This window comes from Homo sapiens, chromosome 13, assembly GCF_000001405.40.
Source record: "Homo sapiens chromosome 13, GRCh38.p14 Primary Assembly".
Classification (NCBI taxonomy): domain Eukaryota; kingdom Metazoa; phylum Chordata; class Mammalia; order Primates; family Hominidae; genus Homo; species Homo sapiens.
In genome coordinates, this window is record NC_000013.11 from 18450211 (window position 1) to 18522299 (window position 72089).

The 72089-nt window shown below is 37.2% G+C and overlaps 3 pseudogenes; 1 reads left to right on the forward strand and 2 right to left on the reverse strand.

Moving 5' to 3' along the window:
- Positions 13220-13693, reverse strand: VN1R58P (vomeronasal 1 receptor 58 pseudogene; annotated as a pseudogene).
- On the reverse strand, positions 16109-37202 carry ZNF962P (zinc finger protein 962, pseudogene; annotated as a pseudogene).
- On the forward strand, positions 41674-42251 carry BNIP3P7 (BCL2 interacting protein 3 pseudogene 7; annotated as a pseudogene).

Here is a 72089-nt window from a genome sequence, read left to right on the forward strand (position 1 = left end):
AGGAGTTCAAGAACAGCCTGGCCAATATAGTGAAGCCCCATCTCTACTAAAAATACAAAAAATTATCCAGGCATGGTGGCAGGTGCTGTAATCCCAGCTACTTGGGAGGCTGAGGCAGGAGAATAGTTTCAACCCAAGAGGTGAAGGTTGAAGAGAGCCGAGGTCATGCCATTGCACTCAAGCCTGGGCAACAAGAGAGAAACTCCATCAATTAAAAAAAAAAAGAATTGAGCCAGAATAAAATGTATTTAAGGGTTATTAATGGGAATGTTTCTAGCACATAAGTATTTGTTCCACTTCTTATTATATTATATTAGTAATATCCTTTCATGTAATATCAGCTTCTCCAAGATAGGGATGTCAAAGACAAACTAAGACAAGTGCCTAATATGTCATAGGCATTTTGTTATCAAATTTAACAAACTTGAATGATTATATAAATTTTACTGAATTGTGTTTTATGTATAAGCCTCACCTAAAGGCATTATCCAGTACATACAACCTTGAGTGTTTTCTGGGATTTTCTGTTGCCTGATTTCAAATCAACCTTATTGAAATTCTAGCAATTTCTCCAGTCCCAGATGTAAAAATAAAAAAGCAGAAATAAAGCCAAATTACCCCCAAAAGGATACGCATTATGCATATAGAACAAATGAACCCAAAACCACATAAGGTAAACAACAAATCTACTGGTTCAAAATTCAGCCTAACTTCAACAGTACCAGGCAAAAACCATTTGTAAAAATTACCAAAGTCAATATAGAAACCCTTAGTCTATTATGCCAATAAATACGGGGGAACCTGCCCCGATAGTCAAGTAGGTTGTTTTCTATTTTCCCTAAGTGTCCGCCAGTTTGAGAAATAAAGGGAGAGAGTACAAAAGATAGAAATTTTAAAGCTGGGCATCCAGGGGAGACATCACATGTCAGTAGGTTCCATGATGCCCCCCAAGACACAAAACCAGCAAGTTTTTATTAGGGACTTTCAAAAGGGGAGGGAGTGTATGAATAGGGTGTGGGTCACAAAGATCAAGTACTTCACAAGGTAATAGAATATCACAAGGCAAACGGAGACAGGGCAAGATCACAGGACCACAGGACCGGGGCAAAATTAAAATTGCTAATGTAGTTTCAGGCACCATTGTTATTGATAACATCTTATCAGGAGACAGGGTTTGAGAGCAACCGGTCTGACCAAAATTTATTAGGCAGGAATTTCCTCTTCCTAATAAGCCTGGGAGCACTACGGGAGACTGGGGTTTATTTCATCCCTACAGTTTTGACCACAGAAGATGGCCACACCCAAGGAGGCCATTTATAGGCCCACCCTCAGGGGTGCATTCTCTTTCTCAGGGATGTTCCTTGCTGAGAAAAAGAATTCAGTGATATTTCTCCCATTTGCTTTTGAAAGAAGAGAAATATGGCTCTGTTCCACCCAGCTCACCAGTGGTCAGAATTTAAGGTTATCTCTCTTATTCCCTAAACAACTGCTGTTATCCTGTTCTTTTTTCAAGGTGCCCAGATTTCATATTGTTCAAACACACATGCTTTACAATCTGTGCAGTTAATGCAATTATCATAGGGTCCTGAGGTGGCATACATCCTCCTCAGCTGACAGTATTAAGAGATTAAAGTAAAGACAGGCATAGGAAATCACAAGGGTATTGATTGGGGAATTGATAAGTGTCCATGAAATCTTCACAATTTGTGTTTAGAGATTGCAGTAAAGACAGGCATAGGAAATTATAAAAGTATTAATTTGGGGAACAAATACATGTCCATGAAATCTTCACAATCCACATTCTTCTGCCATGGCTTCAGCCAGTCCTTCCGTTTGGGTACTGTGACATCCTGCAACAAATAAAAAATTACCGTTTAAAAAATACATTAAATATAACAGAACGTATACAATTACAATAAAATATTTTTAAATGATAATCTTATTTTCAAATATTTACCATATTTAGACAAGACTTTTAATGAAAAATACTTATAGCTACAATGTATGAATTAAAATAGCCCTGGAAGAAATAGTAATTCTATACATAATAAAGATTAAGGTAGGGTGCAGTGGCTCACACCTATTATCCCAGCACTTTGGGAGGCCAAGGTGGGCAGATCACCTGAGGTCCGGAGTTCACTACCAGCCTGGCCAAGATGGTGAAACCCCATCTCTACTAAAAATGCAAAAATTAGCCAGGCGTGGTGGCAAGCCTCTGTAATCCCAGCCACTTGGGAGGCTGAGGCAGGAGAATTGCTTGAACCTGGGAGGTGGAGGTTGCAGTGAGCTGAGATTGCACCATTGCATTCCAGCCTGGGTGACAGGAGTGAGAATCCATCTAAAAAAAAAGTAAAGCTTCAAGCTTGTGGAATAATTTATCCTGGACATACAGCTAATGTCCCAAATCAAGCTGAGATGTGTTTGATTTTAAAATTCTGCTTTTTCCACTGTGGACAATGTTGATGTAACAGTTAAATCTTGGTCTCAGAGTTGGTGGTTGGGAATAAATCAAGGCAAGCACTTTTATGCTTTGTTTTATATTCTTTATCACCAACATTTTCTTCTCTAATATGTCAGTATTTACATTTGGACCACAGCTGAATTTTACTGAAGTCTACTATAAAACATGGCTAAATTGAAAATTAATGTGATCATAAAATGATTTGTCATGAAAGCAGGTATATTTTTCTTTTTTTTTCTTTTATTATTATACTTTAAGTTTTAGGGTACATGTGCACATTGTGCAGGTTAGTTACATATGTATACATGTGCCATGCTGGTGCGCTGCACCCACTAACTTGTCATCTAGCATTAGGTATATCTCCCAATGATATCCCTCCCCCCTCCCCCCACCCCACAACAGTCCCCAGAGTGTGATGTTCCCCTTCCTGTGTCCATGTGATCTCATTGTTCAATTCCCACCTATGAGTGAGAATATGCGGTGTTTGGTTTTTTGTTCTTGCGATAGTTTACTGAGAATGATGATTTCCAATTTCATCCATGTCCCTACGAAGGACATGGATACCAAAACAGAGATATAGCTCAATGGAACAGAACAGAGCCCTCAGAAATAATGCCACATATCTACAACTATCTGATCTTTGACAAACCTGACAAAAACAAGCAATCGGGAAAGGATTCCCTATTTAATAAATGGTGCTGGGAAAATTGGCTAGCCATATGTAGAAAGCTGAAACTGGATCCCTTCCTTACACCTTATACAAAAATCAATTCAAGATGGATTAAAGACTTAAATGTTAGACCTAAAACCATAAAAACCCTAGAAGAAAACCTAGGCATTGCCATTCAGGACATAGGCATGGGCAAGGACTTCATGTCTAAAACACCGAAAGCAATGACAACAAAAGACAAAATTGACAAATGGGATCTAATTAAACTAAAGAGCTTCTGCACAGCAAAAGAAACTACCATCAGAGTGAAAGCAGGTATATTTTTCAAGTTTCAGCTCAGTCACAAATTTGTATCTATTTGAATTTTTTGAAAATTTCTGACATATACTCAAGTAAATATCAAATGTATTGTTTTATTCAATTGTTTGGATTCAATTAAAAAATAATTTATATTCAAGTTTGTTGTTATATTTACTTTTGACCAAATTTGACTTTCCAAACAAGAAAACCTAAAGCATTTTTTTCAAAGGTTCAAGGGACTTAAGCTTACTGGCATCAAATGTTCTGTAGTAAAACAAATAGGCAAATAAAACCTAATATTTTTATCAATAATAATTTAATAGTTTTATGTCTGAGAACTTAAGAATCAACGACATCAACTCCAGATGATGTCAATTGCATAATTACACTGGTAAGATAGAAACTGATTATCAGAGTCTAACAAATGATGGATATGGCAACCTAACACTTGAAAAACCATTCAGGATGTGTTAGACAAACAAGAAGGTACTACTAATGTAAAGCTTTTTCTTTCTCTAACTTTACTTTTTTTTTTTTTTTTGAGATGGAGTCTCACTCTGTTGCCCAGGCTGGAGTGCAGTGGTGCAATCTCGGCTCACTGCAAGCTCCGCCTCCCGGTTTCATGCCATTCTCCTGCCTCAGCCTCCCTAGTAGCTGGGACTGCAGGCACCCACCATGACGCCTGGCTAATTTTTTGTATTTTTTAGTACAGACTGGCTTTCACCGTGTTAGCCAGGATGGTCTCGATCTCCTGACCTTGTGATCCACCTGCCTCAGCCTCCCAAAGTGCTGGGATTACAGGCCTGAGCCACCGAGCCTGGCCCAACTTTACTCTTTATTCTCAACCTTACAACCATCAGATACTCCTGTACACAGAATAAGAAAAATCAACTATTTTTCCTTGAAGGCAATGTTTCATCTTTTATGTTATAATATCTGTTCCACATTGCTGTGAAAATGCTGTTGAAGTGCACCTTCCTTCCTTCACCAGAGATTGCCTGTGTGAATTTGAATAGATGGTCACTGGAGGGGACCAGCTTGGCACACTGGGTTGAATTGTCTCTTTGCTTTTCAGACAAAGTGGCTTTGAAAAGACTGAAAGTAAAGTGACTGCTGATTAAGCAGATGGCTTGCCATGTCAATAGGACAATTGTTTGAAAATCACATCGCATGAACTACAACTATTAAAATGAGAAATGCATGATGCAAATATTGCACAAAAAAATAGAATGAAAATGATGAATACAGCCAAAAAAGACAGCCAAACTCAATTTTAGCAATAAAGTAAGATATAATCTACTGTCAGGGGAAGGTAACTTGAAGTACTTGAGATGTTCTTTAATTTAAAAATCCAAAAATATTTTTAGCTTTAGTTATGATAAAACATGTTTAAGCATTTTCCATTTGAAATAAAATTTTAATTTCATGCTTTGTCAGTTTAGTTTCCCTAAATAAATAGAAAATAGTAAAATATCACATACTAAAAAAATCAACTTCTTTGGTAATAAATAAGTGCAACTGTCAGACCAAAACATAGTTACATTTTACCCAATGTCGTGCTGACCAATTCGATCAAACTCCACTTCCTTATAACTAAGAGAGATGCAAAGATGTAGACTTTATGTTGAGTGAGACAGGTAAGGATTACTAGGAGCTAGATAATTGTTTTACTAATCAAGGTCGATTTTCATTACTATTTTGTCTCTATGTTAATTAATGGCCTTGATTCAAGAAAATGTTTTTAAAAACTCATCTTTTCAGTCAGGCAAAATATTAACAAAAAGGCGTAGAAATGAAGGCATTTAACACAGTCATAGTTTACATTTTAAAATTAAAATACTTCTAGAAATAACAAAGAAAGAAAAAAGACACATATAAAAACAAATGAACTTAATTTTTGGTGCAAAGCACTCATTACTAAGCCTAACACAAATATTTTGGTGAAGGCTTTCTAACACTGACATTCTTCTCATGACATAAAAGAGCCACTAATTTTACTTTTGACATATATTTAGTTTTAATGTTAAAAGCTAAAAGGAGCCTATTATTTTATTTATAATTTGTGGTCTGCATGTACATCATCATCCATTGAGTCGACTAAAGTTTCTGGAAGTTTCAGAAACAGTAACATAAGAATACTTTTTTCGGCCATGCATGTTGTTGTCTCATGCCTGTAATCCCAGCACTTTGGGAGGCCGAGGTGGGGGGATCACCTGAAGTCAGGCATTCGAGACCAGCCTGATGAACCTGGTGAAACCCCATCTCTACTAAAAATACAAAATTAGCTGGGCGTGGTGGCACATGCCTGTAACCCCAGCTACTCCTTTAATGACCACATGTGAAGTTTCTTTTGAACTAATTTTAACTACCTATTTTTATTGCTTTTTTGCTCCTATTAGAAAAAATATTAAAGTTTCTGTTACTACAATCCATTCAAATCTAAACATAGTGCTTATCTTAAAAGATCTGTATGCTTGGAATTATGGAAATCCTATTCTCCATTTAAAATACTGCTTTTCAGTAAGCCAAATGGGGCAATTGTGGCTCACAATCATAAGTTATTAAATATTAATACCATCATCTAGATGGAACTTTTAGTTATCTGCATGTTCAAATTGTTTTAACTTGTAATAAGTCAGAAACAATAAATTTTTATAAACTATAAAAATAAACTAAAACTATATTTATCAATGCATTTTTTTTTAGTTTTAGAATACTTAGCCCCAGGATTATTTCTAGTTGACATAACACTAGATTTCAGATGATGTGGATGTAGAAACTAGAGACGCCCTGGTTGACTCTGCTTCACTTTCTGCCTTCATTTAGCACACAAGCATATCAGCACAATGAAAGCCAGCAATGCTAACCTTTTTGAAAAACACACCAGTGCCCTTCTACAGAGAATATATGTGTGAAAAGATTCATCTGAAAGTCATGCCATCTTCTTTTTGATTTACAGACTTATATATGACAAATAATACAAATAAAAATTTAACACTGCCATATAATCAGAAAATTATTCTAAAAATTCCTTCTGACACATTATTCTTTGTCACCAAAATGGTTGTGATGAAATGATTGCCTTTGCAGGACTGTTGTCTTAAATAACCAATACTCCTGTTTCATTGTTCTTGAACTTTAACCATAACACTTTCATCCTTTTTCTAGAAATTTTATTTCCTAATTATGTCACTTAGGTATGATTATCATAGCTTCATATTTTCAAAAATGGTTCTAAAAAAACTAAACCACTGACCATCTTTCTTTCCCAAAGAGTAATAAGTTAACACTATCATCTAGCATACTGTAAATAGATGAAAAATAAAAATGTAGAGCAGGGGTGTCCAGTCTTCTGGCTTCCCTGGGACACACTAGAAGAATTGTCTTGAGCCATACAAAAAATACACCAATGATGATAAAAAAAAATCACAAAAAACTCATAATGCTTTTAGAAATTTTATGAACTTGTTTAGGGCTGCGCTGAAAGCCATACTGGACCACATGAAGCCTGTAGGCCGTGAGTTGGACAAGCTTGATGGACACCAATGATGATAAAAAAATCACAAAAAACTCATAATGCTTTTAGAAAGTTTATGAACTTGTTTAGGGCTGTGCTGAAAGCCATACTGGGCCACGTGAAGCCTGTAGGCCGTGAGTTGGACAAGCTTGATGGACACCAATGATGATAAAAAAATCACAAAAAACTCATAATGCTTTTAGAAAGTTTATGAACTTGTTTAGGGCTGTGCTGAAAGCCATACTGGGCCACGTGAAGCCTGTAGGCCATGAGTTGGACAAGCTTGATGGACACCAATGATGATAAAAAAATCACAAAAAACTCATAATGCTTTTAGAAAGTTTATGAACTTGTTTAGGGCTGTGCTGAAAGCCATACTGGGCCACATGAAGCCTGTAGGCCGTGAGTTGGACAAGCTTGATGGACACCAATGATGATAAAAAAATCACAAAAAACTCATAATGCTTTTAGAAAGTTTATGAACTTGTTTAGGGCTGTGCTGAAAGCCATACTGGGCCACATGAAGCCTGTAGGCCGTGAGTTGGACAAGCTTGATGGACACCAATGATGATAAAAAAATCACAAAAAACTCATAATGCTTTTAGAAAGTTTATGAACTTGTTTAGGGCTGTGCTGAAAGCCATACTGGGCCACGTGAAGCCTGTAGGCCGTGAGTTGGACAAGCTTGATGGACACCAATGATGATAAAAAAATCACAAAAAGCTCATAATGCTTTTAGAAAGTTTATGAACTTGTTTAGGGCTGTGCTGAAAGCCATACTGGGCCACGTGAAGCCTGTAGGCCGTGAGTTGGACAAGCTTGATGGACAGTCATTTATTTTAGCTGCACACCCAAGACTAAGGCCAAGAGCTTTCAGAGAAAATAGCTTATAGGATGTCAGGAGACCTGTTATAGAAACATTCACCCCTATGTCTAAAGGGGACAAAATTCTATGTCTTCCACCCTTAATTCCAACCATTAAACAAAACTGGAGAAATCTAACATGGCATTATATCACAAAGTATTTTATTATTTTTATTTTGGATTCAAGGATACACGTGCAGATTTGTAACATAGGTATACTGCATGACATTGAGGTTTGGGCAATTAATAATCCCATTGCCCAAGTAGCGTACATTATACATCACAAGTACTTTTAAACCCCTGTGCCCCTTCTCCCTCCATTTTGGAATCCTTAGTGTTTATTGTTCTCATCTTTGCTTCCATGTGTACCCAATGTTTAGCTTCCACTTATAAGTGAGAAAATGTAGTATTTGGTTTTCTGTTCTGTGTTAATTTGCTTAGGATCATGACCTTGAGCTGCATCCATGTTGCTGCAAAGAGTATTACATGATTCTTCTTCAGTGGCTGCATAGTATTGGATGGTGTGTAATTACATAATTTTTAAAATCCATCTTAAAATTTATGAGCACATGGTTTCATTCCATGTCTTTGCTATTGTGACTAGTGCTGCAATAAGCATACGAGTGCAGGTGTAATTTATTTGTATTTGGGTATACACCCAGTAGTGAGGCTGCTGGGTCAAATGGTAACTTTGGTTTTAGTCCTTTGAGAAACCCCCAAAATGCATTCTACAGAAGCTGAACTAATTTGCATTCCCACTAAGAGTATATCAGGGTTCTCTTTTCTACACAATTTTAACATCTGTTTTTTTTTTTTTTTTTTTTACTTTTTCATAATAGCCATTTAGACTGGGGTGAGATGGTATCACATTGTGGTTTGGATTTACATCTCTCTAATCATTAGAAATGTTCATCAATTTTTCATGTTTGTTGGCTGCTTTTTTTGTCTTTCTTTTAAAAGTATAGGTTCACATTTTTTGTCAACATTTTTTCTTAAATTCCTTATAAAACATATATATTAGTTATTTATTGTATGCAGTTTACACATATTTTAGCCCATACTATAGGTTGTCTGTTTATTTTGTTAATAGTTTCTCTTGCTGTGCAGGTCACAATTTTTAATTTTTATTTTTGTTGCTTTCACTTTTGAGGATGTAGTCATTAATTCTTTACAGAGACCAATGCCAAGGAGAGAATTTTCTAGGTGTTCTTCTAGGATTTTTATAGGTTGAACTCTTACAGATAAGTCTTTAATGTATCTTGAGTTAATTTTCTATATCATGAGAAGTAGTGGTCGAGTTTTCGTCTTCTGCATATGACTAAACAGTTTTTCCAGCACCTTTTATTGGGTAGGGAGTTCTTTCCATTTGTTTCTGTTGATGCTGTCAAAAATCAATTAATTGCAAGAGTTCAGCTTCATTTCAGGGCTCTCTCTTCTATTCACTAGGAGTGTGTGTGTGTGTGTGTGTGTGTGTGTGTATCTGCATCCATATTATATTGGTTACCATAGCTTGTGGTAAAGTTTGAAGTTTGGTAACATAATGTCTCCAGGTTTATTCTTTTTGTTTAGTATAGCCTTGCCCATTTGAGCTTTTTTGTTTTCATATAAATTTTAGAATAGTTTTTTTCTCTAATTTTATAAAAAATGGCATTGGTAGATTGATAGAAATAGAAATAAACTGTCGATTGCTTTGGGCAGTATGAAGTTTTTAATAATTCTAATCCATTATCATGAAATACTATTCCATTTATTTGCACTGTGTCTGATTTCTTTCAGTAGTGGTTTGTAGTTCTTCTAGTAGAGATATTTAACCTCCTTTGTTTAATGGATTACTATTTTATTTTTTGTTTCTGGCTATTGTAAACTGGATTGTGTTCTTAATTTTGCTCTGCTTAAGTGTTACTGGTGTATAGAAATGTTCCTCATTTTTGAATGTTGTTTTGCTTTTTGTTGTTGTTGCTGAGATTTTGCTGAAGTCTTTTATTAGGCTTAGGAGTCTTTTGGAGGAGTCTTTGAAGTAGGTAGAAAATTATATCATCAGTAAAGACAAATAAGCTGATTTCCTCTTTTGTTATTTGAGTGCTTTTTCTTTCTTTATCTTGCCTGATTGTTCTGGCTAAAACTTTCAGAACTGTGTTGAATAGGAGTGGTGAAAGTGCACATTCTTTTCTTATTTCAATTTTTAGGAAGGATGCATTAATCTTTCACCTGTTCAGTATGGTGTTGGCTGAGGATTTGTCCTATATGGCTGTAATTATTTTGAGGTATGTTCCTTCAATGCCTAGTTTTTTGAGAATTTTTTTCAAAAATAGATATTACATTTTATTAATTGCTATTTCCACATCTATTGAGGTAATGTGGTTTTGTTTGTTAATTATTTTTATATGCTGAATCACATTTATAGATTGCACATGTTAAAACATTCCTGCTTTCACAGAATAATGTCCACATAGTTGCAGTGAAATAACTTTGATTTCCTGACTCAGTTTGCAAGCATTTCATGAATAATGTTTGTGTCTGTATTCGTCAGGGATATTGGCCTGTAATTTTTTTTGGTTGTGTCTTTACCTGATTAATATATCAAGATGAGACTGATATTATATGATAGAATTAATTAGGAAGGAGTCCCACTTTGATTTTTTGGAATACTTTCTGTAGAATTACAGCCAACTCATTTTTGTATACATGATAAAATCATGCTGTGAATGCATCTGGTTTAGCACTTTTTATAATTGGTAGTTTTTTTATCACCAATTCAATTTGCTTGCACATTTTTGGTTTCTTCAAGACTTCTGTTTATTCCTGATTCAATCTTGGGAGGTTGTATATTTCTAAGAGTTTATTCATTTCCTCTAGACTTTCTAGTTGGTGTGCACAGAGATATTTATAGTAGTCTGCAAGTATCTTTTGTATTTTTGTGGGATTGGTTGTCACAAATGTAACATTCAAATAGATGCATAATGAAAGTGTAACAATATCTCCTCATAATAAATCTCTTGAACCAGTTATAAAATAAATGCAATTCAAGTTAATGTCATATGTAACAACAATGCACACCTAACATACTAAATAAGGAAAAACTAAGCCTTTTCTCTAAGAGCTAGAACAAGACAAGGATGTCCAATTTCTCCAATCCATTTTTTTTTTGAGATGGAGTCTCACTCTGTTGCCTAGGCTGGAGTGCAGTCGTGCAATTTTGGCTCACTGCAAGCTCTGCCTCCCAGGTTTACACCATTCTCCTCCCTCAGCCTCCTGAGTAGCTGGGACTTCAGGTGCCTGCCACCACGCCTGGCTAATTTTTGTATTTTTAGTAGAGACGGGGTTTCACCTTGTTAGCCAGGATGGTCTTGGTCTCCTGACCTCGTGATGCATCCACCTCTGCCTCCCACAGTGCTGGGATTACAGGTGTGAGCCACCACGCCCAGCCCAATTTCTTTGATCTTACTGAACATAATACAAAATGACCAAGACAGAAAAATTATTCAACAAAATCAAAGCAGTCTTAAATAAAATGAAGAAGATAAATTATATTTTCCTTGCAGATGATATACTCTTAAGCATAGAAAAACCTAGGACTTCACAAAAAATTATTAGAATAAACAAATTTATTAAACTTGCAGGATACAAAATCAACATAAAAAATTCAGTAACATTTCTATACACTAACAATAAAGTATCTGAAAATAAAACCAAAAAACAATCCCATCTACAATAATTGCAGCAGTAACTATGCTTAGAAATGAATGTAACCAAAAGGGTGAAAGATCTGTACATTATAATCTAAAAAAAAAGTTAGAAAATAATATTCCAACAAAAAGATATTCTAATTCATAAATGGGCATGATTAATATTGTTAAATAGCTGCATTACACAAACTGATATACAGATATAATAAAACTTCTATTAAAATACCAGTTAAATTCTCCACAGAAAATTTTTTAAAAATCTAAAATGTATATTGCCCCACAAAAGGCCTTAATAGCTAAGAAAATCAAGCAAAAAATGAAAAATAAAAGGCTGAAGGAATCACTCTACCTGACTTTTAAATGTCCAACAAGCTACAGTAATCAAAACAGAGTGTTACTTACATAAAAATGGACACAAAGGCCAACAGAGCAAAAGAGAAAGACCAGAAATAAATTCATGTATTTACAGACAACTGATTGTAAATAAAGATGACAATTTTTTTAAAAAAAGAGCAGTCTGTTTTATAAATGATATTGAGAAAATATATATCCACATGCAAAATAATGAAATCAGACCTTCATCTCACACCATATATAAAAATTAACTCTAATTAGATACTTAAATATGAGACCTGAAAATCTAAAACTAAGATGAGGACATATAGAATGAATGCCCCATAACATTGGTCTGGGCAGTGACTCTTGGGTTTAACCTCAAAATTTTAGGGGAACATAGACAAATCAGATTCCTTAAAATTAAGAAGCTGCTGCACACCAACAGATACAATCAGCAGAATGACATAACTGAAAAATGGAAGAAAATATTTGCAAATTACACATGTGAAAAGCAGTTAATATCAAAAATATACAAGAAACTCAAAGGACTATACAACAAAAAACAAATAACCATGAAAAATAAGCAAAAGATCTATATAAATAATTTTCAAAGAAAGACATACATATAGCTTGGCAGACAGATGAATATGGCTCAAAGTCAATTATCATCAAGGAAAAGCAAACCAAAACAACTCTAACATATAAACTCACTCCTGTTAAAATGTTTAAAAAATTGTTGGTAAACTTGAAAAAAGAGAAAGAGGGGAGCTTTCACACTGTTTGTGTCAATGTAAATAAAAACAGCCATTATGAAAAATAGAAATTTTGCAAAACAAACTCTAACATGTAATTGAACTACTGGATATCTATCACAAAACAAATGAAACTAGATTGATGAACAGACATCTGCAATTGTGTTTGTTGCAGCACACTTTGCAGAAGCCAAAACATAGAATCAACATATGTGTCCATCATCCAATGATGAAATACAGACACTATGGTATATATATACAATTGAATACTGTATTTTCAACAGAAAATCTTATTTTTAATCACAAAGATAAACCTAAAGGACACTATAGTTGTTGAAATAAGGCACAGAAAAGTTAATATCTCATGATTTCACTCACATGTGGATTCTACAAAACATATCTTGATTACATAATTACAGTTGGATAAGAAAAATAAGTTCAAGAGATTATAATGCATGTATTGTATTTCTGAAAAAATACTGACAGTAAATATTGTCTTTGCACCACAAAAATAATAACTATGTGAGGCAAAGCATTTGACAATTAGCTAAAATTAGGCATTGACAATGTATATTTACTTCAAAATACTATTTCACAAAATAAATACATATTTCATCTGTGAATTTAAAAATATATTTATAAAAACTATTAAAAATGACAATGTTTCAAATTCTGACCGGTGTTTTTGTCATAAACCTGTCTGAATAGTATGAAAGATACATAATTTCTGTGCTGTTTTGTCACCTAGTCAGTCATGACCATATAAACTCTAATATTTACCACCATGTTCGGCACCCAGCACAGAGCATGGGAGAAGCCAATGTACCTTAGGGCTTTTATTTTGAGCTTGGGGCAACTGGAGTTTCTGGTGCTGGTGGTAATGATAGGGAAGGCACAAAAAGGGCAGCTCTTGCTGTGTTTCATATGATTAAACCACTCTGAAGAGAGTAAATAAGTTTGCATCCCAGATCACTGAAGAAATTTTTTAATTCAAAAGATGCCATGATCTTTAAAATTTTTCCAGATAAAATGACCAAGGAGTTGACTAGTTAGGTGACAAAGACTGAAACCTCTAAATTGTAAACTGCACCCAATAAAAAAGTACATTATACAAGTGTGAGAAATTCCTCAAGATTTTAACATTAATATGAAAAAGATTATTTCACATGTGAAATCCACAGGTGTCATTCTATTATTTTTGAATATTTAACATTCACACCAAAATAAAAGATTCTGAATGAAAACTTAAGTTGAGCTGTAAGTATGTAATAAAAAATTAAGTTTAACATTCTCCACTTACCATTAACTCTTCTAAAAGTTTAATTTCTAAGACATATCTTCTAACTAATTTTATATTTTCCACACATTGTGTTAATTTTTTTTTTTTTTGAGATGAAGTCTCGCTCTGTCATCAGGCTGGAATGCAGTTGTGCAATCTCAGCTCACTGCAACCTCTGCCTCCTGGGTTCAAGTGATTCTCCTGCCTCAGCCTCCTGAATGGCTAGGTCAACAGGTGCATGCCACCATGCCCAGCTAATTTTTGTATTTTTAGTAGAGATGGGGTTTCACCATATGGGCCAGGAAGGTCTCAACTTCTTGACCTAGTGATTCTCCCACCTCAGCCTCCCAAAGTGCTGGGATTATAGGTGTGAGCCACCACACACAGACTGTGTTAAAATTTAATAAAAGTTTGGTTTTACAAAGATAATAAATTCTGACTGATTTATTCCTCTCACCTGTGAACACTGCATGCCTTTTATCTCAATTAACAGATCTGAAAGTTACATTGACAAACTTTCATCAGAACCTACAAAGTACTGTGTGAAGTGACATGGCACAAAACAAACAGCAATAAAGTTGTAGCCATAACACAAAGAATAAAAAGAAGGGCTGTGATGCATACACAGTTGGGATAAACATAAGTAGACACACAAACATAACTAAAGATAATCAGAAAATAAGCAGAATGTCTCTTTAAATTCAGAAAGAGTCAATTTTGCAGCATAAGAACAATGTCCTCTCCATATACAGAATCGATTTTATTTCTTCACCATGTGTATTTCTTTATCTTTACTTGGAGCTACAAACTAACTCCAGCAGAAATATTTGTGGCCAATAATGGTGCATCTATTACACAGCAAGCATTGTGTTTGCTACATTTACATATCAAAATATCTTTATGACTTATGAAGCCTCCCCAGCATTTACCTAAACAAATTGGCTGAATGAATAAATTCACCTATGTCAATTATAAAGAGTAAAAGGAACAATAATAAAGGAAACTTAGCTTACACAGGTTTCTCCAATTAAAATAACAAAATGGGGTGTTCTAACTAAATGAAATATAAGTTGGTCGGATGCAGTGGCTCATGCCTGTAATCCCAGCACCTTGGGAGGCCAAGGCGGGTGGACCACCAGGTCAGGAGTTCAAGGCCACTCTGGCCATTATAGTGAAACACAGTCTGTACTGAAAATACAAAAACTTTAGCTGGGCATGGTGGCACATGCCTGTAGTCCCAGCTACTTAGGAGGGTGAGGCAAGAGAATTGCTTGAGCCCAGCAGATGGGGGTTGTAGTGAGCTGAGATCCCACCACTGCACTCTAGCCTGGGTGACAGAGTGAGACACCATCTCAAAAAAAAAAAAAAAAGAAAAAAGAAAGCAACAAAAGAAATATAAGTTAATACACTCATTGTGAAATAACATTGAAAAATTATTTTGCGTGCATTAGTAAATTTTATAAAAATTCTTAGAATACCTGAGCAACTCACATAATGAATACTTAATAAATTATAAACACAAAAAATATGAAAAAAAATATCAGTCTACCATGAGTACCAGGCACATGAAAGAAAGAATTTGCATGGAAAGATTCGGAAACGCAATCCATAAGACTTCACAGTAATTAATTAAATAAAATACAGAGAATACAGATATTATTCAAAATCATGGAGGTTTCTGGTCTTCTAGTAAATGATTTGTCCACTTTATTAAAGTGATATTTTGTTCCAATATTTCTTGTCTTCTGAAAATAGGTACACTCACACTCACACAATTACTTGCCCCACAAATTTCTTACACCTAATGTTTGCATTAAGAGTAAAATATTTGTATATTTAGCACCATGTAAGTAAAAAACTAACAGTCTGTATGAGTTTATGGGCAGAGAGGCCACTTGTTCAACATATATATGAACAATTTTTAAAAATATTCATTCAGGACTTAGAAATGTGAGATTTCTTACTATACTACTATGTAATTATTATTATGACCATAAAAAACCTCTGTAGCAAGTAATAATTTACTTGTACATTTTTAAATAACTAAAAATGTTTAATTGGATTGTCTGTAACACAAAAAATAAATGCATTATGTAATGAATACCTCATTTACTCTGATGTGATTACAAGTTGTATGCCTGTATGAAAATATTCTATATATGCCATAAATAGGTAAACAATACTATGTTCTTACAAAAATTTAAAACGTTAAACAAATGTACATTTTTACCCATTGAAACAATACTCTTAAACTTTTCAGTTTAATGCCACAGGCAAAAGAGATTGCTAGAGAGCTCATTCTACTATGTTACCATTTTTATCTACATCTTTAATAAGGTGGGACACGTTAAAGTTGGTGACATAACACTTAACTAAATGCAGGTCTTAAAAAGTTTAAAACTATTCCCTTTAATTTAAAAGCTAAGTTATCACAGTCTTATAAAAGAATTTTAAAATTCCCTACATTTTATTACATAAAAGTACAATTGGTAAAACAATTTACTACTAAAACTCAAAGTTTTCCTTTCACTATAATGCAGAATATTACTCTAAACACATAACTCATGTATCACATGAAAAATGTTAAAAGTCAGCCATAAAGAGCCTCTCCAATTAGATTTTCAATATACATCTTACATTTTAATATCCTTACTCTTCCACGGAAAAGTTAATGAATGATGCCTACCTAATAAGAAAGGAATCTCTCAGATTTCTGATGCAACAGAAATTGATGACATGCTTTTACACAAACAACAGGAAAAAAGGAACAGAATGAAGCAGTTTTACAGTTGAATTACCTCACTATTTGCTTTTCAAAAAATCTACATTTTTTTCAAGGAAAAACATATACCTTGAATGTAATTATAACTCTCCAAAAAATAATCTTCCACTCCTCTTAAACTTATATACAAATAAATTATCCAACAGTTTTAGCTTTGGATTACTTTCTATACAGAACATTCTGATTTAGTGTAACGTCTTAAGTGCCAGTGCCTTAATTCTTCCTACTGTGAATTTTCTAAAGTTTACAAAGACTTAATTTTGAATAAATATTTTTACACATGTATTCCATCTGCAAAAATATCTTTTATTATAAACTGCATGGTGTTTTTTAAGCTGTAGTTTCTGAACAAATGTTTTTCCACATTTATTACATTTGTATGGTTTCCTTCAACATAAATTCTCTGATGCTGAACAAGTTTGAGTAATTCCTTTAGAGTTTTCTTCTAGCATAAAATCTGTACATTATATAGGGCAAGTAAAGGTATTACAACCCTCTTTATATTTGTAATGTTTGTCTCCAGAGTACTCTTTTTTAAGGGTTTAAATTTTCCAAGGTCTTTCAAAAGTAATTACATTTATAATAATTTTATTAAGTATGAACTTCCTGATGTTGACTATGATGTGAGCAAATAGAAGTGGCTTTTCCACACTCTGTACAATTTTTCAAGTATAAACGCCTTTATGTGCCATAAGGTATGAGCATGTTAGAAGTTTTGACACATTCTTTGTTTGTAGAGATTTTCTCCACTATCAATTATTTTACCTACAGTAAGATGTGACAACCATTTAAAGGCCTTGCCACATTGTTCAGTTTTCTAAGGTTTCTCACTGATATTTCTCCAATGCTTAGGAAAGTTTGAGGTGTATTCATAAGCCTTGCCAAACTTTTTTAGGTTCATAGGCATAATCTTTAGTATGAATTATGGCTGGATATATTTGAGCAATACTTAAAAGATTTTGCCACAGTCTTCCGATTTGTTTGATTTTTTTCCAGTATGAATTCTCCTAAGTTTAGTAAGGCTAAAGGACTGGTTAAAGGCTTTCCCACATTCTTTACATTTGTGGGATTTCTCTTCAGTATGAACTCTCTTATGTCGAGTAAACTTGAGCAACAAGAAAAAGTTTTGCCACATTCTTGACATTTGTAGTGTATCTCTCCAGTATGAACTCTCTTATGTTTAGTAAAGCTTAAGGACCGGTAAAAGGCTTTGCAACATTCTTCACATTTCTGGATTCCTCTCCAGTATGAATTCTCTTATGTATAGTGAGGCCTGAAGACTGCTTAAAAAGCTTTGCCACATGCTTCACATTTGTAGGGTTTCTCTCCAGTATGATTTCTCTTATGTTCATTCAGTTTTGAGGAGTGTTTAAAGACTCTGACACATTCTTCACATTTATAGGGCTTCTCTTCAGTACGAATTCTCTGATGTATAGTAAGCTCAGAGGACCACTTAAAAGCTTTGCCACATTCTTCACATTTGTACAGTCTCTTCAGTATGAACTATCATATGCTTAGTAAGGCTTGAGGAACAGTAAAAGCCTTTGCCACATTCTTCACATTTGTAGGATTCCTCTCCACTATGAGTTATCTAATGTTCATTCAGTTTTGAGGATAGTTTAAAGACTTTGCCACATTCTTCATATCTGTAGGGTTTCTCTCCACTATGAATTATCTTATGTACATTAAGGTCTAAAGACTTCTTAAAAGCTTTGCCACATTCTTGACATTTGTAGTGTTTCTCTTATGAACTATGTTATTTTGAATAAGGTTTGAGGAACAGTAAAACGCTTTGCCACATTTTTCACAATTGTATGGTTTCTCTCCAGCATGAATTTTCTTATATATAGTAAGATTTGAAGACCCTTAAAAGCTTTGATGCATTCTTGACAACTGTAGTGCTTCTCTCCAGTATGAACTATCATGTTTAGTAAAGCTTAAGGACCAGTAAAAGGCTTTACCACATTCTTCACATTTGTAGGGTTTCTCTTCAGTATGAATTCTCTTTTGAATCGTAAGCCCCAAAGACTGCTTACAAGCTTTGCCACATTCTTCACATTTGCAGGGTTTCTCTCCCGTATGAATTCTCTTGTGTATAGTAAGGTTTGAAGACCACTTAAAAGCTTTGCCACATTCTTGACATTTGTAGGGTTTCTCTCCCCTATGAATTATCATATGTTTAGTAAAGCTTAAAAACCAATAAAAGGCTTTACCACATTCTTCGAATTTGTAAGGGTTCTCTCCAGTATGAATTCTCTTATGTAGAGTAAGGCCTGAAGGTTGCTTAAAAGCTTTGCCACATTCTTCACATTTGTAGAATTTCTCTCCAGTATGAGCTTTCATATGTTCATTCAGTTTTGAAGATTGCTTAAAGGCTTTGCCACATTCTTCACATTTGTAGGGTTTCTCTCCACTATGAATTCTCTGATGTATAGTAAGTTTCGAAGACCACTTAAAAATTTTGCCACAATCTTTACATTTGTAGGGTTTGTCTCCAGTATGAACTATGTTATGTTGAGTAAGGCCTGAGGAATAGTAAAAAGCTTTGCCACTTTCTTCAAATTTGTAGGTTGTATCTCCAGTATAAATTTTCTTATGTTTATTCAGTCTTGAAGATTGTTTAAAGGCTTTGTCACATTCTTCACACTTGTAGGGTCTCTCTTTAGTATGAATTCTCTCAGGTATAGTAAGACCTGAAGACTGCTTAAAATCTTTGCCATATTCTTCACATTAGTAGGGTTTCTCTTCAGTATGAATTATCTGATGTTGTCTTAGGTGTGAGAACCTGTGAAAGAATTGGCCACATTCTTTACATTTGAAAGGTTTCTCTCCAGAATGTCTTCTCCTAAGTCTATTTGAATTTGAAAATTTCCTTAAGACTTTCACACATGTATTACATTGAAGTATTTTGCTCTGAGTAATTGACAAACATTGGTTAAGTCCATTGTAACCTCCTTCCTGCACCTTAGATGCATTCAAACTTTTACAGCCTTTTCTTATTTGTAAATTCTCATGTCTGCATTTCCCATATCTTCTCAGCATCACTTTTTGAAATGAATTTTTTGTGTTCTGATCTAGCCAAAGGTCTTCGGTGAAATGAGAACACAGCTGAAAGAAATAAAAATAACAAATTATCTCACTAGGCCCATGTAAATATACAAATCTATTGTTTACAAATCTAATACATAAAATTATACAAAGTACATTAGCAACATGGCATAACAAAAATACCACAGGTCTTAATTCTTTTATAGATTTATAACAAAACTGTACTGACCAAAATGTCTTTATGGAAAATCTAGAAATGAGTTAAGTGTGTTCAGTGTACCAGGTGAGCAAAATGCCACAAGCCATACTGAATGGATAGAAAAGTTTTTTACATTTGCCCAACACCTTTACTCCTCCATAATGCAGCATGGCACTTTTAGAAGTAAACTGCAATGCCTGGCATCTTCCTCAATATAGAAAAAGAAAAAACTGGCTCGTGTATTTTTACTTCTGGCTTCTGGGCACTTTTACAGAGACTTGTTTCTGTCTCCAGTGACAAAATGTGCTGAAAGAAATGATGGTATACTTTGAAATAACAGCTTGAGTCTGCTGAGATCAAAGGTAAATGTTACAGCAACAAACTACAGTACCACAGGCATGCAATATGTATAGGAAGTAATTACAGACTGTTAAGAAACACAGACAAACCTCTTTAACTGAATAATCAACACAAAATTCCACACAAGACACATCATAACATATTTGATAGGCTCCCAGAATCTCTAGTTGAGACAACTGGTTTCAGATTATGTTAGGACAACACCACATTATAAAGATTGTGAGAGGTAGCTGTTTGTTAATCTCCAAATCTCAACCAAAGAGTACAATACATACAAAATATTACAGTGACATGGCCTAAGTAAAAAACAAAACTTAAAACTGTCAGAAAACAACCATGAAAATAAAGATGTACACATTAATTTTAAAAATTTAACCTAAATGGGAACACAGGTAACTAAATAAAATCAGAAAAAAATAGAATATCAAGGAAAAGATGAAAAATATAATAGAAATTATGGAAGTAGAAAATAGAAATAGAAATAATAACTGAGGCCAGGTGTAGTGGCTCATGTCTGTAGTCCCAGCACTTTGGAGTTTGAGGCAGGCACATCACTTGAACCTAGGGAGTTCAGGTTTAAACTGGGAAACATGGCAATACTTCTCCTCTATAAAAATTAAAATTAGTCAGGTGTATTGGCACACACCTGTGGTCCCAGTAAACAGGAGGCTGAGGTAGGAGGATCACATAAGCCTAGAGAACCCAAGGCTGCAGTAAGCTGCAATATGCCACTGTACTCAAACCTGGGTGACAGAGCAAGACACTGTCTCGAAAAATTAAGAATACCTGAGAAATTCTCAAAAGTAAGAAAATAAGGTTGTAAAAATGAAGAAGCTCAACATACTAAAACTAGGAAACACACAGATCCATAACAAGACATGCAAAGCAAAGTTCCCAAAGTCACAGACAAGAAGAGAATCTCAAATGCTGGAAAATACATAATTATGGTTCTATGATATAACCAGTGACTCTTTCAACAAAAACCTTGCAGGCCAGAAGGAAATTGTGTGCTATAGTCGAGATACCAAGCGAAAAATAGCTTCTATGTAAGAATAATATAACCAGCAAAACTGTGCTACAAAAATGAAGAAAAAGGAAAGACCTCTAAAGATAACCAAATGTGGAAAAATTATATCAACACTACATGTGCCCTACAAAAAATGCTGAGAAGAGTCCTCCTACTAAAACTATATGATGCTAAAAAACAAAAGTATCATATAAAAATAGGTAGCTTTCTAGGAAAGATATAAAGATATGCAAATATTATAGAAAAAATATCCTGTAGCATTATTATAATACCAAAAAATGTTTTATTTAATTATTCTCTAAAATTTAAAGATAAAAGCTAAAAAATAATAATGAACATCTGTTAATAAATATATAACATAAATAGATATGTTTAGTGACATCAATAACTAAGTTGAGGACAGATATAATAAGAAATAATTTGTGCATGGACCCGAATTTAAATTTCACCACTTCAAAATATATTGTTGAAATTTTAAGAGGTTTTTATATAATCCTGAAGGCACCCACAAAGAAAATGTCTGTGTAGGTACAAAAAAGGAAATAAGAAAGAAGTGACAGCCTATCCATACAAAAATCAAAAAGACACAAAGGAAGATAGAATGAGAAACAGACCTACAAGAATCATTAAACAATAAAATAACAATAATCTTTGTCTTCAGAAAATAAATATTTTAAAAATAGACTTGCCAATCAATACACATACATTGAATAGTGGGATTACATAAAATTTTATATACCAAGATCCAACTTGCCTTTCTTCAAGAGTCAATTGAGATCTAGTAGTGAAATCAGCCTGAAAGTGGCAAGTGGAAGAAGACATTTTAGGCAAACATTAACCAAATGAGAGCAGAAGAGATAAAAATTGTATTATACAAAATATATCATAAGTCAACAACTCTCTTATTTTATAAAATATACTCTATGTCAAAATTCACAAGAGAAAAAAGGTCATTAAACAATAATAAAGATATCATTTATTGAAAATGTATGACAAATATGTGCATACATATATTTATATGTTTGTGTGTGTATGTGTATTTCTCACATTAGGTAGGTTTCCAAAAATACGAAGCAAAAATTGACAGAATTAAAGCAACAAATAAAGAGCAATATAATTATAATAAGATATTTTAATACTTCAATTTCTGCAATGAACAATAAAACAAAACAATATTAATAATGGAAAAGAGGGCCAGGTACGGTGGCTCACGCCTGTAATCCCAGCACTTTGGGAGGCCAAGGCAGGCGATCACGGGGTCAGGAGATGGAGACCATCCTGGCTAACACGATGAAACCCAGTCTCTACTAAAAATACAAAAAATTAGTAGGGCGTGGTGGCAGGTGCCTGTAATCCCAGGCACTCAGGAGGCTGAGGCAGGAGAATGGCATGAACCCAGGAGGTGGAGCTTGCAGTGAGACGAGATCGCACCACCGTACTCCGGCCTGGATGAGAGCAAGACTCTGTCTCAAGAAAACAAAAAAAGGAAAAGAGAAACTGAAAGCAGTACAGATGGGAACAAGTGGCTCATGCTTGTAATTCCAGCACTTTGGGAGGCCAAGGAAGACAGATTACCTGAGGTAAGGAGTTTGAGACCAGCCTGGCCAACATGGCAAAACCCCATCTCTACTAAAAATAGCCAGGTGCGGTAGCAGGCGCCTGTAATCCCAGCTACTCAGGAGGCTAAGGCAGGAGAATTGCTTGAACCAGGGAGGCGGGGTTTGCAGTGAGTCGAGATTGCGGCACTGCAATCCAGCCTCGGTGACTGAGCAAGACTCCATCTCAAAAAGAAAAAATATACAAAGAAAGAAGTATAAAACAATATTATGCCTAACAAAGAATACCCCTTAACAATAGCAGGGTATAACCATTCTCAATAGCTCACATACATTCTCTTTGATAAACTGCCTGTTAGGCCATGATAAAAATAAAAACTTACTAAATCTTTAAAAATTGAAATTGATAGATTACTTTTTATGACCAAAATGGAATAAGAGTAGAAATCAACAAAAACAAAACTAAAAAATTTACAAATACATGAAAATTAAACAACACACTCTTCAGCATGCTCAAAGGGTAAAATAATTAATATTCAGCATGATCAAAGGGTAAAATAATTAATATTGTGAAGATGCCCATACTGCTGAGTGTAATCTACAGATTTAATGCAATCCCTTTCAAATATCTAATTTTATTTTAGCAGAAATAGAAAAAGCAATCCCCAAATTATATGAAATTTTAAGAAACAATGAAACACCCAATAATCTTCAAAGAGAGGAACAACGTTGGAGGCATCACAACTCCCTGATTTCAAAACACATTATATAGACTTGAAACAATTTGGTTTGGTTATAAAAAGTGAACTAGACCAAATAAAGAGAATGTAGTATAAATATAAACTCTCACACATATAATCACAGGAAGAGTTATTTGCACGTCCATATTTTTTTTTTTTTTTAGATGGAGACTCGCTCTTGTCACCCAGGCTGGAGTGCAGTGGCACAATCTAGGCTCACTGCAACCTCTGCTTCCCAGGTTCATGCCATTCTCCTTCCTCAGCCTCCCAAGTAGATGGGACTGTAGGTGCCCGCCACCACACTTGGCTAATTTTTTGGTATTTTTAGTGGAGATGGGGTTTCACCGTGTTAGCCAGGATGGTCTCGATCTCCTGACTTTATGATCCACCCACCTTGGCCTCCCAAAGTGCTGTGATTACAGGCATGAGCCACCACGCCCGGCTGCACATCCATAATTTTTACAGCATTGTTATTGAAAGGCAATAGGTGAAAGCAATGCAAAATTTTCTCCCCAGATTACTGGATAAATATAATTTGAAACATAAAAATAATGGAATATTACTCAGTGTTTAAAAACAGGAAATACAGGCCAGGCACACTGGCTCACACCTGTAATCCCAGCACATTGGGAGGCCGAGGTGGGTGAATCACCTGAGTTTGGGAGTTCGAGACCAGCCTCACCAACATGGAAAAACCCCATCTCTACTTACAAAAATTAGCCGGGCATGGTGGTGCATGCCTGTAATCCCAGCCTCCTCTCAGGAGGCTGAGGAAGGAGAATGGCTTGAACTTGGGAGGTGGAGATTGTGGTGTGCTGAGATCGCTGCACTGAACTCCAGCCTGGGCAACAAGGGCGAAACTCCGTCTAAAAAAAAGGAAATATTCTAACAAACAACCATAACAAACTTTCATGAAATTATGCAGAATAACATATGTCAGCCACAAAAAATATGGTATGAATCCACTTACATGAGATATTTAAAGCAGTTAGACTCAAAAACAGGAAAACAGAATTGTTTGTAAAGGGCCAGAAAATGGGAGAATTGAGTAGTTGTTTAATGTGTATTCAGTTTTAGTTTTGCAAGACAAAAACATTCTACAGATATATTGTATAATAATGTCAATATAATTAATATAAACTACATATTTTTAAATTAAGATTCTAAATTTTATGTTCTTGATAATTAAAAGTAAACAGTAATAATACCTTAAAAAAGGGACAAAATTGACAGTTTTTAAAATTACCTTCAAATCAAAAAAGTGTTTCTCCCACACAAAAATAGATTCCCAAATAGATATTAGAAGTAGGAGAATTTTTATGACTACTCAGATAAAACGACCATTGATCACTCACAAACATAAAAGTCATAAACAATACAGAAATAATATGTGTATACACAAACACAGAAATTATTATATTGGGAATAGAGATATGACTGATTCATATGTAACTTTGGCTCCACGCTGTCTTAAAGTGTACAGAATTGAATATTGTCATTCACAATTGTCATAAAAATAAAAACTAAAAACACAATTAACTGATGTGACGTGGCATACTCTAAAATATGAAACAAAAAAGAAATAAAATTGGCTGGGCATGGGGGCTCATGCCTGTAATCCCAGCACTTTGGGAGGCTGAGGCGGGCGGATCATGAGGTCAGGAGATTGAGACCATCCTAACACGGTGAAACCCCATCTCTACTAAAAAATACAAAAAATTAGCTGGGCATGGTGGCGGGTGCCTGTAGCCCCAGCTGCTAGGGAGGCTGAGGCAGGAGAATGGCGTGAACCTGGGAGGCGGAGCTTGCAGTGAGCCGAGATCATGCCACTGCACTCCAGTCTGGGCGACAGAGCAAGACTGTGTCTCAAAAAAAATAAAATTAAATAAAGTAAAATGAAATAAAATAAAATTGCAAAACAAAATGAAAACATGGAATGTTAAACTTACTGAACACCATTAAGTAGATTACTACATTTGGAAAAGAAATCTTAGAAGACGAATGTAGGGAAAAAGTAGTTAGAGGGGTTATTTGAAGATAAAAGAGGATGAGAACTTTCCAAACTTTTATGTGATAAAAGAAAAACTAATACCAATCAATACTGTTTGCTTTGAAATTATTTGGAATTATTCTGGAAATAAAAATAAGGAAACAATAAAGAACTTACAAAATAATCAAAAGGTGAAGGTATTTATCACCACAGGCATGGTCCCACAAGAAATGCTACATGGTGGCCAGGTACCAGTGGCTCATGTCTGTAATCCCAGAGTCTTGTGAGGCCAAGGCAGGCAGATTAGTTGAGGCTAAGAGTTCAAGATGAGCCTGAGTAACATAGTGAGATGCTGTTTATTTTTTTATTGCCAAAAAGAGTCCATATGTTGAAAAATATAATGATGCTGAACAACCTTAAAAAACTACATGAAACTATAAACTTTCTGTTAAATGTAAATATATAAACACATATACAATTGTTTACTACCATAATCATTAAGCAAAATCTCTTAAAATTCTGCTATAGAATTTCAACAAAAAATCTGCATAAATCTGTTAATAGATACACAATATAAAATAATATTTGTAATAATGAAAAACTACAGGATGTAAGCCTGGGCACAATCGCTCATGCCTGTAATCCCAGCACTTTGGGAGGATGAGATGGGTGGATCACAAAGTCAGGAGTTCAAGACCAGCTTGGCTAAGATGGTGAAACCCCATCTCTACTAAAAATATGAAAAATTAGCCGGTTGTGGGGGTGGGCACCTGTAATCTCAGCTACTTGAGAGGCTGAGGCAGAGCATTGCTTGAACCTGGGAGGCGGAGGTTGCAGTGAGCCGAGATCACACCACTGCTCTCCAGCCTGGGTGACAGAGTGAGACTCCATCTCAAAAACAAAACAAAACAAAACAAAACAAACAAACAAAAAACCCACTACGGGATGTAAAGAGGTATAGTTTTTGTATTCAACTGAAGTTATGACATACTAATATTTTTATAACTTTAAAATGTTTTACATAATCTCCAATTACCTAGATAATTACAAGTTTATAGAAAGTATGCAATACAAAATGAGAAAGGAAACAAAGCATAACACTACAAACTCAAAAAAGCAAAAATTAAGACAGTAAAATAGGAAATTATGGAAAACATCTCTACAAGAAACACAGAAAATAATAACAATCAAAATGGTAATAGTAACTTCATTTCTCTATGGAATCATTTTAAATGTAAATTGACTAAACTAATAATAAGAAATTAAATGGCCTAATGGAATGAGAACAAACAAAATCACACAATATGCAACAAATCACACAATATTCTTGTTCGAACATGGTGTACTCTGTTAGGACACATAACAAGCCTTATTCAGTTTAAGAAGACTAATCAGGTGTGGTGGCTCATGCCTGTAGCCCCAGCACTTTGGGAGGCCAGGACTGGAAGATTGCTTGAGACCAGGATTTCAAGAGACTCACTTTAACTTTGAGTCAAATAGGTTGAAAGAAACAGAATGAAAAAGCATATTCCATGCAAACAGTATCCACAATTAAGTGAGGTGGTCATAAATTATATTCGACAAAATACGCTGTAAATCAAAAACTAGCATGAGGTAAAGATTGTTACTATATAATGGTAACATTGGTCACTTACCAGGAATCTATAACTATTATATCTATTTAAAAGATCAGGGTTCCAAAATACATAAAGCTAATATTGACAGAAGTGAAGCAAAAAATACATAGCAACATAATAATTACAGACATTAAGACCCCACTTTAATAATGAGTGAAAGTTTAGATAAAACATCAATAAGAGAACAAAACCTGGATGACATTATAAATTGTATTAATTCATTTTGTATTGCAATAAGTACCTAAGACTGTGTAATTTATAAAGAAAAAAGATTTATTTTCTTCATAGTTATGCAAAATGTACAATAAGTGTGGTGCCAGCATCTGCATCTGGTGAGGGTCTAAGTAAGCTTACAATCATGGTGAAGGCAAAGAGAAACCAGACATATTGCATGGGGAGAGAGGGAGCAAGCGTGAAAGGAAAGTGCCAGGTTCTTTAAACACGCAGCTCTCATGTGAATTAACAGAGTGAGAACTCATTGATCACGAAGGGGATGGTGCGAAGTCATTTACAAGAGATTTGCTCCCATGACCCAAACACATCACACAAGGATCCACATCCTACATTGGGAATCCCATTTCAACATGAGATTTGAAGGGTACAAACATCCAAATCATATCATAGGCCAACTACACATTAAAAATGTGTACAGGACTCTCCAGTAAAAAGGAACAGATTACACAATATTCTTGTTTGAACTTGGTGCATTCTGTTAGGACACATAACAAGTCTTATTAAGTTTAAGAAGCCTGGCCAGGTGTGGTGGCGCAGGCCTGTAGCCCCCAGCACTTTGGGAGGAAAGACCCCTTCAGACCAGGATTTCAAAACCAGCCTGGGCAATATAGTGAGAACCCGCATTTCTACAAAAAATCAAAAAACTAGCCAGGCGTGAAAGCACAAGTATGTAGTCCCAACTACTTGGGATGCTGATGTGGGAGGATTATTTGAGCCTCAGAGGTTGAGGCTGCAGTGAGCCAAGATTGTACCACTGCACTCCAGCCTGAGTGGCACAGTGAGAATCTGTCTCTCAATAGCAACAAAAATAAATAAATAAATTTAAGATGACCAAAATTGTACAGTTATGTTTTCTGACTAAAATAAAATGAAACTAGACATCAAAATCAAGAGATAAACTGGCAAATTCAAAAATATATGGAAATAAAACACACTCTTTAATATATTCTTGCTCAAGGTCCAGATAATTTAATCTAAATGTGAAAACAACTCACGGTGGTGAAGAAATTCCAATGGTACATTGTTGACCAGAAATATTGTTTAAAACTTTTTAAATTGATTATGAGCTAAAACTAGCCAAACACCCATGAGAAAGAACAAAGAGGCATTATATTTCCTGATTTCAAAATATATTAAAAAGCTATAATAAACAAAAGCAATGTGGTACTAACAGAGACAAATGAACAGATGATAGAACAAAATAGCCCAGAAATGAACCCTTCTTTATATAATCAAATAATCTTCCACAAAGCTGCCATGACTACACAATAGAGAAAAGAAAATATCTTCAACAAATGATGCTGAAAACTGAGTATATACACTGAAAAAAATAAAGTTGGATTATTTTCTTGCACATTTTAAATAAAATAATGAAACTAAAAAACATATAACTAATACAACTCTTAGAAGAAAAAAATAGGGAAAATACAGAACACTGGTTTTGGCACTTTTTTGTAGATATGACATCATACTTATGAAAAACATAAAAACCCCCAAAATTTAACTGTGCTAAACTTCAAATTTTCTGCACACCAAAGAAAATATTTAGTAGAATGACAATGCCACCGAAGAAATGGGGGAAAATATTCGCAAATTACATGTGATGAGTTAATATTCAGAATTATAAACAACTAAAACTGAAAAACTAACAATGAATAAATTGATTTAGAAATGCACAAAGAATTGAACTGATGTTTAATCAAAAATATATAAGTAGAAAAAAGCACTTAAAATAATGCAAAAAAAGTACCAATTGCAGAGAAATACAAAACAAAATTACAATCCAAAACAAAACCACCTCATACCCATTACAATGGCCACCATAAATTTTTAAAATGCCGAATCTGTTGAGGATGTAAAGAAATTAAAACTCATGTGAATTGAGTGGGGAAAAAGGATGCAACCATCATATTATGAATGTTTCTTAAAATTTAAATTATGTAATTCCACTTATAAACCTAGATTCAAATATAAATCATATTATTTGACTGGAATATAAAATACATTTTTATATATTAATATATATATAAATGGAATCCAAGAATTCCACTTATAAATCTATATTCAAACATAAATATAAATGTATACTCCAAATATAAATCTATATTCAAACAAAGAACGTGGAAGATATATTTGAATATATATTTCAAATATTGGTATAATAAATATACCAATATTTATATATTTAATATATATTAATATAATATATATTAAATATATTATACCAATTTTATATATTTTATATATAAATATAATATATATTAAATAAATATATATATTATATAAATAAATATATATTTTATATATGTATTAAAAATATAAATATTGGTATAATATATTTATTATACCAATATATTATATATAAATATATACACATATATTTATATATACTATATATAAATATATTATACCAATATTTACAAAAGCCAGAAGGCAGAAGTAACCCAGATATCCCTTGACTGATAAACAAATTTAAAAAGTGACATATACATACAGTGGAATATTATTCAGCCTTAAAATAGTAAATCTGTCACATTCTTACATAAACGTTGAGAATATTATGTCAACTGAAATAAGATAGTAATAAAGTGACAGATACTATATGATTCCATGATATGAGTCATCATAAGTAGTCAAATAGAAACAGAAAGGAGAATGGTATTACTCAAGGTCTAAAGAGAGGGTAAAATGGGCAGTTGTTACTTAATGGGTATTGTCTTAATTTTAGAAGACGTAAAAGTTCTAGAGGTCTTTACATAACAATGTAAATACTCTTAACGACTAAAATGTACACCTTTTTTGAGGTAGGTTCTCACTCTGTCCTGCAGGCTGGAATGAAGTCATATAATCATAGCTCACTGCAGCCTCAACCTCCCATGCACAAGTGATTCTCCTGCCACGGCCTCACAAGAAGCTAGGACCACAGGTGGACAACCCAACACCTGGCTAATTTTAAATTTTTGTGGGGAAGGGCTCTCTATACGCTGCCCAGGCTGGTCTCAAGTTCCTCGGCTTAAGCAATACTTCTGTGTCAGTTTCCCAAAGTACGGGCATTATAGGCATGAGCCTCCACCACACTCAGCACTGAAATATAGACTTAAAAAACTTTAAGATGGTAAATTTTATGTCATGTGTTTTCACATTTTTTTTGAAAACAACTAAAAGTGATATAGGTCTTTCTATAAATCATAAAATACATAAATATATAAACATAAATCACCTTCAAATCACTAAAGTGTTTCTCTCACACAAAGAAAATATATATATTTATCATTAAACACCTAGTGAATATACCACTGTTTCTATGACTACTCACCTTCACATAATAAGACAACTGTTGAAAATCAGCCAAGAAGGCTGGGCATGGTGGCTCACTCCTGTAATGCCAGAACTTTGGGAGGCCAAGGCAGGCGGATCACCTGAGGTCAGGAGGTAGAGATCAGCCTGGCCAATATGGTGAAACCCCATCTCTACTAAAAACACAAAAAAATTAGCTGGGCATGGTGGCAGGCACCTATAATCCCAGCTACTCGGGAGGCCGAAGCAGGAGAATTGCTTGAACCTCAGAGGCGGAGGTTGCAGTGAGCAAAGATTGTGCCACTGCACTCCAGCTGGGCCTCTACTGTGGCCTGCAGACCTTGGCCTCTACTGTGGCCGCTGAAGGAGTTCAGTGACTCAGTTTCAGCTGTCTTTGCCACAGTTCACAACAATTCCTGCCAACACAGGAACCCACACAGTGATGTGGAAAAAAACTTCCAAATACTCAGTGGTAGCCACACTTACCACATCCCGACATAAGGTCCACCATATGCACACCCAATTGCAGAAATCTGTCCTAGTTTCTGCACTATAAATAAAAGTCCTGAAGGAAATCCAGCCCGCCCAGACATTAGATGGGAATCACAACAACCAAAGCCCCTGGTAAAAAGCCACTTGAAGGTTGAATCCACTGCATACCCAGCAGCCTTGTGACACAGTTATAAACTCTTCCCTACTACAAGCTCATAGGGCATCCCATTACCCTGGGGACCCAACAAAAGAAGATCCGTACCTCCTGAAAACAGTTTATAAAAAATTAAAGAGCTGTTTGCTTCTTCAAATTTATAGACACCAGGGTAAGGCTACATGGTTCCATTGTCAATGTTTCTATTTTAACATAGCAGTGAAAGTACTTTGCAGAAGAATTAGTCAAGAAAATGACCCTAAAAATGACATTCAAATTGAGGAAAAAAATTAAAATGTTGCTGTTTGTAGGTGACATGATCTTATATATAGAAAACCATAAACAATACATCAAAAAATAACAAATGCCCTCAGAAAATTAGCAATATATAACATTAACATATAATTATCAGTTATGATTCCATATGCTAACAACAAACCATCTGATAAAAAAGGAAGAAAACAATCTCATTTCCAATAGAATTAAAATAATAAATTTCTGAAAAATAAATTTAACAAAGAAGGCAAAAGATCTTTTCACTGAAACATATATTGATGAAAGAAGTGGAAGAAGTCACAAATAAATGCAAAAAGATTTCAAGTTTATGAACTGGAAGAATAAATATTATAAAGCGCCATATGATTCAAAGTGATCTACAGTTTCAATGAACTCTCTATTAAAAATCCAGTGACATTTTTCACAGTAATGGAAATTACAATTCTAAAATTTACATGAAACTACGATAGGCTTTGAAAAACCAAAGCAATCTAGAGGAAAAGGGACAAAGCAACCAAACTTCATACTTTATGATTTCAAACTATATTTTAAGATTGTAGTAAAAAAAAGAGATGATACATGCAAAATATGGACACAATAAACCAATGGAACAGAATAGAGCCCAGAAATAAACCCAGGCATATAAAGTTTACTAATCTTTGATAAGTGCACCAAAAATATACAATGAACAAAGTATAGTCTTTTTAATATTTGCTTCTGAAAAAACTGGATACCTCCAGGCAAAAGAATAAAATTAGCTTATTTTTCTTACACCATGCTAAAAGTTAAATTACAGACTTAAATATGAATCCTTAAAAAACCTGAAAAAAAATACATGGAAAACCCTCATGATATGGTCTTAACAATAATTTGTTAGACATAATACCAAAAGTACAGCAACAAAAGCAAATATAAACAAGCTGGACTGCATCAAACTAAAAACCTTCTGCACAGAAAAGGGAACAATAAAATAAAAAAATTTGTAGAATGGGAAAAAATATTTGCAAACCATACATCTGATAAAAGATTGATATACAAAATATATAAGAAATGCAAGCAGATTGAAAGCAAAAACAACAGTAACCCAGTTCAAAATAGGCAAAAAACTAAACTGATATTTGTCCAATGAAGACATACAAATGGCCAACAGATAAGCCATGAAGTACTCAATATCACCAAATATCAGGCAATTGCAAATCAAAACTATGATGAGTATCATTTCAAACTTGTTAGAATGGATAATGTAAAAAGAAGAAACATAACAAGTGTTGACAACTCTTTGAAGAAAAAAAATTCTGTACATTCTTGGAGAGTTATAAATTGATGGAGTCATTACAAAAACCAATAGAGGTTATCTGAAATACAGAACTACTACACAATCTAGCAATAGTAGTATTGTGCATATAATACTGTGTATGTAACAAAAGGAAATGAAATAAGTAACTTGAAGACATATCTGTACCACCATATTTGTTGCAGCATTATTCACAATTGCCAAGATATAAAAAACCTAAATGTTAGTGGATGCTGAATAAAGAAAAGCTGGTATAAATAAACAATAGAATATTATTTAGCCTGAAAAATAACAAAATCTTGCCATTTCAACAACATGGGTAAAACTGGAAGACATTATGCCAAGGGAAATAAGCCAGACATAGAAAGAGAAATACTGTTCATTCTCACTTATATGGGGAATCTAAGAAAGCTGAACTCACAGAAGCAGAGACTACAATGGAAGTTGTCAGGGACTAGATATGGGAGAAAATGAAAAGATATTGAAAAGACACAAATTTTCTGTTATGAGTAAGTTTTTCAAATGTAATGTATAGCTTCATGATACAGTTAACACTAAATTTTTGTATGCTTAAAATTTGGTGTCAGCAGATCTTAGATGTTTTCATTACAAAAAAGGTACCTATGTGAGGAAAGGTGATAAAAATGCTCAGAAACATAATTGTGCTAATCATTTTACAATATACACATGCAGTAAGTCATTACATTGTACACAATAAATATATATACAATTTTTATTTGTAAAAAAATCCACAATACACACCTACATATATATACACACATATAAATTACAGTTCTGGTAAACTTTATCCTGAACAAGATAAAATTAAAAAATAGTAATTTAAAAAACAAGGAAAGAAGTGGGAGCTTAACATATGCTCAGTAATGTTCTAAGTTCCCTGACATAGTGAATTGTAGAAATGTAGGAAATATCTACGTTATATTACAGTTGAGAAATTAAGACAGAATTGAAATTACCAACCTCAGTTAGTACTAAAAGAATAAAAATTTCAATTCAAATAACATTAGATATTCTTAAAGAGATACTTAATATTCTGATTAAATTACCGAGTATGAATTTCTGTAGAAACACATTTGAAACCTCCATAAAATAAGAAACTATAAAGCAGAAAACATACAACATATGTGTGTTGTATTTCTGGGATTTCTGAACCAAATCTCAATATCACTACTTTTACATATTTCAGACACAATGCAGAAAGAGAACTTAAAAATGGTTAAACACAGGGTTTCTAAAAAATATGCTGCTATTTGTATATCCCCAAAAGCAATAAAAGTAGTCAGATTATGCACTGTTTTATAAGCCATAAAGAGAACTTTGGCTCTCACTGCAAATCTGAAGAAAAATTATTGAAGAAAATGTAGAGTCACTAGAGAGCATGGGACAGACGATACTCCTATGTGAGAACAAGTGAAAAAACCCAGGCTTCTCAGAAAGGATTTCCACTGGAGCACAGCTTCCCAAATCACATGTAAAAGTCCGGGTTCCTCTAGGCCTTTGGATGCCTCATCTATGTCATCCTCTTCTTCATTCGCTTTCACCTACCTGGGTGCTTCATACTCCATGGCTTTTTCCTTTGCTCCAGACAGGTGACCAGGTCTGGCTTAGAGAAGACAATACCTGTTTTATTTTAAAAAGCATCATGAGCATGACTTTTCCTGGGATTCTCCGTTTACCAACCTAATACTGTGCTAAGTAGAGAAAAGAGGACATAATAGAAGATTCTAGAAAATTAATCCCAAAATACTTTTTACTGACAGAACCTTTAGCGTATTCAGAAAGTACATTAAATATGAGGGTCCTCTGTTTCACTCCCCAGTATTACTGAATCAAAAATTGGTGGTGGCAATTGAATTTTAAGGTGTGGACAACATTATTTTATGTCACTAAGTTTCTGAAATTACCACTTATCTAGAGTGAATAACATAGATAAACTCAGGAAAGGGGAAAATTCAGGTCAAAATGAAACAACCTGAAGAATTCATTTTCCACACCAAAAAATCCGCAAGATTGTCTTGAAAACAGGGATCTGAAATTTACTCATGCAAAGCAGAAATTACCAAAACACATCCTACAAAGGAAGAAAATGAAACCTTTAGGGTAAATTAGGAATTCTATATTGAAGTTATCCTCAACCAAGAAGACAGGGTTTCTGTAGTTCTGTAACATCACATCCATACACAAATTCTGCTGAGCAGCATCCAGGTATTGACACTCCTCCAGACAGAATTCTATGGCTACATCCCTGAATGTCAACAGTCCCTGAAAACACACACACACCCACTTCAAGTGGCCATGGGCAGAATTCTTAAATTGACTCAAGATAAAATGAGTGAAGAGAACTGATTCTGACTGATACGACCAAAATTGTCCTATAAAATAATTCCCAACAAAGAAATATTCTCTGTTGCATTCTCTATCTCTGAGAAAAGAGAGCATAAGATTCACAATACCAGTGTAGTGTATTGATGATATTTTTTGAATGATAAAGTACAAAATTAACAACAGGAACATAGACATGTACATTTTTGAGTGCTCCATTTAATCATACAGTATAAGTTCTGCATATTTCTCAGATTAAAAAGTCAGGCTTAGTTATAAAGTACCTCTCAAATTTTAATGTGTACAACAATAAACTGGAGATCTTTTTATGCAGATTTTGTTTCAAGAAACCTGAGGTAAAACCTGAGTTTCTGAATTTCTAACAAGCTCACAAGTAACACCAATCTTTCTGGCCCAAGATAAATATTTTGTCAAACATTCATTAAGTGACAGAGCCTGGGTTTTTATGACCAGTAAACAAAGATGAGAGACTTCACTTTTTAAAGAAAGACATATGCAAAGACAATCTAAGAAGAAAAGAGAAATTCCAGATTACATGGGATGCTTTATTCACATCAGCTGGTAAATGTCCCCAAGGTACTCAATAATAAAGAGAAAAATAACTTTACAGTGGAAAAAAATTCTCAGAGAACTATTTAACTCAACGAATCAAATTAACACCAATTATAACAGAACAAATTTTCATCATGCGCTGATGCTCACAGAATGACACAATATCACTGCTGTGATACTGGCCCCCGCCAAAGAAGTAAATTATAATTCAAATCTAATCATAAAGAAACAAGTTTTATGCAAAAAGCAAACTACAGTAATCGCTCATGTTGTGTAATCTCTATTAAAGTATTTACGCAGACTTTCTTCAGCATTCTAGAAAGCGAGTATCTTCTAATTATTTTTTTCAAAACTTTCTGTATTATTCTGGGTAATAAATACCATCCTGTTCAAATGTGCATATTTTAATCCTGTTCCACATGGAGTTGATGGAGCACACAGACAGAACTTCAACATTACATATTCCCCTTTTTCATGAATATCTAAGAACCCCACCTCTTCCCCAGTAGGAATCTTGGGTATCCATACCTTTCCATGTGCACCAGCACCAGCAACAAAGGGTATTTTTCTTTTTTTTTTTTTTCTTTGGAGATGGAGTCTCCCTCTGTTGCCCAGGCTGGAGTGCAGTGGCATGACGTAGGCTCACTGCAACCTCCAGAACCTCCACCTCCTGGGTTCAAGTGATTCTCTTGCCTCAGCCTCCCAAGTAGCTGGGATTACAGGCACCCGCCACCATGCCCAGCTATTTTTTGTATTTTTAGTAGTGACAGGGTTTCACCATGTTGGCCAGGCTGGTCTCGAACTCCTGACCTCAGGTCATCCACCCACATCGGCCTCTCAAAGTGCTGGGATAATAGGCATGAGCCACCGCACCCAGCCAAAGGGAATATTTTTAATATTACGAGTCATAATTAATGATGAGAATTCCGCATGACAGAGAAGAAGCCAAGATGAAGAGAATGTCGAGAAGACTCTAGTATATAGAAAATAATATATTTCAGAGTTGCTTGACTATCATGAGAAGAAAAAATGTTTAAACAAACTTATAGGGAGAAACAGCATAAAGTCAAGAAGTACAGGTTTGTAAGTTCTAAACATATGGCATTCCAGGAGGCAGAGTGAACACTGCTCCTAATCTGAGACACAGTCACCTGAGAAAAAGCCATTTTTCTCTTCATCATCCTTCTCTAGCATTTCTTCTCAGGTGATATTCTCTGGACAAGTCACACCTGCATCTTGGGAATATGCCTTTAAAGGAATCAGCACAATCTCTTCACCTGCTACCACCACAAACACAGGTAGAAAGATCCAGGCATGCAGAACATGTCCACCCATTTATGTTCTTTATAACAGGTGAGATTCAAGGACAGTGAGCTCCTCCACAAAGATCAAAATTTATCTTTCTCTTTTCCTGCCACAGACGCAACAATTTCTGCTACAGCAATGGGGATATGGGCCACATTAACTTGTACCTACCAAATCCAACCATAGTAGACCCTGTGACCTCCCTTTGGAATAAAGTTTGAACTCAACTCTCATGAATGTATTCTGAATTCCTCGTGTTTGACCCTGGCCTCAACCTGGAGTCACATGAGGCACTTAATTATATCATCAAGGATGCTTCCACCCAGATCAATATACAGAGCCTGCGGGAAGGGCACAAGTGAAAAGATTTCTGCAACCTGGCCATGGAATCTTAATTAGAAGCCTGGGCCAAGAACCACTTAGCTAAGCATTGCCTCTCAAACTTCAATGTGCATATAAATCATTTGGTAACCCTGGCCCCACACTATGTAATGTGATTCTGCAGGTTTTAAAAGCATCCATGAAAGTGCATTTTAAACACATCTCCTGTCAATGCTGATGTAGCTTCCACAGACCCATCATTAGTAGCATTTAGCTAGAAAAAGCAGGCATAGAACAGACTCTCACACTCATCACTCATCACAACACAAATACTTCTGATCAAATAAACAATCAATCTCTATCCTGAAAAACCACATTCTTTGTTAGCTCTTTAAAGTTTACAGAGACAGGAGAAGGCAACAATGTCTGAGTAAGTCTGCACTGAAAAACAACATGTACACATATACTTATGCAATGCTTATTAAGCAGGTACTATGTGCTCAGGAGTGTGTTACAGAGCACTGTGCTGGGAACATCACATTATGTGATTTAATCTTCAAAACAACTTGAGAGTTGGGTACTAAGTGTTCAATAATTCTCAGAATTTAGATGAAGGGACCAGCATTGTTTTCTTCCCTGTTTATCTCTTAATGATTTTTTTTTTGGAGGGGGAAAGAGTTTCACTCATGTTGCCCAGGCTGGAAGTGCAATGGCATGATCTCAGCTCACCACAACCTCCGCTTCCTGGGTTCAAACGATTCTCCTGCCTCAGCCTCCCGAGTAGTTGGGATTACAGGCATGCACCACGACACTGAGCTAAGTTTGTATTTTTAGTAGAGATGGGGTTTCTCCATATTGGTCAGGCTGGTCTCGAACTCCCGATCTCAAGTGATCCACGCACCTCGACCTCCCAAATTGCTAGTATTACAGGCATGAGCCACAGAGCCCGGCCTCTCACTGATTTTTAAAAAAATGTATAGCATAAGAGATAAATATAGACAGATGGGAGGGATACAGAAAGGAAAGGGTTAAGTGTAGTTTAGAGGGATTTTTTAGTGTGTTTCTATTTACTTTCTTGTGACTTGTGGAGTAACTACTGGGATGGAATGTCTCTACAAGCACTGGTTTTAATTAGAAAGAAAGAAGTTAAGACCTCAAAATATATAGTTTATTGCTCTAATTTATCTGCTTTTGGGTTTCAGACTATTGTGAGCATAAGCTCTGGAGAGGCAGCAGGAGCCACCTCCCAAATCTCTGGTCTCCTCTAATGAGTTCTGTGAGGAGAGACTCCAGGGTGGGACCAGACCTGAATGAGTCTCAGAAAATGGTGAATCTGGACAGAGCTGGGGTGGAGAAACTGTCCTATGTTGAATTATGATCTCTATACTGCTGGAGTACTTCTTGTTCTGTCTTTCCTAAGCCTGTCCAAGAGAAACTTAAGAGTTTGTATAATTTTAATCCATTTAGCCACTACTCTATTTTATAACGTATAATAATAAGCAATTTAACCAAAATTTTTAGGGCTTTCTAGGATAATTTTATTAGAAAATATGTATTCTTAGCAAGGTAAAAGCAATAGAAATACAAATAACTCTCCTGTTTGAGAATAGCTCTTCAGGTGGTGACATCAGAAGTCACAACAACATCAGAGCCATTGCCCAAGTCCCCTTAACACTCCCACTTTATTGTATTGACTATATGATGCTTAATTAAACTATTTATCCAGTTGCTCTAGACTGAGAGTTTTTGAATGACAGGGACCATGACTGCTTCATCTATTTTTCTAAAGGCCATATGAAATGGAGGCAATTTGTTTATCAGTCTGAGTCTCCAGAACTCCTGAATTTTTTGCCAAGGAAACTGGAGAAACTCTCGTCCAGGTACCAACCAAGGAGATTATTTCTACAAAAGAAGGAACAGACACTGAATGACTCATTTCCCTTCCTCTAACATGGAAGCAGAATTAGACACTCCTGCCAGCCTGACCCAAGTCTGTACAGGACATCCTGAAATGTCTTAAAGATTCCTGGGTGATTGTGAGAGGATTCCTAGTGACCATGGACTGATGACCATATGTTGATCCAGGTAGGAAAGACTCAAGCTGATTCTAAATAGAAAATGGAACTGCCCTGGTACAGCTCCAGAACCTGGATCTATGTGTGATATCACCTGTTCTGATTAGCTAGGTCTTAGGTAAGAGAAAGGACAAGAATACTCTACTCCAGTATCACATTTTACAAATAGGTAAACTTATGTCATTGCTCTGGGTATTTTGTGGCTTTGATCTCTCCCTGCTGACATGCATGTTTACACTTACAGATTGTGCAACCAGATTCTATTTACACCAGCAGCCTCTCACATAAACATAGCAGGTCACTGGAAAAGATCTGGAAAGCTCAAAGGAATACACTCTGAAAGGAGGGCTTTAAGATTTCTATGCTGACATCTCACAGATCAGAAAATGTCTCCTATGGGTTTTCTGTACATTCTCAATCCAAAATCTGGCTCTCTCCTGTGAATCCCAGGGAGAGCTCAGCTCTTATGTACAGATTACAGGTAAGATCAACCTGACTCTTCATTCTTTGGTGTTACAGCAAGGAGAGTAAAAAAAAAAAAGTTTCCATCATAAAGTCTGCTCTAGGACATGATATGTCAGCCTAAAAAGAAAAGGTTAAGGCAACACTCATTTAAGTAGAGAGTTTATTTGGGCCAAGCCTGAGGATTGAAATCTGGGAGCATAGATTCAAGTTACCTTGAATGTACACTTTACTTAGCAGCAGTTACAAGTGGATTTACAAAGGCAAAAGAGAGGGACAGGGAGTGGACTGAAACAAAGTTGTTTGTCAGAAATTCTTCTCGATCTACAAAAATACATTGATGACTAATTGGCTATATATTTTTAAGCTGTGAGGTATTGCTTATAACATCTAGTGTGGCATTATTAGGTTAATTTATATCTACTTGTAGGAATAGCAAACAGTTTCAAGAGGTAAACATGTAGCTCAAAAGAGGCAGTAGAACATAATTATGTTCTCATTTTTATGTCTCTCCGAACCTGATAAAACCAAAAGGACTTGCAATCCTCAGATCAAAGTTATTCTTTTTCCTCTAATCTCAAGACCGAGATTCAGAATTTGGTATTGTAGATTTAGGTCCTGGATGGATGGAGAAATGGCAGGTGTTAACTGCACATTTTTGGGAATTTGGGGAGGAGGAGAAAGAGGAACTTTGAGATACTCACATTTACTCAATGCACACATGTCACCCTAATTGTTCTTCTGGGCCTAATAGTCTCCAACTCAGTTTCAGGTCTGAAGACACTATGGTCACTGAAAGAGGTGAAATGGCTGATTACTGTCCTGTGAATTTTGTCAACCACTTGTAGAAAGGCTTAACCTCTCTACAAGTGGTTGTAGAGGACTATAGATGTGAAACAGGCAGAGACACAAGTCTGCCTGCATACTCTGGGGGCAGTGTGCACTTTGAAGCACAACTGAATGAGTTGACTGGAAGCCTGAGGGGGAAAGCCTTCTCTAAAATGAAGCTTGGTGGGCAATTTATACATATATACAATGTCTGGTAATTGTGAACAGGGTTTGAGAAATATAATTAAAAGGAAAACTATCTCCAGTCCTAGAAAAACCCCACAATAACAGACCAGAAAGAAGAGTGTTTTATTGCACAATAAAACCAGAATGTGATGTGACAAGAATCACAGACAATCTGCTCAAGAGATTGCAAAGACAGAAAGGTCTCTATAATTAGTCCTCAAGTAGAAGACTTGACAGCACCATTTGTCATACACAGTTTATCCTGAATTCACCTGGTAATTGGGGAGGCCATCTGTGTATGTTAATTGGTTATATTGAAAGGAAAAATAAACTTCTGACATCTTCATGATAGGAGGTAGTTTTGCAACTTACAGCCAGGTGCCTGCTGAAAGTAGGCTCTGGTTCTTTTACAGACACTGTGAAATAGGATACTATTCTTTTGGCTATTTACATTTCAAAGCAAAGGGTCCCTACTCCCTAGGCCACGGGCTGTAGTAATCCTGCTTGCCCTGTCCTGGTGGCCTGTGTCCCATCTCTTCCCCTACCATCTACCACTGAGGCACAGCTCACAGCACACAGCTGGCAGCCCAGATTCCACATGGACTCCAACCACCACAGCTGCACTCCAGTGTCACATTATGGAGCAGGGTCCCTGAACTGCAGGAGGAGAACCTGCAGGACTCCTGGGTAGGATTGCACTTTTGCAATAATGGAAATGGGAGCAATGTTTCAGCTACGTTTCTATTTATAATGGTGACAAAAAAATACTGCTGGATTCCCAGCATGGGTCTGGATAGAGTGCCAAAGAGTTCTCATTGTGACAGCCCAACTCACTCAGAAACACCATGAGACACTTTTGGGTGACCCTTCTGAAGACAGACACCGAAAGCATTGAAGAGAAAAACAGCTCTCAGTCTGAATAAAATTGTATTAAGAGGTTAAAGGTATCTGAAAGAAAAATTCAGATTACATATAATATTAGCCAAGTCGACCAGAAAATACTCCCCTGAGACAGTTTCTCTCTAAACACCCAAAATGCACAGCCGCTCTCAACACAAGAAACACAGTGTTATGAAGAAAGGGGGCATATTCTCAGCAGAATTTCTTAAGATTTTTCTTCCATCTCTGCTGCTCTCTCATCTGCTGGCCATTGGATTGAGGATCTACACTGGAACACATCAGGCAACCTTCGCCAGCACTTTTTGATAAAGGACTCTGTTTACATAGTAGAACTATATCTGAGATTGCAACATATCTAACTGAAGACTATTATGATTCATGAGTTTTGGGTAGTCACATCACTTGCATTGATTTGTTCTGTAAGAGTGGCATTCCAAATATAGTAAAACATAAGAATAGACTGTGAGGCAGGATGCGGTGGCTCACGCCTGTAATCCCAGCACTTTGAGAGGCTGAGGCAGGCGGATCACCTGGGTCGGGAGTTGAAGACCAGCCTGGCCAGCACGGTGAAACACCATCTCTACTAAAATACAAAAACTAGCCAGGGGTGGTGGCAGACACCTGTAATCCCAGCTACTTAGGGGTTGAGGAAAGAGAATCGCTTGAACCCAGGAGGCAGAGGTTGCAGTGAGCTGAGATCATGCCACTGCACTCCAGCCTGGGTGACAGAGCCAGACTCCATCTCAAAAACAACAAAAAAAGATAGAATGTAAAATTTTGCTAACCTACTACTCTATCTTTTTGTTTTGTTTTGTTTTGTTTTTTGAGACAGAGTTTTGCTCTTGTTGCCCAGACTGGAGTGCAATGGTGCAATCTCAGCTCACTGCAGCCTCCACCTCCCAGGTTCAAGTGATTTTCCTGCTTCAGTCTCCCGAGCAGCTAGGATTACAGGCATGCACCACCATCCCCGGCTAATTGTGTATTTTTTTTAGTAGAGACGTGGTTTCTCCATGTTGGTCAGGGTAGTCTCAAACTTCTGACCTCAGGTGATCTGCCTGCCTCGGCCTCCCAAAGTGCTGTGATTATAGGCATGAGCCACCATGCCCAGCTGACCTATTATTATATCTATGGGATGAATTAATAAGCATGTCAGATTAATATCTACTGTAACAATTAGATAGTAAATTTTCTTTGGATATTAGATATAAATATCTAAGTATAAATAATCTTAATATACTAGTAATGGCATACATTTTTAAAATTATCTGTAACCTTAACTCAGTTGTAATTATATTTCAAAAGAATAAATACTGATATTAAAATTACTATTTAAGGGATTTATTCATAGTAAATAGTGTGGTCTTATATTCACATGATTGTAGAAAATACTGTTTAATTTACATGGATGAATGTTGTCTACTGAAGACTACATAAAACTATGTTAATTCTTTTTTTAATTTTTTTATTTAATTTTTTAAATTTATTATTATACTTTAAGTTTTAGGGTACATGTGCAAAATGTGCAGGTTTGTTACATATGTATACATGTGCCATGTTGGTGTGCTGCACCCATTAACTCATCATTTAGCATTTGGTATATCTCCTAATGCTATCCCTCACCCATCCCCCCACACTGACCTCACATAGGATTCCAGAACACTGCTGGGTTCTGAGTGTTTGTCCCTCACATAGGATTCCAGAACTGTTCTGTAATCCTTTGTAAGGGATAAACATTCAGACCCTCGTAGCAGTGTTCCGGAATCCTATGTGAGGGACAAAAACTCAGAACCCAGCAGCAGTGTTCTGGAATTCTGTGTGAGCGACAAACATTCAGAACTTCGTAGCAGTGTTCTGGAATTCTATGTGAGGGACAAACACTCAAAACCCAGAAGCAGTGTTCTGGAATCCAATGTGAGGTACAAACACTCAGAACCCAGCAGCAGTGTTCTGGAATCCTATGTGAGGGAAAAACAGTCTGAACTCAGCAGCAGGTTTCCGGAATCCCATGAGAGGGACAAATACCCAAAACCCAGCAGCAGTGTTCTGGGATCCTATGTGAGGGACAAACACTCAGAAGCAGTGTTCTGGAACCTTATGTGAGGGACAAACACTCAGAACCCAGCAGCAGTGTTCTGGAATCCTATGTGATGGACAAACACCCAGAACCCATCCACTGTCTTCTGGAATCCTATCTGAGGGACAAACATTCAGACACTCGTAGAAGTGTTCTGGAATCCTATGTGAGGGACAAACACTCAGCAACCAGGAGAAGTGCTCTGAAATCCTTTGTAAGGGACAAACAAACAGAATCCAGTAGCAGGGTTCCAGAATCCTTTCTGAGGGAAAAACATTCAGACCCTCTTAGCAGTGTTCTGGAATCCTATGTGCGGGACATTCAGACCCTCATAGCAGTGTTCTGGAAACCAATGTGAGTGCCAAACACTCAGAACCCAGCAGCAGTGTTCTGGAATACTTGGTAAGGAACAAACATTCAGACAATCGTAGCATTGTTCTGGAATCCTAAGTGAGGGACAAACACTCAGAAATGAGCTACAGTGTTCTAGAATTCTATGTAAGGAACAAACCCTCAGTACCGAGCGGCAGTGTTCTGGAATCCTATGTGAGGGACAAACACTCAGAACAAAGCAGCAGTGTTCTGGAATCCTCTGTGAAAGACAAACACTCAGATCCCAGCAGCAGTGTTCTGATACCCTATGTGAGGGACAAACACTCAGAACCCAGCCACTGTGCTCTGAAATCCTATCTGAAGGACAAACATTCGGAGCCTCGTAGAATTGTTCTGGAATCCTATGTGAGGGACAAACACTCAGAAACTTATAGCAGTGTTCTGGAATCCTTTGTGATGGACAAGCAAACAGAGCCCAGCAGCAGTGTTCTGGAATCCTATTTGACAGACAAACACTCAGAACTCAGAAGCAGTGTTCTGGAATCCTTTGTGAGGGACAAACATTCAGAACCTAGTAGCAGTGTTCTGGAATTGTATGTGAGGGACAAACACTCAGAACCCAGCAGCTGTGTTCTGGAATCCTATGTGAGTGACAAACACTAAGAAACCAGCAGCAGTGTTCTAGACTCCTTTGTGAGGGACAAACATTCAGACCATCGAAGCAGTGTTCTGGAATCCTGTGTGAGGGACAAACACTCAGATCCAGCAGCAGTGTTCTAAAATCCTTTGTGATGGACAAAAATTCAGACCGTCGTAGCCGTTTTCTGGAATCCAAAGTGAGGGACAAACACTCAGAACCCAGCAGCAGTGTTCTGGAATCCTATGTGAGGGACAAACATTCAGAACCCAGCAGCAGTGTTCTGGAATACTCTGTGAGGGAAAAACATTCAGACCCTCGTAGCAATGTTCTGGAATCCTATATGAGGGGCAAACACTCAGAACCCAGCAACAGTGTTCTGGAGTCCTTTGTGAGGGAAAAACTTTCAGACCCTCGAAGCAGTGTTCTGGAATCCTATGTGAGGGACAAACACTCAGAACCCAGCAGCAGTGTTCTGGAATCCTGTGTGAGTGTCAAACATTCAGAACCCAGCAGCATTGTTCTGGAATCCTGTTTGAGCGACAAACATTCAGAACTTCGTACCTGTGTTCTGGAATGCTATGTGAGGGACAAACACAGAACCGAGCAGCAGTGTTCTGGAATCCTATGTGAGGGAGAAACACTCGGAACCCAGCAGCAGTGTTCTGGAATCCTATGTGAGGGTCAAACACTAAGAACCCAGCAGCAGTGTTCTGGAATCCTTTGTGAGGGACAAACATTCAGAACCTTGTAGCAGTGTTCTGGAATTTTATGTGAGGGAAAACACTCTGAACCCAGCAGGAGTGTTTTAGAATCCCATGTGAGGGACAAACACACAGAACCCCGCAGCAGTGCTCTGGAATACTTTGTGAGGGACAAACATTGATACTCTCAAAGTAGTTTTCTGGAATCCATTGTGAGGGAGAAACAGTCAGAACCCACAGCAGTGTTATGAATCCTTTGTGACGGACAAACATTCAGACCATCGTAGCAGTGTTCTGGTATCCTGAGTGAGGGACAAACACTCAGAAACCAGCAGCAGTGCTCTGGATTCCTTTGTGAGGGGTAAACAAACAGAACCCAACAGGAGAGTTCTGGAATCCTATGTGAGGGACAAACACTCAGAACCCAGCAGCAGTTTTCTGGAATGCTTTGTGAGGGACAAGCATTCAGAAACTCGTAGAAGTGTTCTGGAAACGTATGTGCGTGACAAACACTAAGAAACCAGCAGAAGTGCTCCCGAATCCTTTGACAGGGACAAACAAATAGAAACCAGCCGCAGTGTTCTGGAAGCCTTTGTGGGGGAAAAACATTGAGACCCCCGTAGCAGTGTTCTGGAATCCTATATGAGGGACAAACACTCAGAACCCAGCAGCAGTGCTCTGGAAGCCTTTGTGGGGGAAAAACATTGAGACCCCCGTAGCAGTGTTCTGGAATCCTATATGAGGGACAAACACTCAGAACCCAGCAGCAGTGCTCTGGAATCCTTTGTGAGGGACAAATATTCAGACACTCAGCAGTGTTCTGGAATCCTATGTGAGGGAAAAACATTCAGATCGTCGTAGCATTGTTGTGGAATTCTATATATGGGACAAACACTCAGAACCCAGCAGCAGTGCTCTGGAATCCTATGTGAGGGAAAAACACCCAGAACCCAGCAGGATTGTTCTGGAATGCTATGTGTGGGACAAACACTCAGAACCCAGCAGCAGTGCTCTGGAATCCTATGTGAGGGAAAAACACCCAGAACCCAGCAGGATTGTTCTGGAATGCTATGTGTGGGACAAACACTCAGAACCCAGCAGCAGAGGTCTGGAATCCTATGTGAGCTACACTCAGAACACAGCAGCTGTGTTCTGCAATCCTTTGTGACGGACAAAGTTTCAGAACCTCACAGCAGTGTTCTGGAATCGTATGTGAGGGACACTCAGAACCCAGCAGCAGTGTTCTAGAATCCTTTGAGAGGGAAAAACATTCAGACCCTTGGAGCAGTGTTCTGGAATCCTATGTGATGGACAAACACTCAGAACCCAGCAGCAATATTCTGGATTCCTTTGTGATGGACAAACATTCTGACCCTAGTAGCAGTGTTCTGCAATCCTATGTGGGGGACAAACACTCAGAACCCAGCAGCTGTGTTCTGGAATCCCATGTGAGGGATAAACTCTCAGAACCCAGCAGCAGTGTTCTGTAATCCTATATGAGTGAGAAACACTCATAACCCTGCAGCAGTTTTGTAGATTCCACTGTGAGATACAAACATTCAGACCCTCGTAGAAGTGTTCTGGAATCCTATGTGAGGGAAAAACTCTCAGAAACCTGCAGCAGTGCACTGGAGTCCCTTGTGAGGGACAAACAAACACAACTGAGCAGCAGTGTTCTGGAATCCTTTGAGAGGCAAAAATATTCAGACCCTCGTAGCAGTGTTCTGGAATCCTATGTGAGGGACAAACACTCAGAACCCAGCAGCAGTATTCTGGAATCCTATGTGGGGGACAAACACAACCCAGCCACAGAGTTCTAGAATCCTCTGTGAGCGACAAACATTCAGAAATTCATAGCAGTATTCTGAAATCCTATATGAGGGACAAACACTCAGAACCCAGCCACTGTGTTCTGGAATCCTATGTGTGGGACAATCATTCAGACCCTCGTAGCTGTGTTCTGTAATCCTATCTGAGGGACAAACATTCAGACCTTCGTATCAGTGTTCTGGAATCCTATGTGAGGGACAAACTCTCAGAACCCAGCAGCACTGTTCTGGAATCCTATTTGAGGGACAAACACTCAGTACCCAGCAGCAGTACTCTGGAATAATTTGTGAGGGACAAACGTTCAGATCCTCGTAGCAGTGTTCTGGAATCTTATGTGAGGGACAAACACTTAGAACCCAGCAGCACTGTTCTGGAATCCTATGTGAAGGACAAACACTCTTAACCCAGCAGGAGTGCTCTGGACTACTTTGTGAGGGACAAACATTCAGACAATCATAGCAGTGTTCTGGAATCGTATGTGAGGGACAAACACTCAGAACCCAGCAACAGTGTTTTGGAATCCTATGTGAGGGACAAACCCTCAAACCTAGCAGCAGTGTTCTGTAATCCAATGTGAGGGGCAAACAGAGAGAACCCAGCAGCAGTGCTCTGTAATACTTTGTGAGGGACAACATTCAGATAATCGTAGCAGTGTTCTGCAATCCTATGTGAGAGACAAACCCAAAGAAACCAGCAGCAGTGTTCTGGAATCCTATGTGAGGGACAAACCCTCAGAACCTAGCGGCAGTGTTCTGGAATCCAATGAGAGGGACAAACACTCAGAACTCAGCAGCAGTGTTCTCTAATCCTTTGTGAGGGACAACATTCAGATCCTCGTAGCAGTGTTCTGGAATCCTATGTGAGAGACAAACACTAAGAAACTAGCAGCAGTGTTCTGGAATCCTATGTGTGGGACAAACACTCAGAACCCAGCAGCAATGTTCTGGAATCCTTTGTGAGGGTCAAACACTCAGACTCTCAGAGCAGTGTTCTGGAATCCTATGTGAGGGACAAGCATTCAGACCCTCATAGCACCATTCTGGAATGCTCTGTGAGGAACAAATATTCAGACCCTCATAGCAGTGTTCTGGAATCATATGTGAGGTACAAAATCTCAGAACTCAGCAGCAGTATTCTTTAATTCTATGTGAGAGACAAACCCTCAGAGCCCAGCAGCAGTACTCTGGAATAATTTGTGAGGGACAAACATTCAGACAATCACAGCAGTGTTCCGGAAACCAATGTGAGGGCCAAACACTCAGAACCCAGCAGCAGTGTTCTGGAATATTTGGTAAGGGACGAACATTCAGACAATCTTAGCAGTGTTCTGGAATCCAAAGTGATGGAGAAACACTCAGAAACGAGCTGCAGTGTTCTAGAATTCTATGTGAGGGACAAACACTCAGAACCCAGCAGCAGTGTTCTGGAATCCTTAGTGAATGACAAACGCTCAGATCCCAGAAGTAGTGTTTTAGACTGGTTTGTGAGATACAAACATTCAGACCCTCAAAGCAGTGTTGTGGAATCCTATTTGAGGGACAAACACTCATCACACAGCCACTGTGTTCTGGAATCCTATCTGAAGGACAAACATTCGGAGCCTCTTAGAAGTGTTCTGGAATCCTATGTGAGGGACAAACATTCAGAAACCAGCAGCAGTGCTCTGGAATCCTTTGTGAGGGACAAACAAACAGAGCCAAGCAGCTGTGTTCTGGAATCCGATTTGATGGACAAACACTCAGAACCCAGCAGCAGTGTTCTGGAATCCTTTGTGAGGGACAAACACTCAGAACCCAGCAGCAGTGTTCTAGAATCCTATGTGAAGGACAAACACTCAGAGCCCAGCAGCAGTGTTCTGCAATCCTTTGTGAGGGTCAAACACTCAGACGCTCAGAACAGTGCTCCGTAATCCTATGTGAGGGATAAACACTCTGAACCCTGCAGCAGTGTTCTGGATTCATATGTGAGGGACAAGCATTCAGATCCCGATAGCCCTGTTCTGCAATGCTCTGTGAGGGTCAAACATTCAGAACCTCGTAGCAGTGTTCTGAAATACTATGTGAGGTACAAAGCCTCAGAACTCAGCAGTAGTGTTCTGGAATCCTATGTGAGTGACAAACACTCAGAAACCAGCAGCAATGTTCTAGAATCCTTTGTGAGGGACAAACATTTAGACTCTCAAAGCAGTGTTCTGTTATCCTATGTGAGGGACACTCAGATCCAGCAGCATTGTTCTAGAATCTTTTGTGATGGACAAACATTAAGGTCCTCGTAGCAGTTTTCTGGAATCCTATGTGAGGGGCAAACACTCAGAACCCAGCAGCAGTGTTCTGGAATCCAGTGTGTGGTACAAACACTCAGAACCGAGCAAGTGTGTACTGGAATCCTATCTCAGGGCTAAACATTCAGACCTTCACAGAAGTGATCTGGAATCCTATGTGCGCAACAAACACTAAATAACCAGCAGCAGTGCTCTGGAATCCTTTGTGAGGGACAAACAAACAGAAACCAGCAGCAGTGTTCTGGAAGCCTTTGTGAGGGAAGAACATTCAGACCCTCGTAGCAGTGTTCTGGAATCCTACGTGCGGGACAATCACTCAGAAGCCAGCAGCACTGTTCTGGAATCCTATGTGAAGGACAAATATTCAGAACCCAGAATCAATGGATTCCTAAGTGAAGGATAAACTCTCAGAACTCAGCAGCAGTTGTCTGCAATCTTTTGTGAGGGACAAATATTGAGACTCTCAAACCAGTGATCTGGAATCCTATGTAAGGGACAAACATTCAGAGTCTCGTAGCAGTACTCTGGAATCCTATATGAGGTACAAACACGAAAAACCCAGCAGCAGTGTTCTGGAATCCTATGTGAGGGACAAACACTCAGAACCTAGCAACAGTGATCTGGAATCCTATATGAGGGACAAACATTCAGACCCTCGTAGCAGTGTTTTGGAATCCTTTGTGAGGGACAAACAATCAGGACCCAGCAGCTTTGTTCTGGAATCCTATGGGATAGACGAACACTCAGAACCCAGCATCAGTGTTCTGGAATCCTTTGTGAGGGACAAGCAATCAGGACACAGCAGCTCTGTTCTGGAATCCTATGTGAGGGACAAACGTTCAGACCCTCGTATTAGTGTTCTGGAATCCTATGGGAGGGACCTACAAACAGAACCCAGTGACAGTGTTCTACAATCCTTTGTTAGGGAAAAACATTCAGACCCTCGTAACAGTTTTTTGAATCCTATGTGAGGGAAAAACATTCAGACCCTCATAGTAGTGTTCTGGAATCTTATTTGAGGGGCAAACACTCAGAACCCAGCAGCAGTGTTCTGGAATCCTTTGGGAGGGATAAACATTCAGACCCCCTTAGCAGTGTTCTGGAATCCTATGTGAGGGACAAACACTCAGAACCCAGCAGCAGTGTTCTGGAATCCTATCTGAAGGAAAACATTCGGAACCTCTTAGAAGTTTTCTGGAATCCTATGTAAGGGACAAACACTCTGAAGCCAATAGCAGTGTTCTGGTATCCTATATGAGGGACAAACATTCAGAACCCAGCAGAAGTGTTCTGGAATCCCATATGAGGGACAAACACTCACAAACCAGCAGCAAATGTTCTGGAATCCTATGTGAGGGACAAACATTCAGACCCTAGGAGCAGTGTTCTGGAATCCTATGTGAAGGACCAACAGTCAGAACCCAGTAGCAGTGTTCTGGAATCCTATGTGAGGGACAAGAATTCAGACACTCGTAGCAGTGATACAGAATGCTTTCTGAAGGAAAAACATGCAGACCCTCATAGCAGTGTTCTGAAATCTTATGTGAGGGACAAACACTCAGAAGCCAGCAGCAGTGTTCTGGAATCCTTTGTGTCGGACAAACACTCAGAACTCAAAAGCAGTGTTCTGGAATCCCTTTGAGGGACAAACATTCAGACCCTCATAGCACTGTTCTGGAATCGTATGTGAGGGACAAACTTTCAGAACCCAGCAGCAGTGTTCTGGAATCCTTGGTGAGGAATAAACTTTCAGACCCTCTGAGCAGTGTTTTGGGAATCCTATGTTTGGGACAAACACTCAGAACCTAGCAGCGGTGTTCTGCAATCCTATGTGAGGGACAAACACTCAGAACCCACAAGCGGTGCTCTGGACTCTTTGTGAGGGACAAACATTCCTACATTTTAGCAGTGTTCCAGAATCTCATGTGATAGATAAACACTCAGAACCCAGCAGCAGAGTTCTAGAATTCTACGTGAGGGACAAACCCTCGTAACCTAGCAGCTGTATTCTGCAATTCTAAGTGAAGGACAAACCTTCAGAACACAGCAGCAGTGTTCTCGTACTCAATGACAGGGACAATCCCTCAGATCCCAGCAGCAGTTTTCTGGAAACCTATGTGAGGAACAAACACTCAGAACCCAGCAGCAGTGTTCTGGAATCCAATGTGAGGGACAAACACTCAGAAACCAGCAGCAGTGTTCTGGAATCCTATGTGAGGGACAAACACTCAGAACCCAGCAGAATTTTTCTGAAATCCTTTGTGAGAGACAAACTTTCATAGCCCTGTAGCTGTGTTCTGGAATCCTATATGTGGAACAAACACTCAGAGCCCAGAAGCAGTGGCCTGGAATCCTGTGTGAGGGACAAACACTCAGACCCTCGAAGCAGTGTTCTGGAATCCTTTGTTATGGACAAACCTTCAGGTGCTCATAGCAGTTTTCTGGAATCCCGTGTGAGGGACAAACACTCAGAACCCAGCAGCAGTGTTCTGGAGTCCTCTGTGAGTGACAAACACTCAGAAACCAGCAGCAGTGTTCCAGCATCCTTTGTGAGGGACAAACACTCAGACTCTCGAAGCAGTGTTCTGGAATCCTATGTGAGTGACAAACACTCAGAACCCAGAAGCAGTGTTCTGGAATCCTATGTGAGGGACCAACACTCAGAACCCAGCCACTGTGTACTGGAATCCTATCTGAGGGACAAATATTCAAACCACCACAGAAGTGTTCTGGAATCCTATGTGTGGAACAAACACTAAGAAACCAGCAGCAGTGCTCTGGAATCCTTTGTGGGGGACAAACAAACAGAACCCAGCAGCGTTCTGGAATCCTTTGTGAGGGAAAAACTTTCAGACCCTCATAGCAGTGTTCTGGAATCCTATATCAGGGACAAACACTCAGAACCCAGCAGCAGAGTTCTGCAATCCTTTGTGAGGGAAAAACATTGAGACCCTCTTAGCAGTGTTCTTGAATCCTACATGAGGGAAAAACATTCAGACCCTCATAACATTGTTCTGGAATCCAATATAAGGGACAAGCACTCAGAACCCAGCAGCATTGTTCCAGAATCCTACGTGAGGGACAAACACTCAGAACCCAGCAGCAGTGTTCTGGAATCCTATGTGAGCCACAAACATTCAGAACTTCATAGCAGAGTTCTGGAATCTTATGTGAGGGACAAACACTCAGAACCCAGCAGCAGTGTTCTGGAATCCTATGTGAGGGACAAACACTCAGAACCCAGCAGCAGTGTTCTGGAATCCTTTGTGAGGGACAAACATTCAGAACCTCATAGCAGTGTTCTGGAATCGTATGTGAGGGATAACACTCTGAACCCAGCAGGAGTGTTTTTGAATCCCATGTGAGCAACAATCACTCAGAACCCTGAAGCAGTGTTCTGGAATCCTATGTTAGTGACAAACTCTCAGAACCCAGAAGCAGAGGGAAAAGAAACTACCAAGTGTAGCCAAGATGGCCGAATAGGAACAGCTCCGGTCTACAGCTCCCAGTGTCAGCAATGCAGAAGACGGGTGATTTCTGCATTTCCATCTGAGGTACCAGGTTCATCTCAATAGGGAGTGCCAGACAGCAGATGCAGGACAGTGGGTGCAGTGCACAGTTCATGAGCCGAAGCAGGGTGAGGCACTGCCTCACTCGGCAAGTGCAAGGGGTCAGGGAGTTCCCTTTCCTAGTCAAAGAAAGGGGTGACAGACAGCACCTGGAAAATCGGGTAACTCCCACCATAATACTACGTTTTTCTGATGGTCTTAACAAACGGCGCACCAGGAGATTATATCCTGCACCTGGCTCAGAGGGTGATACGCCCACGGAGTCTCGCTGATTGCTAGCACAGCAGTCTGAGATTAAACTGCAAGGCAGCAGCAAGGCTTGGGGAGGGTCGCTCACAATTGCCCAGGCTTGCGTAGGTAAACAAAGTAGCCAGGAACTCGAACTGGGTGGAGCCCACCACAGCTCAAGGAGGCCTGCCTGCCTCTTTAGGCTCCACCTCTGGGGGCAGGGCGCAGACAAACAAAAAGACAGCAGTAACCTCTGCAGACTTAAATGTCCCTGTCTGACAGCTTTGAAGAGAGCAGTGGTTCTCCCAGCACACAGCTGGAGATCTGAGAACAGGCAGACTCCCTCCTCAAGTGGGTCCCTGACCCCTGACCCCCAAGCAGCCTGACTGGGAGGCACCCCCCAGTACGGGCAGACTGACACCTCACATGGCCGGGTACTCCTCTGAGACAAAACTTCCAGAGGAACAATCAGACAGCAGCATTCGCGGTTCATGAAAATCTGCTGTTCTGCAGCCACCACTGCTAATACCCAGGCAAACAGGGTCTGGAGTGGACCTCTAGAAAACTCCAACAGACCTGCAGCTGAGGGTCCTGTCTGTTAGAAGGAAAACTTACAAACAGAAAGGACATAAACACCAAAAACCCATCTGTACATCACCATCATCAAAGACCAAAAGTAGATACAACCACAAAGATGGGGAAAAAACAGAGCAGAAAAATTGGAAATTCTAAAAAGCGAGCACCTCTCCTCCTCCAAAGGAATGCAGTTCCTCACCAGCAATGGAAAAAAGCTGGGCAGAGAATGACTTTGACGAGTTGAGAGAAGAAGGCTTCAGACGATCAAACTACTCTGAGCTACAGGAGGAAATTCAAACCAAAGGCAAAGAAGTTAAAAACTTTGAAAAAAATTTAGACGAATGTATATCTAGAATAACCAATACAGAGAAGTGCTTAAAGGAGCTGATGGAGCTGAAAGCCAAGGCTCGAGAACTACGTGAAGAATGCAGAAGATTCAAGAGCTGATGTGATCAACTGGAAGAAAGGGTATCAGTGATGGAAGAAGAAATGAATGAAATGAAGCGAGAAGGGAAGTTTAGAGAAAAAAGAATAAAAAGAAATGAGCAAAGCCTCCAAGAAATATGGGACTATGTGAAAAGACCAAATCTACGTCTGATTGGTGTACCTGAAACTGACGGGGAGAATGGAACCAAGTTGGAAAACACTCTGCAGGATATTATCCAGGAGAACTCCCCCAATATAGCAAGGCAGGCCAACATTCAGATTCAGGAAATACAGAGAAGGCCACAAAGATACTCCTCGAAAAGAGCGATTCCAAGACACATAATTGTCAGATTCACCATAGTTGAAATGAAGGAAAAAATGTTAAGGGCAGCCAGAGAGAAAGGTCGGGTTACCCACAAAGGGAAGCCCATCAGACTAACAGTGGATCTCTTGGCAGAAACTCTAGAAGCCAGAAGAGAGTGGGGGCCGATATTCAACATTCTTAAAGAAAAGAATTTTCAACGCAGAATTTCATATCCAGCCAAACTAAGCTTCATAAGTGAAGGAGAAATAAAATACTTTACAGACAAGCAAATGCTGAGAGATTTTGTCACCACCAGGCCTGCCCTAAAAGAGCTCCTGAAGGAAGCACTAAACATGGAAAGGAACAACCAGTACCAGCCGCTGCAAAATCATGCCAAAATGTAAAGATCATCGAGACAAGGAAGAAACTGCATCAACTAACGAGCAAAATAACCAGCTAGCATCATAATGACAGGATCAAATTCACACATAACAATATTAACTTTAAATGTAAATGGACTAAGTGCTCCAATTAAAAGACACAGACTGGCAAATTGGATAAAGAGTCAAGACCCATCAATGTGCTGTGTTCAGGAACCCATCTCACGTGCAGAGACACACATATGCTCAAAATAAAAGGATGGAGGAAGATCTACCAAGCAAATGGAAAACAAAAAAAGGGAGGGTTTGCAAGCCTAGTCTCTGATAAAACACACCTTAAACCAACAAAGATCAAAACAGACAAAGAAGGCCACTACATAATGGTAAAGGGATCAATTCAACAAGAAGAGCTAACTATCCTAAATATATATGCACCCAATACAGGAGCACCCAGATTCATAAAGCAAGTCCTGAGTGACGTACAAAGAGACTTAGACTCCCACACAATAATAATGAGAGATTTTAACAACCCACTGTCAACATTAGAAAGATCAATGAAACAGAAAGTTAACAAGGGTACACAGGAATTGAACTCAGGTCGGCACCAAGCAGATCTAATAGACATCTACAGAACTCTCCACCCCAAATCAACAGAATATACATTCTTCTCAGCACCACACCACACCTATTCCAAAATTGACCACATACTTGGAAGTAAAGCTCTCCTCAGCAAATGTAAAAGAAAAGAAATCATAACAAACTGTCTCTCAGACCACAGTGCAATCAAACTAGAACTCAGGATTAAGAAATTCACTCAAGACTGCTCAACTACATGGAAACTGAACAACCTGCTCCGGAATACCTACTGCGTACATAATGAAATGAAGGCAGAAATAAAGATGCTCTTTGAAACCAATGAAAACAAAGACACAACATACCAGAATCTCTGGGACACACTCAAAGCAGTGTGTAGAGGGAAATTTATAGCACTAAATGCCCACAAGAGAAAGCAGGAAAGATCTAAAATTGAAACCCTAACATCACAATTAAAAGAACTAGAAAAGCAAGAGCAAACACATTCAAAAGCAAGCAGAAGGCAAGAAATAACTAAAATCAGAACAGAACTGAAGGAAATAGAGACACAAAAAACCCTTCAAAAAATTAATGAATCCAGGAGCTGATTTTTTGAAAAGATCAACAAAATTGATAGACCGCTAGCAAGACTAATAAAGAAGATAAGAGAGAAGAATCAAATACATGCAATAAAAAATGATAAAGGGGTTATCACCACTGATCCCACAGAAATACAATCTACAATCAGAGAATATTACAAACACCTCTACGCAAATAAACTAGAAAATCTAGGAGAAATGGATAAATTCCTCAACACGTACACTCTCCCAAGATTAAACCAGGAAGAAGTTGAATCTCGGAATAGACCAATAACAGGATCTGAAATTGTGGCAATAATCAATAGCTTACCAACAAAAAAAAGAGTCCAGGACCAGATGGATTCACAGCCGAATTCTACCAGAGGTACAAGGAGGAACTGGTACCATTCCTTCTGAAACTATTCCAATCAATAGAAAAAGAGGGAATCCTCCCTAACTCATTTTATGAGGCCAGCATCATCCTGACACCAAAGCCTGGCAAAGACACAACAAAAAAAGAATTTTAGACCAATATCCTTGATGAACATTGATGCAAAAATCCTCAATAAAATACTGGCAAACCGAATCCAGCAGCACATCAAAAAGCTTATCCACCATGATCAAGTGGGCTTCATCCCTGTCATGCAAGGCTGGTTCAACATATGCAAATCAATAAATGTAATCTAGCATATCAACCTAACCAAAGACAAAAACGACATGATTGTCTCAATAGATGCAGAAAAGACCTTTGACAAAATTCAACAACTCTTCATGCTAAAAACTCTCAATAAATTAGGTATTGATGGGACGTATCTCAAAATAATAAGAGCTATCTATGACAAACCCACAGCCAATATCATACTGAATGGGCAAAAACTGGAAGCATTCACTTTGAAAACTGGCACAAGACAGGATTGCCCTCTCTCACCACTCCTATTCCACATAGTGTTGGAAGTTCTGGCCAGGGCAATCAGGCAGGAGAAGGAAGCAAAGGGTATTCAATTAGGAAAAGAGGAAGTCAAATTGTCCGTGTTTGCAGATGACATGATTGTATATCTAGAAAAACCCATTTTCTCAGCCCAAAATCTCCTTAAGCTGATAAGCAAATTCAGCAAAATCTCAGGATATAAAATCAATCTACAAAAATCACAAGCATTCTTGTACACCAATAATAGACAAACAGAGTGCCAAATCATGAGTGAACTCCCATTCACAATTGCTTCAAAGAGAATAAAATACCTAGGAATCCAACTTACAAGGGATGTGAAGGACCTCTTCATAGAGAACTACAAAACACTGCTCAATGAAATAAAAGAGTATACAAACAAATAGAAGAACATTCCATGCTCATGGGTTGGAAGAATCAATATCATGAAAATGGCCACACTGCCCAAGGTAATTTACAGATTCAGTGCCATCCCCATCAAGCTACCAATGACTTTCTTCACAGAATTGGAAAAAACTACTTTAAAGTTCATATGGAACCAAAAAAGAGCCTGCATCACCAAGTCAATCCTAAGCCAAAAGAACAAAGCTGGAGGCATCACGCTACCTGACTTCAAACTATCGTACAAGACTACAGTAACCAAAACAACATGGTACTGGTACCAAAACAGAGGTATAGATCAATGGAACAGAACAGAGCCCTCAGAAATAATGCTGCATATCTACAACTATCTGATCTTTGACAAACCTGACAAAAACAAGCAACGGGGAAAGATTCCCTGTTTAATCAATGGTGCTGGGAAAACTGGCTAGCCATATGTAGAAAGCTGAAACTGGATCCCTTCCTTACACCTCATACAAAAATTAATTCAAGATGGATGAAAGACTTACATGTTAGACCTAAAACTATAAAAACCCTAGAAGAAAACCTAGGCAATACCATTCAGGACATAGGCGTGGGAAAGGACTTCATGTCTAAAACACCAAAAGCAATGGCAACAAAAGACAAAATTGACAAATGGGATCTAATTAAACTAAAGAGCTTCTGCACAGCAAAAGAAACTATCATCAGAGTGAACAGGCAACCTACAAAATGGGAGAAAAGTTTCACAACTTTCTCATCTGACAAAGGGCTGATATCCAGAGACTACAATGAACTCAAATTTACAAGAAAAAAAAAAAACAATCCCATCAAAATTGGGTGAAGGACACGAACAGACACTTCTCAAAAGAAGACATTTATGCAGCCAAAAAGCATGAAAAGATGCTCATCATCACTGGCCATGAGAGAAATGCAAATCAAAACCACAATGAGATACCATCTCACACCAGTTAGAATGGCAATCATTAAAAAGTCAGGAAACAACAGGTGCTGGAGAGGATGTGGAGAAATAGGAACACTTTTACACTGTTGGTGGGACTGTAAACTAGTTCAACCATTGTGGAAGTCAGTGTGGCGATTCCTCAGGGATCTAGAACTAGAAATACCATTTGACCCAGCCATCCCATTACTGGGTATGTACCCAAAGGACTATAAATCATGCTGCTATAAAGACACATGTGCATGTATGTTTATTGTGGCATTATTCACAATAGCAAAGACTTGGAACCAACCCAAATGTCCAACAATGATACACTGGATTAAGAAAATGTGGCACATATACACCATGGAATACTATGCAGCCATAAAAAATGATGAGTTCATGTCCTTTGTAGGGACATGGATCAAACTGGAAATCATCATTCTCAGTAAACTATCGCAAGGACAAAAAAGCAAACACAGCATGTTCTCATTCATAGGTGGGAATTGAACAATGAGAACACACAGACACCGGAAGGGGAACATCACACTTCGGGGACTGTTGTGTGGTGGGGGGAGGGGGGAGGGAAAGCATTAGGAGATATTCCTAATGCTAAATGACGAGTTAATGGGTGCAGCACACCAACATGGCACATGAATACTTATGTTGCAATCCTGCACATTGTGCACATGTATCCTAAAACTTAAAGTATAATAATAAAATAAAAAAGCAAAATATACATTAATACAGATTAACCAACTAAAAAAAGTAGAGAAAGGTTATTTAAAAAATATAAAGCATACAGTAATAATCTAACACGTTGAAATCTAAGAAGGAGAAAACAGCTGGTCTGAACAGCATTTTAAGTGGCAATGTTAGAGGTTTTATCAAAATTGACCAATAATATTAATCCACAGGTTCAGGAGGCTTTGCAAACCAAATGAAAACACACAGAGAGGACACACCTAGGAACATAATGGGACAATTTCTGAAAAGTAAAAGAAAAATGTCAAAAGCACTTGATAAAAAAATTGGGCTAACTATAAACAGAAAGAGTTGACTGATGACAACCTTCTCAAATGAAACTATGAAAGCCAACAAGTGAGGTATTGATACCTTTCAAGTCCTGAAATAAAATAAGTGCCGACCTAGAACTGTCTACTTGGTGGATATATCCATCAAAAGCAAAGATACAATAAAGAATTTATCCCAAGCAGACCCACAGGAAAAGAAATACTAAAGATTATTCTTCAGGTAGAAGAGCTATGATCCCTGATGAAAGTTTGCAGTTAGAAGAACGCTTTTTTTAATGAAAGAAATAAACATAGAGAGAAATTTAATTGGATATCGACTGTATAACAGAATACTATCTCATAAAGTTTAAAATGCATCTTCCATACAACAGCAGAAGCATATAAGTTGTGAGTTGGATAAATTAATTTTAAAATATTGTCAAGTTTTTTTGCAAATAGACAAATGTACCAATTATATTAGACCCTGAATGCACGTTGTAATAAACCAGTTAAAACATAATCAGACCAGATTTTTTAAATGGACTCTCTTAAAGTTTTAATAATTTATATTTATATTTCACATATGTTGAAATTAAATAATGGAAAAGCATGCAATGCAAATATTAAACAAAATATAGCTTTAGTTGTACTTATATTCACATTTAAAAAGTTGGACACAGTTAAGTCTCAGTGATTTTTTTACACAACGGAGGCAAGCTGTGCAGTTATAACTAGTATTATGTTATGCTCTTGGCCTGATTACAGAAGGGAAAGGAGCACTCATACCAGATAATGGCAGAATGAAGCAACAAGGAGTAGAGTTACAGAACATGATGCTGTAACTGGGACTGGAGTTACTCTTTTAGAGTTAAAGAATAGTAAACTGGACAAAATATATGAAACTTTTTTTGAAATACTGAACATCAGGCAGCACAGGACTGTGCTCCGCAAGAGAAAAGAAGGAGCCAGAATGACTCCTGCTTTATTCCCAGGTTCTCCGTGACAGCAGTAGAGAGGAATCCCAGAGAGAGCAGACATTGTCATTGCACTGAGGAACCAGATAAAAACGAAAATGTTAAGCAGTTGGAATATGTAGTAGAAGAGAACGTTTACAGAAAAAGGAACCAATAATCAGCCTAAGGTTTCTCCCAAGTCCCTAAGCCAAATGTACATAGGATGAAATTCTAAGGAGCTCAGCAAAGGACTCTACCAGGGAGTTGGAAGAACACTTCCCTGGCATCACATGACAGGAAGACATGTTAGCTCTGACCAGCGAGAGAAGGGAATCCCCTCTGTACCTCCAGGATATTCAGTAAAGACCACTGGAGGTTCATGCCCTAGTGACAGTGCTCATTTAGCTCCAAATTACAGATGGCTCTAGACTAACTCAACAAAGTTTAAAGAGAAGATTTAAAACAACAACAGAAAAATAGTCATCCTGAAGTTACTGAACTGCCTGCCACAACATTGTTCAAACGTAGCCAATAAAATCTAGATATTCAATAGCATAACATCAAAATACCCCCCCCCAAAAAAAACTCTGACATGCAAAGAAGCCGGAAGATATATATTATTAAGATATATATTAACAGGAAAAAATAAGTCATTTATAAATGACAGAAGAAGGAATTTTCAAGGTCCTTAATGTAAATATATTTTATAAATACATATAGATAAATACATATATATGTCAAAGTACTTAAATGAAAATTGAACATAGGAGAAAAATGGAAGTTATAAAATGAAAAATGTGACACGTATAGATGAAAAATAAATATTTGAAATAAAAATTCCATGAGATAGAATAAGTCATGGATTTTACCCTAACATCAGAAAATATATAGAAAAATTAGAAGCTTTACAAACTAAAGGACAAAGGGTAAACTAAAATAAGAAAGCCAGAAACTCACTGATACGTGAGACAATATGCAGCAGTGTAACATACATTTAATTAATATCTCAAAAGGGATGGGTGGGGGAATTATAGTTGAATAAAGAATGGTACATTCATTCCTGAGGGCACCGAGGAGGGAGGATAGCTTGAGATTCCTAAGGGAGGGTATTATCCATTCATGAAGGTCCATCCCCATGACCAAACACCTCCCAGTAAGCCCCACCTGCAACATTGGGGATCAAATTTTAACAGGAGATTTGGAAGGGGCAAGCATTCAAACCATAGCAAGAGTTAAATTTCCCTTTAAAAAAATCACTGATATGATTCCATTTCGCCATAGATAAAAACTATCATTTCAGCCTACCATTGAGTGTACTTATAGCTAACGGAAAGGGCACTTTGTCTTGGGAATACAGATTTGCCTAGAGGTATCCTATTGCAGTCAAATAAAGAACAATGAGGGATAGAAAAGGTTAGTGATGGAGACACCAACGCTGCATTTTACAACAAACAATGTAAAAACTTTACGGATTGCTTCTGCTAACTTACTAAAGTTTACGTTCCTCTCAGGTGGGAGAATTGTTGAGTTTTTTCTTAAGATAGAAAAGCAATTCAGATAATCTGAAATCTCCACAAGAAGGATAAGAAGCACAGCAGAAACTATTCTAGGCAGGAAGTCAATCCATTCAACTGTCTGTGCTCCACAGAAACAACTGTCTGCACTGGGAGTCATACGAGGTACAGACAACAGCCAGACCTCTGATCCTCTCATTAGTGATTTCAGAAGAAATTAACAGTCAGCTGAGTAATTCACTGAGTAAAGTAAACATTTGGCACTGACAGAGGTTAGACGGATAACTATTTGTATCACCATATTCATGAAGCTGGAATATTTTCCATTACTGGTATCACATCCGAATGGAAGATGTTAAAAGGTCTCTCATCTTGTAAGATGGATATGAAAGAACATTTTCTGAGAAATGAAATTATTCACACACCAGCGAGGTGGATGGAAGAGAAAAAAAAAGAATAATCAGCTTGAGTTCTTCTCCTTGATAAGACAACTCACTAAAAACATAAAGAGAAAAACACAAGTTAAAATAATTAACCAGAAGAAGACTACTCTAGACTTTTTAAATTGCTGATAAGATTTTAATTTGCTCCAAGTTGAAAATAACTATATCGCCTGTGTTTTAAGGCACATAATGAGCAATTATATCACACATGATAGATTCAGCAGTAAAATATTATCCGTTAACAGCTGGAACTCATAAAAGCATAGCACAATGTGAAGATGGAATTTGCTAAAATAAACCATCTGCTGAAAAATACTATTCTGCAAATTTAAAAATAAAGTTTAAATGTTATTTGTCTTATTTAATAGGTCTGTGAAAAAATGCGATATTTGAAAAGTAGGTGCTAACTTAATTAGTTCTTTATATTTCCCTTGAAGCTTTAATTATTTGAGTCTATCAAACAAACTGATAATGTACAAATTAACAGGAAAAAAGGTTTACGGATATAATTATGTGCACAAGTATGCACTTGGAGTTTACATAATATATATAAATATGTATATACAAATATTTGTATATTATAAATCGATATACAAATATATACTATATATGTATAAAAACTCCAGGAAAGGCAAGGTAGTCAACACGCCTATGCTGTCTTGAAGTTACAGAAAACACAGAGCTGTACTTTGCTAAATCAGGCTTTGCAGAAGGCAGGTGATGACAAGGAAGAAAGAGGAGCCTGGCAGCAGAAGTTGTCTTGTTACATGGATGAAACCTCACAGGGAGCAGCCCTCCTCTTGGGAAGTAAAGATAGGAAATGGTTTTTTGAAATGTAAACGTGCCAGACTCAGTTAATCTTTCCTAAACCCAGACAAGGTAGTATCTCAGGGAAAGCCTGTCTATATCAATGCAGATTTTCTCTACAAATGCAAATCTCCCCAACAAACACAGCTTTTCAGCAATTCTTGTAGAAGAAGCTATTTCCAGTCTTCCGAGTAGCCATCTTGAAATATGTCAAAAAGTTGGCCAGGCTCACGCCTGTAATCCCAGCACTTTGGGAGGCTGAAGTGGGTAGATCACCTGAAGTCAGGAGTTCGAGACCAGCCTGACCAACATGGTGAAACCGCGTCTCTACTAAATACAAAAAATTAGCCGAGTGTGGTGGTGCATGCCTGTAATCTCAGCTACTTGGGAGGCTGAGCTAGGAGAATAACTTGACCCTGGGAGGCTGAGGTTGCAGTGAGCCAAGATTGTGCCATTGCACTCCAGCCAGGGCAATAAAAGCAAAACTCCATCTCAACAAAAAAAGTATTTTAGGGTAATATTTTGAGTATCTTTACCTCCATATGTACAATAAATATTATTGTGATTTTTAATCTTTACTTTTCTGTGGAGAAAACATAGGTGTGATTTCTAGTGTAGCTGAACATCACGTTTATTGACAATATTGCACTTGTGTGTGGGAGTGTGTGTGTAGCTACTCTTTACCTTTGTTCTCACGTAATGATTAGATATTAACAATTAATTCAGTAAAATGTATGTTTTGCAATATTTCTCCATGTTATTATGCTTTAAATTAGTTTAATCATGCCACTATAATGTGTACATTTTAACCTTTGACTATAGGTCTCAATCTTATTTTGGTTCCTGTATTTGAATTTATGCTAATAAAGTTCTACAGCTAAAAAGGATTATATAAACTTATCTACATTTTTGCTAGTATTCTGGTGTCATTTTAAATTATGTAATTAAATCAAATTTTAATTTGGATTATTGTTATCTGAGTTAAGGATCTAAATTTTTAATTTTCTTCTAAATATTACATAATTATTTCTGAACCATATATTGACTAATCTGCCCTTTATATGATGTGCATTATAAGAGCTTGGGATTGATTCCTTTGCAAAGATGAATGCTTGAGAAGTAGATATTTAATCATAACATTTCAAAATCTACTGGATAACCTTGAATTGAAAAATAGCCTTTAGGTTGAAAAACTCCTGTAGTGAAGAAAGAAATAACTAGTATACAGTGACAATATAAACATTATAAGTATTTATTTTATTATCACCCTGAAATTTGATAATACAAACATGTAATATCTACATATCATCCATAAATCAGGTCATAAAAAATCAATACATTCTTCAAAAATTTAGCATAACAAGAAATGCACTCTCTCTCCTTGATGGAATTAAGTTACAAATAAAAGTAAAAATAAGTAGATAAGTGATGGAAGTAGATGTTTAAAAACAAAGAAAAATATTTGTTTTGGATAACATAAAAACTCAATTGATGATTCCAATATTTCAAGAACTTTGGCTGTCAACTGGTGGAGTTTTCTCCAGGAGACATTTGTCAATGTCTAGGGTTATTGTGGGGATGTCAAGACTGGTGGAGGTGTGAAATTTAGAGGTCAAATGAATCACCTAGCATTGCTAGGGCAGCCTCCCACAACAAAGAATCCTCTGGTCCTAAAGGTAAGTAGCACCAAAGTTGAGAAACCATAATCTAGAAAGTAAACACTATGTAGCTATTCCAAGTGCTCAGGAAAACACATCAATGCCCTCGAGGGGAAAAGTGTAAACATTTTAATTGCTGTACATGGTGACACAAATCCATGTTGTTAATCTAAGTGGAAGAGGCTGAGGCACAAAATGTAATTCAGAGTTTACTTGAGCCAAAATGAGGACAGCTGCCTGGAAGAAACAGACCCAAGTGTCCTTGGATATGAACTCCCTTCGGAGCTTTGCAACAAGCAGTTTCTTAAAGGCAAAAAAGGGTCCAGAAGTGGGATGATGCAAAGAGGTTTGTCACAAATTCTCATTGGCTTATGGAAATAACATTTATTAGTGACTGGCTATACACTGTTACACTATTATTGGGTGTGGATTATAGTGTCTGGTGTGGCGTTATTGGTTAATTTATAGCTACTGTGGCAACAGCAAGCAGCCTAGATGAACACACAGCTCAAAGAGGAGCAGGACAGAACTGCTGTCTCCTTTGAATATCTCTCTGGGCCTGATTATTTAAAAGGACTTGCATTTCTCACATGAAAGTTATTTTCTTTTCTCAATGTCAATAAATGAGAATAAATAGACATAAAATAGGTCTTTTCGAGGATGAAGTAAATGGAATAAAAAACAAAACACAAGCTGACCAGAAATCATAGAGGGAAGAAAAAGTTATAAATATATGGAGTTTTCAAAGTGATTTTAAGCTATTAGGAATCAGTTAAATGTTGGGGGATTTTGTCTGAGTATGGGCTAAAGGAGAATGTCCCTTTTGCCTTCTGAAGTTTCCCTGATAATCACTAATAGGAGGCAGATAAATAGTAGAAAAGGCAAACAGGTTTCTGCAATGTGTGTACACTGGAGCCCTTACAATGAAGACCCAGACACACGATGGGTGCAGAAGCTTATCTACCACATGAAGTTTACAGAAAGAATGGGGTCTTGGATCACAGGGAAAAAAAAGAAAAAAAGGTTATGTGGGAAAAGTACCCTGCCTAGAAACAGTGGACTTATTACGTAGGTGAAACCTCACTGGGAGCAGTCCTCAGATAGAATAGACAGAAAATGTTTCTTTCAGACCTTTGGAGACCTCCGACACTCAGTTAACCTTTCCTAGATCCAGATAAGGGGGCAGACCTCAGAGAAAGCCTGGCTGCATCAAGGCAGATTCTCTACCGATGCGAATCTCCCCAAGACAGCTTTGCAGCTAAGTTTGCATTTCCAGCCCTTCTCAATAGCCATTTTGAAATATTTCAAGGAAATATATTTTGGGGTAAAATATATTAGTTTCCTTCATACAGCTATAAAACATGCAGGAATAATTTTTCTCAATATCTACTACAAATCCAATATAGCAGTAATTATAAAACCCACCAGATATTGAAGAAAAAATATGTAGAGTACATCACTCACAAATATTGATACTAAAATGCCAAATAAAATAAAAATAATATCCAACAATATTTGAAACAGTAAGAGAAGAAATTGGCAAAAAAATAAAACAAATATCCACCTTGGGGATGAAAGTGTGATTCCAAATTTGGTAATCCAATAATATTAATAATATATTGGTTAGCCCAAATAAAAAATAAATAGGGGATTCTCAGTACATGCTAAAATATATTTGTTAAAAGGTCATATTCATGTCTTTAAAGATTTTAAATGCTATAAAGAGTCTGATATTCTATATGCAAACATGTGTATGTCCATTAGAAGAACAGAGGCCTGATTTTCATATGTTACTACATAGAGGTAGAGAAGTGGATAGATTAATTTGCATATGCATAGAGAAAGCATAAAATATAAATTTACTATCATACTTAAAGGAATTTAAATTCAACAATAAAATAATTCAAAGGTATAATTTTAAATATTTTTAAGTTACATTATTAATATTAGATAATATTTATAATAATTGTGAAAATATTCAATGCTAAAATAAGATAGAATGTCTAAACGTCAGTATTACAACTAGTATAAATATTTGCTTGTTTTTACAAGGAAAATTCAAGCTCAACCTAAAATTATATAGGAAATAAAAGAAAAATTTTAAGGGAGCTCTTTAATAACACAAACATATATATATATATATATATATATATATATATATATATATATACACACACACATATAACATGCATATATGTTATATGGGATAGATATAGATTTAACATGTTATATCTATATTTGTATCTATCTATAACTACAGCTGTATGTATCTACCTTTCTATATATTTAGTCAGTGATATAAATATAGACTGGAATAAATATAAAGGCACATATGATTCTTGGATAAAAAGGATTTAGTATCATAAAGACAAATTCTTTCCAAATTCACCTATGAATCCACAACAATATACAGTTTCATTAGTATAATTTAAAATTTTTAAACAAATTCCAAGATTTATTTAAAGGAATATACGTGTATACCAGCAGTAAAAAAAGAAGTAAGAGTGCACTAAACTAACTTGCTATTAAAATACATTTTTCCTAATTGAATACCTTTTATTTCCTTCTCCTGCCTGATTGCCCTGGCCAGAACTTCCAACACTATGTTGAATAGGAGTGGTGAGAGAGGGCATCCCTGTCTTGTGCCAGTTTTCAAAGGGAATGCTTCCAGTTTTTGCCCATTCAGTATGATATTGGCTGTGGGTTTGTCATAGATAGCTCTTATTATTTTGAAATACGTCCCATCAATACCTAATTTATTAAGAGTTTTTAGCATGAAGGGTTGTTGAATTTTGTCAAAGGCTTTTTCTGCATCTATTGAGATAATCATGTGGTTTTTGTCTTTGGCACTGTTTATATGCTGGAGTACATTTATTCATTTGCATATATTGAACCAGCCTTGCATCCCAGGGATGAAGCCCACTTGATCATGCTGAATAAGCTTTTTGATGTGCTGCTGGATTCGTTTTGCCAGTATTTTATTGAGGATTTTGCATCAATGTTCATCAAGGATATTGGTCTAAAATTCTTTTTTTGTTGTGTCTCTGCCTGGCTTTCATATCAGAATGATGCTGGCCTCGTAAAAAGAGTTAGGGAGTATTCTCTCTTTTTCTATTGATTGGAATAGTTTCAGAAGGAATGGTACCAGTTCCTCCTTGTACCTCTGGTAGAATTCGGCTGTGAATCCATCTGGTCCTGGACTCTTTTTTGTTGGTAAGCTATTGATTATTCCCACAATTTCAGATCCTGTTATTGGTCTATTCAGAGATTCAACTTCTTCCTGGTTTAGTCTTGGGAGGGTGTATGTGTCGAGGAATTTATCCATTTCTTCTAGATTTTCTAGTTTATTTGCGTAGAGTTTTTTGTAGTATTCTCTGATGGTAGTTTGTATTTCTGTGGGATCAGTGGTGATATCCCCTTTGTGATTTTTTATTGCGTCTATTTGATTCTTCTCTCTTTTTTTCTTTATTAGTCTTGCTAGCGGTCTATCAATTTTGTTGAACCTTTCAAAAAACCAGCTCCTGGATTCATTAATTTTTTGAAGGGTTTTTTGTGTCTCTATTTCCTTCAGTTCTGCTCTGATTTTAATTATTTCTTGCCTTCTGCTTGCTTTTGAATGTGTTTGCTCTTGCTTTTCTAGTTCTTTTAATTGTGATGTTAGGGTGTCAATTTTAGATCTTTCCTGCTTTCTCTTGTGGGCATTTAGTGCTATAAATTTCCCTCTACACACTGCTTTGAATGCGTCCCAGAGATTTTGGTATGTTGTGTCTTTGTTCTCATTGGTTTCAAAGAACATCTTTATTTCTGCCTTCATTTCGTTATGTACCCAGTAGTCATTCAGGAGCAGGTTGTTCAGTTTCCATGTAGTTGAGCGGTTTTGAGTAAGATTCTTAATCCTGAGTTCTAGTTTGATTGCACTGTGGTCTGAGAGATAGTTTGTTATAATTTCTTTTCTTTTACATTTGCTGAGGAGAGCTTTACTTCCAAGTATGTGGTCAATTTTCGAATAGGTGTGGTGTGGTGCTGAGAAGAATGTATAATCTGTTGATTTGGGGTGGAGAGTTCTGTAGATGTCTATTAGGTCCACTTGGTGCAGAGCTGAGTTCAATTCCTGGGTATCCTTGTTGACTTTCTGTCTTGTTGATCTCTCTAACATTGACAGTGGGGTGTTAAAGTCTCCCATTATTAATGTGTGGGAGTCTAAGTCTCTTTGTAGGTCGCTCAGGACTTGCTTTATCAATCTTGGTGCTCCTGTATTGGGTACATATATATTTAGGATAAGTCAAATTGTCCCTGTTTGCAGACGACATGATTGTATATCTAGAAAACCCCATTGTCTCAGCCCAAAATCTCCTTAAGCTGATAAGCAACTTCAGCAAAGTCTCAGGATACAAAATCAATGTACAAAAATCACAAGCATTCTTATACAGCAACAACAGACAAACAGAGAGCCAAATCATGAGTGAACTCCCATTCACAATTGCTTCAAAGAGAATAAAATACCTAGGAATCCAACTTACAAGGGATGTGAAGGACCTCTTCAAGGAGAATTACAAACCACTGCTCAAGGAAATAAAAGAGGATACAAACAAATGGAAGAACATTCCATGCTCATGGGTAGGAAGAATCAATATCATGAAAATGGCCACACTGCCCGAGGTAATTTACAGATTCAATGCCATCCCCATCAAGCTACCAGTGACTTTCCTCACAGAACTGGAAAAAACTACTTTAAAGTTCATATGGAACCAAAAAAGAGCCCCCATTGCCAAGTCAATCCTAAGCCAAAAGAACAAAGCTGGAGGCATCACAGTACCTGACTTCAAACTATACTACAAGGCTACAGTAACCAAAACAGCATGGTACTGCTACCAAAACAGAGATATAGATCAATGGAACAGAACAGAGCCCTCAGAAATAATGCTGCATATCTACAACTATCTGATCTTTGACAAACCTGACAAAAACAAGCAACAGGGAAAGATTCCCTGTTTAATCAATGGTGCTGGGAAAACTGGCTAGCCATATGTAGAAAGCTGAAACTGGATCCCATCCTTACACCTTATACAAAAATCAATTCAAGATGGATTAAAGACTTAAAAGTTAGACCTAAAACCATAAAAACCCTAGAAGAAAACCTAGGCATTACCATTCAGGACATAGGCATGGGCAAGGACTTCATGTCTAAAACACCAAAAGCAATGGCAACAAAAGACAAAATTGACAAATGGGATCTAATTAAACTAAAGAGCTTCTTCACAGCAAAAGAAACTACCATCAGAGTGAACAGGCAACCTACAAAATGGGAGAAAAGTTTCACAACCTACTCATCTGACAAAGGGCTGATATCCAGAATCCACAAAGAACTCAAACAAATTTACAAGAAAAAAACAAACAACCCCATCAAAAAGTGGGCAAAGGACATGGACAGACACTTCTCAAAAGAAGACATTTATGCAGCCAAAAAACACATGAAAAAATGCTCATCATCACTGGCCATCAGAGAAATGCAAATCAAAACCACAATGAGATACCATCTCACACCAGTTAGAATGGCAATCATTAAAAAGTCAGGAAACAACAGGTGCTGGAGAGGATGTGGAGAAATAGGAACAATTTTACACTGTTGGTGGGACTGTAAACTAGTTCAACCATTGTGGAAGTCAGTGTGGCGATTCCTCAGGGATCTAGAACTAGAAATACCATTTGACCCAGCCATCCCATTACTGGGTACATACCCAAAGGACTATAAATCATGCTGCTATAAAGACACATGTGCATGTATGTTTATTGTGGCATTATTCACAATAGCAAAGACTTGAAACCAATCCAAATGTCCAACAATGATAGACTGGATTAAGAAAATGTGGCACATATACACCATGGAATACTATGCAGCCATAAAAAATGATGAGTTCATGTCCTTTGTAGTGACATGGATGAAATTGGAAATCATCATTCTCAGTAAACTATCACAAGAACAAAAAACCAAACACAGCATATTCTCACTCATAGGTGGGAATTGAACAATGAGATCACATGGACACAGGAAGGGGAATATCACACTCTGGGGACTGTTGTGGGGTGGGGGTATGGGGGAGGGATAGCATTGGGAGATATACCTAATGCTAGATGACGTTAGTGGGTGCAGTGCACCAGCATGGCACATGTATACATATGTAACTAACCTGCACAATGTGCACATATACCCTAAAACTTAAAGTATAATAAAAAAAATTAAAAATAAAAATATTTAAAAAAGAATGTTACAGAATGTTTAGTGACTAGAAATACAATGATAATGTCCAATAAATAAATATATTTTACAAAAAATAAAATAAAATAAAATAAAATACATTTTTAAACTCAGTAACTAAAACTGAGCAGTACTGATTTGGAGTAATGGAATTTAGGTATATGGGATCTCAAAAGCATAGAGCTCAAAGGAGACCCCTGTATGCATGAGAGCTTAGGATGTGCTTTAGAAGGCATTACCAAACCACGGGCAAAGTTACTTTGGTTTCTTAGTCTTACTAGGTTTGAAAAGCCAGAGAAAAGACTCAAGGCCACCATATAAGAGCAAAACAAAAGGACAGGGAGAGAATGTGAAGATACTGAAACATTTTACATAAAGTTGTATAAAACATTCTTTAAAGAAAATGTAAAGTTTAGGATATACATCAAAATCAGCAGAACCACTAAATAAATAAATAGGAATTGTAAAAAAGCAAGAGAAAATTTAAATGGATTTCTAAAAAATATTGACACCTATGATTTTTAAAATATGTTTAAGATATCCCATATTTCACAGGGCAGCCTTTCACAACATATATTAGGACATAAAGGTCCTTCTGTTTTTAATTTACTAGTGTTTATAGGGTTACAAATGTCTTCTACCCTTGTCTTTTGTCTGATGGTGCAAAAAATTTTCATAAGCATGTACTTTTGAATGCCTGATGGATTGACATATATAATATGCTGCTAGTATTAAAATATATGATGGAAAACGCATCCAATC